General features: G+C 33.8%; 3 protein-coding genes and 1 long non-coding RNA gene across 4 annotated transcripts in view; 3 read left to right on the top strand and 1 right to left on the bottom strand.

The window, feature by feature from the left end:
* The window catches only part of LOC127732540 (tripartite motif-containing protein 45-like), a 2,300-nt gene extending 1,811 nt beyond the window's left edge, over positions 1 to 489 (top strand). Inside the window, exon 1 of the mRNA XM_052241589.1 lies at positions 1 to 489. This exon is cut by the window's left edge and continues 1,811 nt beyond it. Within this exon, the coding sequence (XP_052097549.1) occupies positions 1 to 127 (127 nt within the window). The 3' untranslated portion in view covers positions 128 to 489.
* Positions 490 to 28,426: 27,937 nt separating this feature from the next.
* On the top strand, positions 28,427 to 29,874 carry LOC127732542 (uncharacterized). The gene has a single exon (XM_052241594.1). It carries the CDS (start codon positions 28,441 to 28,443, stop codon positions 29,635 to 29,637), a length of 1,197 nt encoding a protein of 398 aa, XP_052097554.1. The 5' UTR covers positions 28,427 to 28,440; the 3' UTR covers positions 29,638 to 29,874.
* An 8,918-nt stretch (positions 29,875 to 38,792) lies between these two features.
* LOC127732539 (uncharacterized) lies at positions 38,793 to 58,634 on the bottom strand. Its single transcript, XM_052241588.1, has 6 exons — positions 58,513 to 58,634; positions 52,354 to 54,275; positions 49,690 to 50,904; positions 46,876 to 47,098; positions 45,820 to 45,903; positions 38,793 to 42,091 (listed from the first exon to the last, which is right to left on the bottom strand). The coding sequence occupies exons 2-6, from the start codon at positions 54,223 to 54,225 to the stop codon at positions 41,037 to 41,039; spliced, it is 4,449 nt and encodes a 1,482-aa protein (XP_052097548.1). The 5' UTR covers positions 54,226 to 54,275; positions 58,513 to 58,634; the 3' UTR covers positions 38,793 to 41,036.
* An 11,299-nt stretch (positions 58,635 to 69,933) lies between these two features.
* On the top strand, positions 69,934 to 71,296 carry LOC127732548 (uncharacterized). Its single transcript, XR_007996306.1, has 3 exons — positions 69,934 to 70,060; positions 70,657 to 70,764; positions 70,995 to 71,296. It is a non-coding gene; the product is annotated as an uncharacterized LOC127732548 (long non-coding RNA).
* Positions 71,297 to 72,089: the final 793 nt, after the last annotated feature.

Consider the following 72,089-nt stretch of genomic DNA (forward strand, 5'->3'; position numbering starts at 1 on the left):
TCCTTTATCCGATATAGATAATACATTGAATGCTAATCCGTGGGTAATGCGATTTAAAGAGGATAGTAACAGGTTTCTGTTGACGTTTCATTATCAAGGAAAAGTACGTATATGCGAAATTGAATAGAAAAGTACGTATATTCGAAATTGAATAGAAAAGTACGTATATGCGAAATTGAATAGAAAAGTACGTACATGCGAAATTGAATAGAAAAGTACGTATATGCGAAATTGAATAGAAAAGTACGTATATGCGAAATTGGATAGACAGGCCTTACTGGCTAAATTTGAAAAATAAAAATGTCACTAATATGTTAAAATGGATTACACAAAATGATTTGCTCTCATTTAATCTGTTGTTATATCACTAAAAATAAAATTAATCTGTTTAAACCAAATATTCCCTTAGTGGCCATTTGATATTAAAAAAGTGAAAGGAACAACAAACAATGAACGAGTAATTGCATTTAGGGAATTTTAGGTAATAAAAGACGGGAAATTGTTTTATTTTTGTCTTTTTGTCATGGGATTGCCAGTTTACTTTGGTATATGTCGCCTCTCTTTTAAACCTGTATGCACAGTAAAATTTTAATTTGATCACTGAAGGTGAAATCTTCGATATGACTGTTTCCACTACTTATTATCCTAGGCATGTATATGTATGACAATCAGTAAATCAATATATCCGTTGCTTAGATGGCCGCAGAAATAAAAGAGGGACGAAAGATACCAGAGGGACAGTCAAACTCATAGATCGAAAACTAACTGACAACGCCATGGCCAAAAATAAAAAGACAAATAGACAAATAATAGTACAGATGACACAACATAGAAAACTAAAGACTAAGCAACACGAACCCCACCAAAAACTGGGGGTGATCTCAGGTGCTCCAGAAGGGTAAGCAGATCCTGCTCCACATGTGGCACCCGTCGTGTTGCTTATGTTATTACAAATCCGGAAATAGTCTAATTCGGTAAGTCACATTCGTGAAAAGGGAATAATATATTACGTTTTAACGATTCACTCAGTTTTTGTTTGTTACTATAAAAATAAGGAGATGTGGTATGATTGCCAATAAGACAACTATCCACCAAAGTTCAAATGAAGTTGATGTTAGCAATTATAGGCAACCGTACGGCCTTCTAAAATGAGAAAACCCATACCGTATGGTCGGCTATAAAAGGTCACGACATGACAATTGTGAACCAATTCAACTGAGAAAACTAACGGCCTTATTTATAACAAAACAATTTACGAAAAACCAATATGACAGACATGAACCAACGACAACCACTGAACTACAGGCTCCTGACTTGGGACAGGCACATAGAGAATGTGGCGGGGTAAAACATGTTTGTGAGCGCTCAACCTCCCCCTAACCTGGGACAGTGGTGTAGCAGTACAACATAAGAACAAACTATAACAATCAGTTAAAAAAGGCTTGACTCAACAGATGGATACAAATAGAGATACATCTAGCAAAAACACAGAGTGGACGAGGACGGGTACTTATACATCCCCACAAAAAAAGACACTAAGTACAGATCTGAGAGTACTCGCAGTTACTGACAGCTAGTCCAAAGCCAATAACAACTAATAAAAAAAATCATGTATCTAAGACTAAAACCTATATTTGTAATTTCTAAATTGATTACAATTTATTATTCGATTTTTACCTGTAGAAAACTTTAAATTTTAAACAGGACAGCATATCCTAATTTGTACGGTGATGTTGTTTACCGAGCCCGGAAATTTAGATACGACTCGGGTAAACTTATCGATCCTTTTAAATAAACATATTCTAAAAGGTTACCGATTCAACAATGTAAATAAATCTTTGAATAAATGTTTTTTATAGGTACAAATATTGATTTTGTTATCAGTAATTTAAAACCATGCTAGATAATATTGTTACACATACATGCACTTTCATGGTTCTACAATCTATCGATACTATATTTTTGCATTGCACAAGGTCATGTTTTCTCTGACTGTTAATGACATCTTTACAATAAATCTATGAGATGTCGGATGTCAACTGATTGATATTTTGATCTAAGATACATGATTTTTTATTAGTTGTTATAGGCTTTGAATTAGCTGTCAGAAATTGCGAGTACTCTCAGAAGATCTTTACTTTGTGTCTTTTTTGTTGTATAAATTCCCTGCAACGTCCGGTCTGTGTTTTTGTCGTTGTTTTTTCTACTTTGTATCGATCTGTTGAGTTAAGCCCGTTCCAACAGATTTTTATAGTTTGTTTTTATATTGTACTGTTACACCACTATTCTAATGTAGGTGAGGGGTTGGTGCCAGTAAACATGTTGAACCACATTCTTGTGCCTGTCCCAAGTTAGCAGCCTGCAGTTTAGTAGTTGTCGTTGGTTCGTGTCTGTCATATTTGTTTTTTTCCGTAATTTTTTTTTGTTATAAAAAGTAAAATAACAAAAATACCGAACTCCAAGGAAAATTCAAAACGGAATGGAAAACAACTGTCATATTTCTGACTTTGTACAGGCATTTCCTTATGTAGATAATGGTGGATTAAATCTGGCTTTATAGCTAGATAAACCTCTCACTTGTATGACAGTCGCATAGAATTCCATTATATTGACAACAATGTGTGAGCAAAACCAAAAACAGACATTATAATTAAAATTATCAAAAATTGGGGTACAGCAGTCAACGTAGTGTAAAAAAATAGAATATGATTTTGTTTTTGTTCAATCATTAATGAAAGTGAAATAGTTTATAATAATTTGCTTTTAGCAGCCAATTTGGTTCAATTTTGTCAAAATAAGCTAAGAAACTTCGTTGAAGAATTATTCACTTGCAAGTGAATTATTCGACCTCATTCAATCCGTATTCATGTGACCTTCAATTCAACCCTTTAGCTAGATTTTGGTACGCATGAATTAGGCGTGCTAAGCTATCAAAAGGAAAAGAATGTCAACAATGAAAGTGAAACAAGGGTAAACCATTTAGCTGACTGATTTGATTCACGAAAACTCATTCTTATACAGGTAAAAACGATGATTGACATCTTTTATTAACCTATAGTATTAAATCAAACAGACCTAGAAAAATCCGATTGCACATGTTCGCTATCTATTTATATCTATATTTATGTTTATATCAGGTAATATGACCGTCGGCAGTCTTCGGAGGTCGCCCCGATGATTAATTAGATGGCGTCTAGACTAAAATACACACGAAATGCCGATACATATTATCGAGTTTAATAGTTTATTTAGCACTTTTTATAATTTGGATATACGTTTTAGTATGTTATAAATCAAATATGAGAAATTGAGTCAAATCGTTGAACATGAATTTGACAGCTAATGTCCCTTTAATCACTATAAAAACAAATAAGTATTTCAATAAAGAAAAACAAAATGGCATATAGACACTCTATAGACAAAGTACATAAGAAAAAATGAAGGACAAGAATACAAAAATGACCATAGCACAATAACACAATGGCGGTATGTATAAATATCGAGCCACGCTAAAAGTATATTACCAAAAATGGACTAAACGATAAAGGTTAAAATTAAACAAAGACAAATAAAAGGAATACTATAGATTAGGCAGAATAAAAGGAATACTATAGATTAGGCAGTTAGTTCTCCCAATTGAATAGTTTCACATTTTTCATGTCGGGGCTTTTTATAGCCGACTATACGATATGAGTTGTTCTTATTGTTGAAGGCCGTACGATAGCCTATAATTGCTTACATCCACTTCATTTGAATTTTGATTAATAGTTGTCTTATTGACAATCATACCACATCTCTTTTTTTGTAATATAAGATTTTAAGATCGGTAAACTTATATTGGCCAATTTGCCTATAAACGTGAATTTATATATAAATAGCGAAAAACAAACAGGAAAACTGAATTATTAATTTCAATATTAATTATATGAAAAATTGCATTGTAAGGGCTCTCATGTGTACAATTTTTGCCAGATTTTATCAAAGGTTTGTATTATCAATGTCTCAGACAAGCTCGGAAATCCCTTTTGATCCACCTTTTTATGCCCTTGAAAATATTAATTATATTGAAAATTGCATTATAAGCTTTCTCAAGCCTACATTTCTGCATAAAGATATTTATAAAAGTTTTGAAGAACCAAAACGTAAGTTTTTTTAAGTTATTGCCCTTGGACAGAAAAATATGTGCAACGCGGGGGACATTGGAACTCTGTTCTCTTATTAAAGTTGTATCTCGCGCACATGACATTTTCTAAGATCCGCCTAGTTTTCACACAGGCTAATTAAGTAAATGCAGGGGGTGGATCCAGAATTTTTGTAAAGGGAGGCGTAATTCCTTTTTGAACAGTGCAATTTTCAATAAAATTAATATTTCCGAGGGACATAACTCTTCTAAAAATAGTTGATCGACATTGATTCTCGTATTTGTCCTAGACATTGCTGATATAAACCTTTCATATAAATTTGATAAAAATCTGGCAAGAATTGTATACATAAGAGCGCTTTTTTCATATAAATTCATATTTCCAAGGGGCATAACTCTTCTTCAAATAATTGATCGAAACTGATTTTCGTACTTGTGCGAGAAATTGATGATATAAACCTATGATACAAGTTTTATAAAAATCTGGCAAGAATTACACACGTGAGAGCGCTAACAAGACCCGACTGACAAGCGCACGGACGCCCAGTTTTTCTTTGTCCCCGCAACGCTTTGCGCGGTGGGCCATAATCATTTTACTAACCTAAAGGGAAATGATTTGTATAATCTTCAAAAATCGTCTTTCGTCCATATGACATTGTGTTCTATTACAACAAGTATAAGAGTTGCAATAAAGATGAAATCTTATATTTTTATCAATTGTAGAATCACATTATTAAATGCAGGCGTTTTCTTCTGAATATATACTTAGTAGTAAATTTTGAAGGTGGGAGTTTCGGAATTCATTTTTATAGATTTACCTTATAGCATTATGGTAAATCAATTTAATAGTGAAACCTTTGATGAACTAATCACTCATAGGATCAATGTTGAACTGTGCTCACGATACCCCCCCCCCCCCCTTTTCCCTTTCTAATAAATATTTTGTAAGCAAGGAGTTTATGAGCAATGGATGTCAAAATGCATCAAACAGTTTAGCATGAAATCTGAAGCTTTAGTCCAAATTTCAGAAAGCACGGATTTGTACTTCATGAGGAAAATAAGAAAACATTTTCATAAATGGCATTAACGTGTAAGAATATAAATGTATTTAGTAAACAGAAAGTGGATGAGAGATGAATCTGAAAATGACACACGCAGCATAGCATGCTCACATGAAGCTTGATAGCTCAGTATAATTTGTAGCGTTCTGCAACTTTCAAAATGGCCACTTCTGGCTACCAATAACAATGGCGTATCTCCTCTCTTTAATGTTTTACACTCAACATTAACATCTGAAAAAAATCACTTATACATTACAAGTGTGTTAACAGATCAGTGTGGATATATATGCAGTAATTGTTTTATTTATATTAGTAGGTTTGACAGTGTTTTCTCCACCAAGTTTATGATTTGGTGGTGCCACAACCAGAAATTTCCTGAACTATATCTATGTCTTTCTCATAGGGTTCTATGTTAAACTGTGTTCCATTTGGGAATATTGCTTTTTCAGATAAGTAGCAAAAGCTTAAAATTACCACAGCGCAGGGTTCGGTATTAACTTTTTGATATACCATATAACGGTAAATACCTTGTTTATTATAAGCAGGCACACGGTAACGAGTTGAATACTTAATATATATTAATTACAAGAGCATATGTCCACTACAGTGATTTTATCAAGAGGTCAAAATCACTATCATATAGAATAGAGAATGGAAACGGAATGTGTAAAAAAAAAAACCAACCAAACCAAAGAGCAGTAAATAGCCCAAGGCCACCAAGGGGTCTTCAACGCAGCGAGAACATCACGCACCCTGAGGTGGGCTTTGATAAAGTCAGGGTTGTAGTTTCCACATAAACTGATTTCACTACAAAAGTTAAATGGTCATTATCATAAATTGGTCATTTATTATCAGGTGAATGGTATGCTTAAATCCTTGAATGAGTCGTTCATCTCCATTGAATGGTCATCATCATAAATTGGTCATTCATTATCAGGTGAATGGTATGCTTAAATCCTTGAATGAGTCGTCCATCTCCATTGAATGGTCATCATCATAAATTGGTCATTCATTATCAGGTGAATGGTATGCTTAAATCCTTGAATGAGTCGTCCATCTCCATTGAATGGTCATCATCATAAATTGGTCATTCATTATCAGGTGAATGGTATGCTTAAATCTTTGAATGAGTCGTCCATCTCCATTGAATGGTCATCATCATAAATTGGTCATTCATTATCAGGTGAATGGTATGCTTAAATCCTTGAATGAGTCGTCCATCTCCATTGAATGGTCATCATCATAAATTGGTCATTCATTATCAGGTGAATGGTATGCTTAAAGTCCTTGAATGAGTCGTCCATCTCCATTGAATGGTCATCATCATAAATTGGTCATTCATTATCAGGTGAATGGTATGCTTAAATCCTTGAATGAGTCGTCCATCTCCATTGAATGGTCATCATCATAAATTGGTCATTCATTATCAGGTGAATGGTATGCTTAAATCCTTGAATGAGTCGTCCATCTCCATTGAATGGTCATCATCATAAATTGGTCATTCATTATCAGGTGAATGGTATGCTTAAAGTCCTTGAATGAGTCGTCCATCTCCATTGAATGGTCATCATCATAAATTGGTCATTCATTATCAGGTGAATGGTATGCTTAAATCCTTGAATGAGTCGTCCATCTCCATTGAATGGTCATCATCATAAATTGGTCATTCATTATCAGGTGAATGGTATGCTTAAATCCTTGAATGAGTCGTCCATCTCCATTGAATGGTCATCATCATAAATTGGTCATTCATTATCAGGTGAATGGTATGCTTAAATCCTTGAATGAGTCGTCCATCTCCATTGAATGGTCATCATCATAAATTGGTCATTCATTATCAGGTGAATGGTATGCTTAAATCTTTGAATGAGTCGTCCATCTCCATTGAATGGTCATCATCATAAATTGGTCATTCATTATCAGGTGAATGGTATGCTTAAATCCTTGAATGAGTCGTCCATCTCCATTGAATGGTCATCATCATAAATTGGTCATTCATTATCAGGTGAATGGTATGCTTAACGTCCTTGAATGAGTCGTCCATCTCCATTGAATGGTCATCATCATAAATTGGTCATTCATTATCAGGTGAATGGTATGCTTAAATCCTTGAATGAGTCGTCCATCTCCATTGAATGGTCATCATCATAAATTGGTCATTCATTATCAGGTGAATGGTATGCTTAAAGTCCTTGAATGAGTCGTCCATCTCCATTGAATGGTCATCATCATAAATTGGTCATTCATTATCAGGTGAATGGTATGCTTAAATCCTTGAATGAGTCGTCCATCTCCATTGAATGGTCATCATCATAAATTGGTCATTCATTATCAGGTGAATGGTACGCTTAAAGTCCTTGAATGAGTCGTCCATCTCCATTAAATGGTCATCATCATAAATGGTCATTCATTATCAGGTGAATGGTATGCTTAAATCCTTGAATGAGTCGTCCATCTCCATTGAATGGTCATCATCATAAATTGGTCATTCATTATCAGGTGAATGGTATGCTTAAAGTCCTTGAATGAGTAGTCTATCTACATTGAATGGTCATGATCACCTAAAACTTACATTTTCCCGCGTTTCAAAGAATAGCGGGCAACATTTGTATTAACGATGCGTATGAATTTTCTAATTTAGTCACGTGAAAATTTTCATGTGTGGGAAAATATTTTGAAAGCCTTCACTTTCTATCCAACAGTCGTAGTGTCAAGTTTATTTTTACATATTTCAGATATGTAATAATTTTTGGTTTTAATTCATGTTTTTGCTCATGATTCGTTGTGTTTTGTTTCGAATAATTATATATATATATCTTTTTTTTATACTGTCCAAGTATACCTCTTGAGACGGTCTTCCGAGCATTGGGTTTTTGGACACAGGTTTCCAACTTTTTTTCACTACATATTTAGTTATTAATGTAGTTTGAACGAGTTAACTCGTTTTAGTTGGTTGTTCCTGGCCGGCGGGATCGTCGATGATAGAGACTTTATCATTATTTGTTATTTAACTTAAAAATACAGCATACCAGCATTCAGTCATCATTTATAATTGTAATGATTTATTTATGTATTTATGCTTATGAGTTATATTCGTGAATTTATTGAAATCCGGTGTCCTTCAAGCTGTCTGGGTTATCGGCAATATGAATATATTGTTTTGTTTTATTTAAGCCTATTTATTTATGGGAAAGAAGTTAAGGTAATACACTTATTGCATCTGTAACGTGAACATTTAAGGGCAAGGCAGAATACCAACAAACACATAAAATAGCTAAAATGTTCTATTACGAAATCAAATAATTTAATTTGGGATGTAACGCGTCTTCTGATTGGCTGACGTTGTTTTGTTTATCAGCTCATAGACATAATTTTGTCATGTGACCGTGACGTCGACAACGTTTTTCATGGTTTACTCCGGTTTAAAATGGAATTTAGAATTAAATTATAAGAAATGACTGTAATATTTTTTTCTGTCTATTCGAAATAACATAAAAAATGTGGTGCACACTTTAAAATAACCCGCTACGCGAGTTATTCAGTGTGCACCATATTTTTGATGTTATTTCTTCATAGACAGAAAAAATATTACAGTCATTCCTTAAATAAATCACAGTTTACATCAAATGATTTTAATGTTAATAAGGCACCTATTCCCAACTGGAATATTATATCAATTTTAACCATTAAATGTCACTAATCAGTGGCGGATCCAGAGGGGGGCGTAGAGGGCGTACGTCCCCCTTGGCTTGCACTTTTTTTTTGTAAAATGATTAATCAGACTAGACTTCGTGAACTTTGCCATTTCCCGTGTATTTAATTTTTATGCGACAATTCTTTACTCATAAAGATATTTTTCGCTCGTATTTACTGTAATATATTATTGATTATGTCAAAGTCATGTGATTCGCTACGGTGGAGTTGACCAGTGCGTCGAAAAAACGTCACTCAGTCATTTTGAAACAAGAGGCTCTAAAGCGCATGTTTGGCTCATCTGGATCCAATTTTGTGCATTATCATTGATCAAAATTGCAGTCTAGAATATAATTCATGACTATCAATAACTCCTAAAAGGAGTCGACTGACAATTTTTGACAATTTGATGTCTTGCTGATCATTTTTCTGTTTGCAGTTTTTCTTGATCTTCTTTAGTTTTGGTCAAAAATGCCAAGAATATGTTATAATCATCATTTAGGAGAAGGAGAAAAAACTCCTATAAGGAGTCAATCATCAATTTTGACTGTGTTGACTTGTTTGTAAATCTGTATTGCTTATCATTTTTACTATTAAAACTTCCTATCTATCTATAATAATTACCAAGATAAAACGCAAACAATTGGTAAAAATCGTTACTTTAGTACAATAACTCCTATCAAAGTCGATTAAAGATTCGAATTTAGCCATCATGACTTACATGAAGATCTTGTACTGCTGATATTTTTTGCTATCGATGATTGTTTTCAAATAATAGTTAAAACTGAAAAAAATGGTAAAAATAATCATTTCATAGCAATAACTCCCAAATCAAGTTTTCGGGTAAATAGACAGTAGATAGACCTCAACAGTCAAACATTTCTACCCTGTATCTATCTAAAGCAGTTGGCAAAAATAAAAGACAAAAACCCTATATGCCCTTTTTTAACCATGCATGTAGAATACATGTGCCAAGCACCTGTGCAACGACGGCGCCAAGTGATCCCAATTTAGTTTTCTGGATGAACTGTCCCGGTTGACCTATGGTCTTTTGATGACGCTTCATATGATATTTCTTGTGGTGTAAAGATATTTGCATTGTGACGTCAAAATATTCCGGAAAACCATCAGTATTCAGGCCATCTAAATCAGTTACTGTAAATTCAAAAATTATTGCGAGGTATTTATTAATGCGAATAATGCGACTGGGTGACGATCGCAATTACAAGAACACGCATTCTTAGGTATCGGAATGCAGGTTTTCCTGAAATCGCAATAATTAATCTAGCATTTTTGCCACTTCTTCAAAAATAGCAATAATAAATGCATGCAATAACATCAGAATTTACATGGGCCATGATCAAATCAGTTGCATATCGTGCCAATTTTTATGACACGTATACATGTCAACATGCAAAACCCATTTGATGTCGTGACTCTAGAAAATGATCAAAGGTAATGTTTTTCAACCGATAGTTACGTCTTAAATTTATATAAACATATAGACATTTGTGAGCTTACCTGAACTTAACAGTCAGATAGAGTAAAGGGGCGTGTCAATTCTATCGAGTTCTCTAGGCCGAATGAATTGATACGCCCCTTTTATGTCAATCAGATACAAAATAAAAAATAAAAGACGCGACAGTTTTCAAAGTGATCGCACATTTTAGAATTTTCACTTCTGATCATATTTCTTATATTTCAGATGCGGATCCAGGATTTAGAAAAGGGGCAGGGGGCCCCCAAACTATACAACGTTTAGAGTGGGACTTGTAAAACGTATATGCAATAACCATATATGTGGCTCCGTAAAGGGGGCGGACCCCCTGACCCCTAAAATCCACCTCTGTATTTGAACATGTTAGACGTTTTGTATCAAATCAGATAATGACTGGTAAACTATTCACCTAAATTGTATTGGTAAAGAAATATATGAATATTGGAATTAAGAGAATTTAAAGATAGGAAAGCATTCTGCAATGTCAGAATAAGTGCAGACACCCCAAAAATAGAGATGGATAGTTATCGATGATCCCACTGTCTGTATCACTCTGCTCAGCACTTCATAAAATTGCATATCACGGCTTTGTGACGTCAAGTACGTTAACCCGAAAAAATTCAGACATATCACCAACGTTGATAAGTTTGTATAAAATATCTAAAAATAGATAGGGTAGGTCGACTTCTCACCTATTAATTGTCCATCTGTGATATTTTTTTTTTTGTAAATAGGAGAATGTCATGTCATAGACAACTAAATGAAAGACAATAGCTCCAAAGCATAAAAAAGTCAATCTCATTATTTAATTGCAATAACTCGGGTCGTATAAGGAGTCTATCGAGGTTTTACAGTTTCCCTCTATCTGTTAAACGTTTCAAGTTCATATGTTTTAATAGCCATAACTCCCATGCTGCTTTAAAGTACATTACTGCATTACTAAGTATAGACCACTTTCAAGTGTACACTAACTTGAAAATGACTTGATAACATTAAATTAATTGAATTTTTCGGTTTTACCATTTTAAACGAATACTTCGTGTAACCTGGGAACAGTATATCTAACTGTCAATATATATGTTCCTGGTGTAACCCTATGCCACCTGTACAAAATAGGTGAAAAAATAGACACAGTTTTGGGAACGGAAATAATACAATGTGTTTCCAGATATGAAACTAACAATAGAAAAAACCGGTTAAATTTTTGTTTTTATTGAAATGAAATGAAGTATCATTCCCGTTTCCATTCTCTATTCTATCGTATTGTTGTGTTTATATCATTATAATTTAATTTTGGATGTAACACGTCTTCTGATTGGCTGAAAGTGTTTTGTCTATCAGCTCGTAGACATAATTTTGTCATGTGACCGTAACGTCACCAACGTTTTTTTCAAAATTTACTCCTTAAAATGGAATTTAGAATTAAATTATAAGGAATGACTGTAATATTTTTTCTGTCTATTCCACATAATTTAATGAACAAATAAATTATGTTTTTTTGTGTTCTTGAAATTATGTTTTATTGTGTTCTTGAAATGTGTAAGTGTATTTTGCATTCAAACTACTTTACGCATTTAAATTATTTAAGGAATGACTGTAATATTTATTCTGTCTATGAAGAAATAACCTAAAAAATGTGGTGCACACTTATAAATAACCTGCTACGCGGGTTATTCAGTGTGCACCACATTTTTTTTATGTTATTTCTTCATAGACAGAATAAATATTACAGTCATTCCTTAAATAATTTAAATGCGTAAAGTAGTTTGAATGCAAAATACACTTACACATTTCAAGAACACAATTAAACCAAACAAATAATTATGCACACCAAAATTGCTATTTGTTCATTAAAAACGATAATTCGTAAATGGTGTGCTTTGTATATAACTTGACTTTTAAAGTTTTCCGGACTTGAAATTAGGAACTGAATAAGTAAAGATGTAACGCCAACTATTTTTCAAAAGTTTTAACCATAATCTTAATACATTTGTACACACAGTGGATACGTTTTTTTTCTATTGAACGGTACGATACCGTGTATCACGGAAACAGTTTTTCAATGGTCAATATCTTAACATCCACTACAAAAAGAAGATGTGGTATGATTGCCAATAAGACAACTATTCACCATACACCAAATGACTTGAACGTTATCAATAGATCTAAGTGGTTTCTCACATTGATCATAATATAAGTGTTAAATCTCAAACCAATTGATTTCACGTCAATAAAATACTAACAACACAGTTTATTAATATGACATATTCTTAAAATTTAATATTAAAATATTATAGTTTCTAATATACATGTATACTTATACAAATAAAGAGATAAGAGGCGTTTTAGTCATAGCAATTATAAATCAATATAATAGCGATAAATAGGACCGGAATCATGGACATAATGACGGCTAAAGGTAGTATAATTATAACTTAGTTATGTCTAGCACATATTTAAAAAAAAATATATAACTTTTAAATAATGATAGACGAATAAAAAAAAATATAGTACCGAAAAAAAAAGTTGTTATAGAATTGCAAAGAATCTTTTCAATAATAAACCAATAGATGAATTAAATAGATAAATGATTTAAAAAAAAAGATATCGCAGTCAAATCATTTTAAAATAAAAATAAAAAAGTAGTGTTTTGTATATATATACTGTTTTTTGCCTTTTCCGTCTTTTTGTCATGGCGTTGTCAGTTTATTTTCGACTTTACGTTTGAATCTCTCTTTGGTACCGCCTCTCTTTTGTGGAAGCGCGACATAGCGATCCTTCATTGTGAGGGTTTGGATGGGGCGTCCTACAACTTTTTAAGCCATTTTTCTCTATTCTTTATATTTTTTATCCTTTATTCTCTACTTTGTGTCCAATAATCTCTATTCTGTCAACCCCGTTTAGACCCTCCATTACACTCGATATTATTTCCTTGGTGTAACTAATAGTATGTTTATTGTTCACATTCATTTGCTGTTAAATATTGTACTCCGTGGAAATGCTTCCGTCTTTAATTTTAAATCAACTAGGATTGCCAGTTTTCCTACCGTAGGTTCACTGTTCTCCCCAGGTGCTCCAGTTTCCTCCATCAATAAAAGCTGGTGTCCACGGTGAAGCCAAAAGTGCAAAAAAAGTGGCTAAACACCAAAACTCAAATGTAGTTTTCTCCTACTCGTTATTGTACCATGATTATGTGCTTAATAAAGACTCCAGAATTTTACTTTGCATTCAACGCAAAATATAATAAATTTTGATAACTTCCTCGATTTATAACTAACATAATTATTAAAGTCGCTTCCAATTTAACTGTAAACAGTTGAAATGAATAAAAAAAACAACATAAAAAAAAAGGTTTCGAAAATACGCAATTAATCAATTTATTTGTAAATCACGTGGTGCTGATACGCTTCCGTACTGTTAGGTTACACAATAAGAATTAAACCATTCTAATGAGGTATACACTGATGGTCTTTTCAAACACAAGGTTTTAATGTATGTGAAGTAAGCAGCCGGTTCGTTATTCGATATTCGATATTCAATATCCAACCGGCTGCTAGCAGTCAGTTGGATATTCAAAATTTAGTTGAAAATCATAAAAAAATTAAATACTTGATAACATTAAAAGCACGATTTTCATAGTTAAGAGGACTGATAAGATACGTAGGAAATCGTTTAAAAACCTCTTCAAGCTGTCGTAAATTCTCGTTGTCCTCGAATATAAACCCTTTTCTAAGTTGCATATTTGTCTTTATGTAATATAGATTTTTATCAATAAAACAACTTCAAATATGTACTTTTATATATGATATTTCTTAACACAAAAGGAAAAACCTATAACTCTAGAAACATTTAGAAATATAAATAGAAATATTTATGGAAAGCCCAAAGGTTTTATAAGTTTTATTCGCAACTGTTATTTGTTCAATCGACTAACATTACATGCATTATCAGACTTGTTATTTGTTCAATCGACTAACATTACATGCATTATCAGACTGAGAAAAATTTTAATCATTCGGAAAATTCTGCCAAATGAGATCTTCGGTTAGAAATTTTTACTCTCACCGAATAAATATGGCAAGTTAGAAAGGATGATAAATTTTGGCTTGCACCACAGTTGTGAAATTTTTAAATAATCTGACCTCTTTGAAAGATATTTAAAACAAAACTTCGTTTTTATCATGTTGGACTTAAATACTCATGTTACCCAATAACGATTCGTGAAATATTTCAATACACAAAACTGCTGTGTTAAAAAAAGGTAGATATTGCCTTCATCAAAGCTTTAGACTTGTTATAATTAGCAATTAAATCGCGGGCATAGTGCTTTCAATGGCGTTTTTAAACTACCTGTACTTTTTTGCAGGTCTGATTATAGCAACAATCTTTTTTGCTTGGATTACTCCGTCAGAAGAAAGAGGTAAATAAATTGAAATGACAATTTTAGGGGATACCCAACACTTTGACTAAAATAGATTTGGCTCGTTTAATTTTCATAAAATTTTTACAAAATATTATAAAAATATAAAAAAATAAAGAAATCAATGAGTTTCCTTTTTAGTTGTTACAACTAATGAGTTTCCTTCTTTGTTGTTACAACCATTGAGTTTTCATCTTTGTTGTTACAACCAATGAGTTTCATTTTTTTTATTTTAATGTTGCAACCAATGAGATTCCTGGTTTTTTATGTTGCAACGAATGAGATTCTTTACTCTTACAAAGCAACAAAGGAGATCCTATCACAAAATGGGTTTTATTGCACTGATAATAAAAATAGAGCAGATTAAAATACAGTGGCAAGTTCGAAATTTAAAGGAACACACACCAAAGACCAATCAGTTACAATCTTATGAATCTGTAGCGGAAGAAACAGATATTTGTGTTCACTACATTTAAGACTTTAAGGTTTACTGTAAAACGTCAAATAGTCTGATGCCGTTGAATTGTTCAAAATAGGGTTCAAGACAAAGGAAACCAAAACGTTGCCCTAATTTCGCTCTATTAATAGCTGCTGTAACCTTGACTTTTGACCTATTGACCCAAAATTGAATAGGGGTCTTTCCACACAATGAGACATTATAATCTGAGTTCGGTAATAGTAGAACATTGTGAACATACAGTGCAAAAACTAACATCCGGAAAAAAAAATTGGACTATAGCAGCCGTAACTTGACCTCTAACCGATTGAACTGAAAATCAATAGTTTTCCCAATCACATGGGGCATTATCGAACTAAATTTGGTAAACAGTGGTTAAATTTTTCTCCCGAACTAAGTTTGATAAAAGCTGGACATTTTGTTCAAAATGAAACAAATGGAAACCAAAATTTACTGAATAAACTCATCATAGATACCAGGCTTAAAATTTTGTACGCCAGATAAGCGGGTTGTCTTCAAAAGACTCATTAGTGACGCTCGAATCAGAAAAGTTAAAAAGGCCAAATAAAGTACGTAGTTGAAGAGCATTAAGGACCCAAAACCCAGAAAGGTTTTGCCAAATACATGCCAAGGTAATATATTCCTGAATAGTGATCTTCCTCCTCTTCCCAATGGACATTGGAATGCAAAATAAAGGCAAAAGTAGTATACCGCTGTTCGAAATTCATAAATCGGTTGAGAAAAAACAAATCCGGGTTACAAACTAAAACTGAGGGAAACACATCAAATAAAAGAGGAGAACTACGACACAACAGAAACACTGTTTTAAAACAAAACATGTTTAACAAAAAATGTTACTAATGGCTAAAAAGTTAACTGAAATGTTGCCTCATCGAACATCAGAACAGCTTTCATCATGTTATATGCTGCATTTCGTCATGTTTTAAGCTGCATTCATCATTCTATAAGCTGAAACTTCGCCGCAACTCTGCTAAAAATAAAAAAAGCTAGGAAACCAAGTGAGCTATCAAAACAACAGAAAAAAATATGCACCAGAAGGGTCAGCAAATATTTGCGTTTCTCCTGTTGTCGAAAATGAGTCAAAACCACTGTTTAATACAATACCGGAGTCGAAGAGTCAACAAAACGGAAAATTCCGATATCAAAATTAAAAAAGGTATGCATTATTGAAACACCTATATAACTGCACAAAATTGAAATGAACAGTACATTTTTACCATTTATCTTTTTTGTATTAACGACATCTGTTTTATTAATTATATTCCTGTTTAAATATGTCTAACACGTGTTATCATTTGCCGCAGGACTGTTCTGCTACACATGTTTTAAAGCCAAGAACCCAGACCTTTGCCATGCTGACACACAATGTGAATTAGAAAAGGTAACACATGTTATGATTGATGAAAGATCATTTGTGCTTGAAATGAATTTTACATTGCATTTCAAAATAACACCAGATTTCAGACCAGGATATTGGGTTAATTTACACGACTGTTTCCTTGCATGTGAATATTTGACGATTATGTTAAGCTTTGGACATAGTCTTACGATGCAAACAGATTTTTCATTTTGCGTTTTGGATGAAAACATACGCGTTTGAACTCTTAAGTGGTAAACTTAGTGCAGATGTTGGGATTATGCAATGTTCTCTTCAACTTTAGGAACCAGAGAGACAAAATCTTCGAAAATCTTCGTCCTTATCATATATCCAGTTGTTTTTGGACCCAACCAAGATTTAAATTGTAAACATTCTATCGAATATGGAAGATATATTTTTTAACTTGATGTTCCTATATTACATATTCGATACGTTTAAGTATATAGATATAAGAAGATGTGGTATGAGTGCCAATGAGACAACTTTCCATCCAAGTCACAATTTGTAAAAGTAAACTATTATAGGTCAAAGTACGGCCTTCAACACGGCTTGGCTCACACCGAACAGCATTCTATAAAGGGCCCCAAAATGACTAGTGTAAAACCTTTCAAACAGGAAAACCAATGTTTTCAGTTGTGTTGCTTTCCTGAAATTTCATTTATCCTTATTTTTTTTCAGAACGATCAACTTTGTGGAACTCGCAGGTATAGAGATATCCATGGGTCAACATCGTATGAAAAAGGATGCGTGCCTAAATTAGTGAGTCCAATATTCATCCGCTATGTATATTACTTAATTTATTTTACTTGGTCGTGCATTTATACGATATTTTAATACATTATAGTTATTGAAAGGGAGAAAAAGATTTTGGCCTCATTGTTTTTAAAACAAAACCTGATCTAAGATATTTAACAAGGCTTATAACTTGGAACGCCAGTTTTGTTCCTTTTTCACCACGAATGTGACCTACCGAATTAGACTATTTACCGGATTTGTAATAACATGAGCAACACGACGGGTGCCACATGTGGAGCAGGATCTGCCTACCCTTCCGGAACACCTGAGATCACCGCCAGTTTTTGGTGGGGTTCGTGTTGTTTAGTCTTTAGTTTTCTATGTTGTGTCTTGTGTACTATTTTTTGTCTGTTTGTCTTTTTATTTTTTAGCCATGGCGTTGTCAGTTTATTTTCGATCTATGAGTTTGACTGTCTTTTTGGTATCTTTCGCCCCTCTCTCGTCAAAGTAAGACTTACATTTTTGTACTAGTGGCGATACCAAAAAAGGGACAATCTTAAATTGAAAAGGGTCAGATAATGCAAACATACAAAGATTTACAAATCGAGTATTGATTAAAAGTAAAAATCATAAATAACTAAATTTGTAATTTTCTTTCATTTGAACATCTCTAATTTATTTCTTCTTCCAAATATGCTTCCATATACTAATGTTTTGTCTCTGTTGTCTGTCTGTCCTGGTTACTTTCTTCTCCTTTGTTCTTGTGCTGTTATATAGACATGCGTCTTTTCCGTGTCTGTCTGTCCTGGTTACTTTGTTCTAGTTTGTCCTTGTGCTGCCATATAGACATGTGTCTTTTCTGTTGTCTGATTGTCCTGGTTTCTATCTTCCCTTTTGTTTTTATGTTGTAATCTTGGTATTCTATATATCTCTTATATTACTTGTATTACTGCGACAAGACTAGTCGTTACATTCTTATTAACCAATTTACTTTCATATTAAGACCATATTAAAAAATGACTGGTTTAATTATCTTCGGGAATTTCCAAGTGTTATATTACTTCATTTTCTGAAAGCTCTTTCACATATGAATCTCATTTTTATTATTTTAGCGTATACGTCTTATCATCTCGAGGTAACATGTCTGTTGGATTTTGAGCATTTTTAATATTCTTAACTTAATATTCCGTTGTGGCATATGCTACTGGCTACTTACATTTCATAAGTACCCTTTGAATTACTGTTCTGTTAGTATAATTTGCACCCCCGGTTTTTGATGGGGTTCGTGTTGCTCAGTCTTTAGTTAACTATGTTGTATTTTTGCATATTGTTGTTTTTTGTTTGTCTATTGGCCTTGTTCTGTTTTTGCCCTGGTATTGTCAGTTTATTTCGACTTATGAGTTTTAATGTCCCTTCGGTATCTTTCGTCTCTCTTTTCTGTTGATTGTCCTGTCAAATGCTCTACGAATACATCTTTTCAAGTAACTGACGTTTATTCTTCCATCAATAGAAACGGGGTATAAGAGTTACTGTGACACTTTCTACTAAATGAATTCTATACATGAAAAATCCGAAAATATATTAGCGTTTATATACCATTTACGTCCATCTCTTAATACCATTTTATTAAAAACGTGTGACTTCTCACCCTCTTCACAAGTTCTTATTCTAAATTTACAGACAAACTGAAAGAAAAGTCAAACTTTGCATTGATTAAATAAATTGACCATCGTAGAATCAAATATCTTGTTTTAGGCAAAGAGAAGTCATAACTTCATAAAATCTCTTCGGCTTCAGCAAAAAGTTATCTTATACATTAGCAAAACCTTGATATGTTGATTAACAATGCATGCAGATTGTTATTTGTTCGTGGACATGTTTTTTTAATAGACTGTATTCCTATGAGAAACAACTGTGTTACTTTGATAGCAGCCTAGCTTTTTTATTCGTACTCGGAAATGTTCCACCTTTCCTTGCTACAGCTGCCTTGTTTCTTTCACCGAGTGTTTTTGGTAGAGTTCATGATATGTTTCTGCCTTTTTTTTCTCGGTTATTTTTTTCATGTTGTTTGCCTTTTCGTCTTTGTTTCTGTCTAACAGATGGTAATCTACATCGACTAAAGATTTAGGTTGACCTTTAGGGTGTCCTTAACCTCGTATTTTTAAGAACCAAACCATTTACAATATCTTATCTGTCGTGAGTGACTAATTGCATCTTACTTTATTGCATTGTTTATGTTTATAATAAATCCAATGTTGACCAAGTTTCAATTATTGTCCATTAATTATAAGACATTAGTGGTACTGATCTATTTCAATTTTTCTTAAATTCTTTTATCCACATGTGAGACGAATAGTTTAAAGTACCAAGTCATGAATACGACAGTTTTTATCACATAGTCCGTTTCTATGTATGTTGGCGTTTGTTTTTGTAGCAGTTCAGTGTTTCTGTTGTTCCGTTTTGTTTCCTCTTATAGTTGATGTGTTTCCGTCAGTTTTAGTTTGTGACCCTGATTTGTTTCAGTTAAATCGATTTATGACTATTGAGCAGCGGTATACTACTATTGCCTTTATTTAATACATTGTTTCTTGCAATTTTTATCAGATGTGTCCGAATTCAAGAACTATTGACCAGTTTAGCCCTGTCGGACGCCGTCGCCGTCGCCAGACCGAAGACGTCATACAATGTTGCGACACTGATTATTGCAATAAAGATCACTTCAAATCAGGTATGGAGCGTCAACAAATTTGAATAAGCACTGTCATACGTTTACGACCCCAAATATGGAATTTAATAACTCCGTATATATCGTATTAGGTCACACTGTGTAACGAATTTATCTTACCGACTATCTTAATATTGGGGAAAAACGTATAGCAAAAATACTGAACTTCAAGGCAAATTCAAAAATGGGAAGTCCATAAAAACTGACAAAATCAAACGCTATCAATCAACGAAACAAGTGAAAAACAACTGCCATATTCGTATTAATATTTAGACGTAGTTGTAAACCTTGATATCACAATTTTAGCACATCATTAAACAGAGCATTCAATTTTTACAATGAGAAAGTCACCGTCAATAAGACATGTTTTTGTCTAAAAAGCATAACAAATTATAATTATGCATGCTGACAATGTATATTAATTTGAGAACAACACCGGTTTTTGCTTAAAGAACGTAACTCTACTACTAACAGTGCAGTGTATTTAAGATAATCCACGCCACTGGCTGTGTATTCAACAAAATTCACGTCCACTGACTTATATCTGATATATACGGTTCCCATGTTTGCTTAGAAATGAAAAAAAGGTGAAGCAGCGGAATAGCTTGAGTCCCTCATTGTTTAGGTACTTTTTTTTTTTTGATAAAAATGATTCCGTGTCTTTGGGCAAAACATTGACATGACATAATACATATTAAGTTCGATAAAGCCTTTGCAACCATGACTGATATCGATATCTCACCGATGTATGATACAGTCATTGATTGTATTAAACTATCGACTTTTATTTTTAACTTAAAAGTATGATAAAATCCAAAATATCATATAATAGTTAAATTTAGTTTATGGAAGAATATTATTCCATGTTTAGAGAGCCAGAGACAGGAGCAAGAATGTATGGAACTAACTGTGACATTTATCGTTGACAGATAGATTTCAAAAATTGAAAACACAATTATTGTTAAAGAAAAGTATGATAAAAAACTTTCGAATATAGATAAAAGTTTAAAACTATATCTTTATATGAAATATGAAAATTAAATTAAAATGGAGGACTACATTTTCAAACATTAATATAATAGTCAACTTTTAACAAAGGTCCGTATAAATGACCACAACAAGGTAGTCAAATTAGGTCGATACAAAACAATTCGAAGAAAACATAGAACTTGTAAAATATTAGATGATGAGGAACACTTTTCCTTATCAAATTAATACAAATATTAGAATTTTTGTTAAAAATGTTTTTTTAGAAAACACCTTTTTTGGTATAGAACTTCAGAGAGTATGAAGCCACACTGTCATAATCTTAAAAATTATCTGCAAAAAGAGTGAAGAACAGTTGAATATCTAACCAACAGGGCGACGGACGACGATCGACCTATAAATTTGCAGGTGTCAGGTGTGCAATTTTGAAGCACAACATAAAATCTTTTCTTTGTTTGATACTTGTTGGTATAACGACCAAAGAATCATATAAAAGAAAATCATTCAACAGACGTTAACAATATCAAATCGATTGAAAAATAAAATAAAATAAATTCTTATCTTTTTTAATTTTTTTTTCTCTCCGCTTCGGTGATAAAAGATACACAGTGATAGTGATTGGGCTTTATAAAGCAAACCATGGCGTCCAGATTGATCAACGATCTTTCTCAATATATTTACATATAAGTAATTATTAACTTGACTTGCTTAACTTGATTTAGGGTTGAGTTGTTTGCACCTTGTGTATAGTTGTAGTTTATGTACTGTGTATTTTTTTTGTTGTGTGTTGCATAACTTGATATAGTTTTACTTTTGCCATGAAGATTATTTAAATATTTTGGAAATAACAAAATACACGAGGCTAAAAGAAAGTAACCGGTGCCCTATGAGCAACGACAAATCCATAAAAACAAAAGCAATAAACCACGATGTACCTGACTTTGGACATCCATATGTACCTCGCCGTTTGTACCATACACCACAACGAAAACTTCATTTAAACTTGAGGCATAATTTTCGACAAAACTCACATCTTTGATTTGCGACAAAAGGACAACATTGAAATACGAAAAAGGTCACACAGAAGAAAATGTCAATAAAACACAAAATGATTGTGCACGCCCAATTGAAGAATGGGGCAGAATTTTTTTGTGTTTTTTCTAAATATTTTCTGTGATCAGAAGATGTGACCGCCATGGCATGTTAACGTATATGGAGCTACGCCCCTGCTAAATCAAATAAATTTGCAAGAATAACTGTCTAAAAAATCCTTTATGTCTTCTACTATATATAAAAAAAATATAAAAACTTATGGCATTGTCTTTATTGACTTAAACTTTTAATTTATTAATGCTTGCTTACATAATGAGCATGATTCTTATTTTAGCGCCAACGACTCCTATCCCTGATGTCTCTACAGGTTCATGTCAGTCACAAGATGTAGAGCATTGCGTAGTATGGTCACAAGCTTTGAAATCGGACATTTGTAACGAACCAATAGTGGCGAATCATTTGTGTCGTCATTTTTGTGGACGCTGCGGTGTTGAAGTGACAACTGATCAACAAAAAAATTGTATAGACGAACCAATATGTCAGGCTTTAAGTCAACATTTTCCAATATGTTCAGACGAAATAACGGCAGTGAAAACATGTCCAAAAACCTGCAAAAGATGTGGTGACGTCATGCCTGCAACAAGTACAATTAGTTCAAGTAACATGCTATCCGAGGAAACGTCTACTATAAATTCTAGGCTTACATCACAAACAGCTCATCCAAATGAAAGTACTGCATGTAAATATCTATTATCACGATATAATCAGAAAATCATTTGCAGCGATAAGCTTATTTCAAAAATATGTCCACTTACTTGCAATGCTTCCGGTATAATGCAGTCATCCATCAATAGTAAAGACATAACAACTTCCGGTGGAGCCACTTATGACGGAACAACTCCTGTCTCTAGCAAGATCACACCAATTACTGCGATACCAAACTTCACCGGAAATGGTTCTCCCAATAATTCAAGTGGTGTACCAAAAATGTACAATAATACAAGTCCCACAACATCTACAACCAGTCTACCAGTGATAACCCACCCACACTGCCGTGACCTTGATCCAAATTGTCCATATTTGCAAAAAAGTGTCAACATTTGTTCTAATGCTGAAGTTGCCCTCGGTATAGGATGTCACCTGACCTGTGGATATTGCAGTAAGTTGTCTATGAAATAACACTTTTTAAAAGCTTTCTTAATAAAGGTATATTTCTCTGTTGATTTAGATTATAAATTTTTGAAAATAATTGTCCGTTTTGTTTTGTATTTTATATACAGTTAACAACATATTTTATGAAACTATCTGTTGATTTTTGATAACATTAATTTTTAGATACTATTACGTCTTGAAATTGTGACTAGTTCAATGATTGAAAACAACTCTTTATAAATTTCGTGCTTCCGAAGCGCTCAATAAATATATTGAGTATTACCTTAAACTCAAAATTAATCAAACTTCCAACAATTCTTTTTTCCATAAAATATTTGACAAGCACGAATTGTTTGTTTATAGAGACAAAATTAATAATAAAAAATATAATACGTTATGAAAATTACGTCGTCAATTCAAATATTAGCAATAAATAATGAAAAAAAAAACAAAAAAAAAAACGAGGAAGACATAAGCTTAAACTATTTTCAATGTGTCAATTATTCCCAGACATGTATGTCTGACTGATCTCTTCACTTACATATGGAAATTGACAACGATTTTCGTTTGAGAGCACAAATGTGAAACAAATGAGCTGATTTCAACTTTCTACATGGGAATTTTCCATTTCTATGTAGCAACATATCAGCAGCGCATGCATATGGAGTAGATATCTCAAAGTAAATAAGATATTCCAGAGCTTGTGTTTTCTATCGTGATTTCCTTGATAGATGAATGCTGCTTAGGTTTCCTAGTGGTAAAATTGAAGTTATCTCTTCGAAATTAAAGTTCAGTTAACTCTACCATGCTTTGGTTGACCTGGATGAAATATCTGTTACGGTTAATACTGCCATGTGTTGCTGGAATATGAATAATATTACCTCTAAACTTGAAAGTGATTGTATCAATTTGTTAATATTTTTTTTTTAATTTGTGAATAATATCCTATAGGTAACCACTTTCCATGTGCTGATTTGGATGGTTTGACACACTATTGTCAATATGAACCTAGGGATGTTGTCTGCTATGACGAACAATCAGTAATTAAATCTCAGTGCTATGCTACCTGTGGACACTGTGGTGAGTATGTGTGTAACTTAATTAACTTAAAATATGCTTTGGCCTTGAGCATCAGTGAAAAGACATTATTTGTTGAAATGTGGATCTGCTGCAGTAAAATTGGTATCGTTAATGTTATTACTACCACTGGGTCGATACCACTGCTTATAGACTGTTAGTCCCCCAGGGTATCGCCAGCCCAGTAGACAGTTTTTCGGTACTGGAAGAGTACTTCGGTACTTGCAGGAAATTCGGAGATTATTTTATTTGAATTTGCTGTTATTAAATTTAAAATTCGTCTTAAATTAAGGAATGTATCTCCCTCATGCATAGTTCTGATTTTTTGTCAGGGTTTGGCGTTACTTTTGGTCGTTTTTATTATTTAATTAGCTCTTAAACGATTGTATTAGGTTTTGCCTTGAAAGTATTTTGGCCTAGAACATCCAGAAGAGACATTGTTTGCCGATAAAGCCTGTAAAGACAATGATACACAACATTATTGCAAACAAATCAACATTGATGTGGACTGCTTCAACGAACAACACATAATTACTTCCGGTTGTTACTCAACATGTCATCGCTGTGGTGAGAGACATTTTAAATGAGAAACAAATTATTTTCGCGACTTTCGCCAGTCGAAAAATAATGAGAATATAAATCGTCGCGAAACCGTAACACTTGGATCTTCCCTTATTTAAATGCACTATGTAAATATGAAAATAGCGAAATTAAATCGCCGCGAAATGGACTAGAAAGGGCTAAACGCAAAAGTCATCAGTAGAAAAAATACTTTAAAAAGAATTTGCAAAACTTCACGACTCAAATTAGCACAGACAAGACCATGACACAAAGAAAAAGATGAAATGACATATAGCAGCCCAAAAAGCTCTATGGAAGTGAATAATAATCAAGCAACTCTTTAAATATTTTCATTGACGTCATTTTTAAAATCTATTGTCCTGTCTTCATGTTTGAAATAAGTCTTTTTTTTTAACCAGATCTGTATCCAAATTCTGATGTAACACTTCCTATGGTGACAATGGATTCAACAGTTGGCTTGGTAACCAAAGAACCGGAAATCTTTCAAACGACTCCTTTAGGTGACAAATCGTGCCTTGACCATGAAAATCAGAACATGCAATATTGCCGTCTTCTAGATAAAAATATAGTGTGTCAGAATGAATTATACATCAAAAGTTATGGCTGTTTTTCTACTTGTTCTCGTTGTGGTAAGATATATAATAGTCCATGTACCATAATTGATCATGTGATCCCTTATCATGTGATCCCTTAAAAAAGCAGGAGGTAGGTGTAACAAATAGACTTCCTCGTCAAAAACAGGGAATCGTAGTATAATTTATTTAGCAAATGTCGATAGAATTGCAGCATCTATACTCGAATGTGAACAAATAGAAATGAATTTTGGAACAACAATGTTTCTTTACTAGCTAGTTTGGTGGGGTTTGTGTTGCTCAGTCTTTTGTATGAGTTGGTAAACAGGTCGAATGGTTTTAAAAAGTGAAAGGAACATTGAAAGATTTCAGTTATGGTATGACTTATTTGTATTGAAGTGCAATTATAATCTAATCTAATTTAACGTGCGGGTTTTGTTGCATGATATGCACATTTCTTCATTTACTTTCAAGTCAGAGCCAAACGTAACTAAAATGTAGAAGAATAGAGGATGTTGAAATGCCTTAACGATAAAAAACAACAATGAAATTGATCTTCCTTTGCTTTGGCGTTTGTTAAGTGCGGATCGTGTGTCATAAATAGATACACAAATTATAACTTCTTTTCCATTATATGAAGATCAATATTTGCTGTAATTCTAAGCGAATATCCAAAATCTGAAGTATTTGAAAATTTATCTGTGGCGTTGCTGTAATATTTGTTTCACTTATGTGTCATCAACTTATATACTAGGATAATCTTTAATCATAGTTTGATTTGATTTTGATTTTTGGTGTTTTAACGCCACTTTTAAGCACCGCTTTTGGGCTATTTCGTGGCGGCCAGTTTTTATTGGTGGAGGAAGCCGGAGTGCCCGGAGAAAACCACCGACCTTCGATAGGAAAACTGACAATCCTAGTGAATTAAGATTGGAGTCGAGTGCACCCGCACGAGCGGGGTTCGAACTCACAACCTCAGTGTTGACTGGCTAGTGATTACAGTAGTAACTACTTAGACCACTCGGCCACCGAGGCCCCTTTCATAGTTTGAAAATGTAAATCTAGATGTCATTATCTAATTTACATTCATGAATTTTAAGTTAATTTGGGGTATGCATCAACGGGACAATAATACAACGACATCAATAACAAAAGATACAGAGAGCAATATCAAATCTTCAACAATAGATCGCATATTTCCTTTTTCTCATATCAACAATTGTTAAACATATGATACACGTTGATGGAATAAATGTAATTATATACTAAAGACTATTTGTCTTGTGTTCACTTGTTTTCCGTAGATCTTATTAATAAACCAACTACAACAGAAGGACAGGAGACAACAAATAGTGAATTAAATACGGAAGGGCTCACAACTAGTTTGACAACCACTACTGGCACAGACGAAGCAATATCAGAATCCTCAACGACGAATGAACTTTCAACTACGGAAGAAATGTCGACTGTAGAAGAAACTACCGAAAAGATGTCGACTACCGACACAATATCAACAACAGAGGAAATGTCAACGACAGAAGAGGTGTCTACAACGGAAGAGGTATCAACAACTGAAGAAGTGTCAACAACTGAAGAGTTGTCAACAACAGATGAAGTGTCAACAACTGAAGATGTGTCAACAACCGAAGAGGTTACTACCACAGATGAAGCCACGACTGAGTCAATCTCGACCACAGAGGAAACCACATTAGAAGCGACAACTGAACAAACCACAGAGCAAATGACGACAACAATTGAGCAGACGACAACAGTAGATCCGTTTGCAGCATGCAAAGGTCCTATTACAAAAAGTGAGGAGAATATATATATGTTTACGGTTGGCCTTATACAACAATATCTTTTTTTTAATCCAGCAAATTGATTTCACAAAAAAAAAACATCCAAAACAATGGAATCAGATTTCTTCAGCCTTTAAACTTTCAGTCTCTTTAAAAATAATGTTTTGTAATTCTGTCAACAAACAACATCTTTTTTGTGTGTAAATCACATTAATGACATAAACTGATTGATAAATGAATTAGGTATTGACAATTCACTTGGAAACTCAACATATACCCCGCGACACTTACCAAGGAGGAAACTATGGATAATCATAGGTCTTTTCTATGTTTCTTTGGAATTTCAACCAAAGATAAAAAAAAACTGGATCTACCTTCACTGTATTGGATACCTAAATTACACAAGTTTCCTGGCAAACAACGTTATATTGCTGGATCTTCCGAGTGCTATAAGAAACTTCTTTCTAATTTATTAACATCAATTTTATCAGCAATTAAAGCCGGGCTTTAAAGTTATTTTGATGTGAAACTACCTGTTCTAGAGGCGGCTTTAATCAGCTGTGGATACTCAAAAATTCGACAGATCTGTTATAATACATACAATCTAAGATTCTTTCATCTTGCAACAGTATTAAAGCATTTGACGTTTCTACACTTTACACAATTATTCCCCATTCCAAAGTAAAAGACTAATTGAAAGAGTTGGTCCTGCTTTGTTTCATAAAAAAAGAATGGCCAACGTAGATACAAGTATCTTGTCTTAGGGAGTGATAAATCGTACTTTGTAAAAACTAACTCTGATCAAACAAAATATTCTCTGAAACTGACATTATCAAGATACTTGATTTCTTGATTGACAACATATTTGTTACGTCTAGAGGACGTGTTTTTCAACAAACAATCGGAATTCCATTGGGAACCGATAGTTCCTCTTCTTGTCGACTTGTTCCTTTATTCCATGGCGTTATTAGTTTATTTTCGACTTATGAGTTTTTATGTCCCTTTAGTATCTTTTGCCTCTCTCTCAAAAATGTAATGTACTTCCTAAATGATCAAATATTTTTTACAGAGACTGGACAGTTTTACTTGATGCGTGACAAAGGTCTTCTTAGTTTCATGTCAACATTTAAATTACAATTATCCTCGCCTAAAGTTAAATGGTTAGTTATATTCAACCCAGAGATTGGACTGTGTCAGAACATTTCGATATACAATACTTCACAAGAAATAAATATTCCGACAGAATTCAAAGTCAACAGAAATGAAATTGAAAACAAAGGAATTCATATAATTACATCAAGCAAAACTGATTTAAATGCTATATACAAGGACCCAAGCACCAGTGAAGGCCTTTTTATTTTCCCATTAGAAAAGCTGTCTACAACATATATCGCTCCGTCTTTCACTCCCGCCACTGGAGAATCGTTTATTGGTATCGTTGCAACAAAACCAAACACAGAAGTGAATATAACACTGAAACTACCTAACACTGACAAAATAACTTTTAATAATACAAAGTATGGAAATGGAGAAACAATTTCCGTTCATTTAGGAGAAAGGGGGACCCTTGAACTGTCAAGCCAAACTGATCTCACTGGAACAATTATCCAGGCGAACAAAGATATAGGAGTGCAGTCTGGGGTTGACGCTGCAAAAGTACCTGTAAATAGTGGTTTGATGAATCAGTTATTAGAAATGGTACCGCCAGTTAACGAACTAGGAAAGTCATTTTTCATACCACCATTATTTGAAAACAAAGAATTTATATTACGTTTAATCGCTGCGCATCCAAATACAACAATTACTCTTCTTGGAATAAATTCTAAACAAGCCACCGTTGTGGTAGACCAAATAGGGGATCACATAGATATCCATAGCAACGCCTCTATAAAAGTACAATCTGACAAACCAGTAATGGCAGTTTATTATCAACAAGGAGAAACTAAACCAGTCGTACCTTTTATGGTTATTATTAAACCAGAAGGCAAACTTGGAGGAGTTCAAGAGTTTACCATTCCTGATGACGGGTTAAGACATCATATTCTTATTACCGCTAAGAGTACTGAATACCCCTTTCTTCAGATTGACGGGAAAGGTGTTATTTATAGAAATCCTCATGTGTACGATACACAGAGTTTAAATTCCACATATGTTGTTGCAAGGGCGGACATTGGCACAGGACATCATACCATAAGTTCGTCATACCCGATTCTTATGAAAGTCAAACCTGGAATTATCATCTATGCCGATTCCGACAAGGACATTGCTTATGGTTATCCTGTGTAAAAATTTGTCCAATAATGTAACGTAACACGAAGTTAAGTTTGTATTATATGTAGACTATAATAGTAAATCGTATGGAATACTTAATAGATTTACGTCATATCTTTGAGAAAGAAAAATATCTCTGTAGTTATCCTGCTAACAGGAACGATGCAATTTAATCACAATAATGTAAAGACGTTTATCATTATAATTATAAAGATAACAATTATATTTATGTTTGTTTATTTTCACCGAAATTGAAATGGGACTATTCTTTGAATCTGTATTATTAAGTAATAAAATTGAGAATGGAAACAGGGAATGTGACAACAACCCAACCAAAGTGCAGAAAACAATCCAAGACCACAAATGGTCTTCAACAAAGCGAGAAAATCCCGCACTCGCAGGCGGGCTTGAGCTGGCCCCTTAACAATAATGTATACTAGTTCAGCGAAAATGGACGCCACACATAACTCCAAAACATATAAATGAATCAAAATAAAAAAAAACACACAAGACTAACAGAGGCCAAAGCTTCCTGACTTGGTACAGTTGAAAAAATGCGGCGGGGTTAAACATGTTTTGTGAGATCTCAACCCTCCTCCTATATCTCTAACCAATGTAGAATAAACAAACACACAGCAATACGCACAGTAAAACTCAGTTTAAAAGATGTCCGATGTTAGAATAGATAACAGAAGAAACTAAGCAAAATGAGAGTGATGAACATAAATTAACAAAGGACTACTAGCAGTTACTGACATGCCAATTCCAGACCTCAATTTAACTGATTGAAAGATTATGTCTTTATCATATGCTTGACCTGCACTTGTGTTTTAATTTTTTTCATAAAAAATTTAAAAAAATACCAAGGTGCAACCAACATTTATTAAGGTTCATCATAACAAATGGACAAATATGGCCGTATTTTCACCTCAAAAATTACTCTGTGTACAGACTTACCTGTGCAGTTTGGAAAGTTTTACGGCCTGGCATCCACTAGATATATAAAAGTTAAATTTATTTTTTATATCAGAATCTTTGATTATGATGGGCATTTTTCCGTTCCTACAGAAGGTGTAAAAATAAACTAAGTTGGGATATAACTTTGAGATGCTCCCTCTCAGGTAACAACTGATTTGTATTGTATTGATTGTCCTTGATTGGCATGGACAATAGATATCTACACATCTATAGGTGAGTTAAAGGTACTAACTGAGTGGACAGTATCAAATGCAATTGAGGTGTTTGTTTATTTTTACACCTTCTGCAGGAAGGAAAAAATGCCCATCATATTCAAAAAAAGATTTTATATGCAAAATGAATTTAACTTTTATATATCTATTTGATGCCAGGCCTTAAAACTTTCCAAACTGCACAGGTAAGTCTGTACACAGAGAAGTTTTTGATGTGAAAATACGGCCATATCTGTCCATTTGTTATGATGAACCTTAATTGAAGAAAGACAGGCATCAGCAATGGCAAAAAAGAGGAAAGGACAAACATGTGAACAGTCCATAAAACATAGAAAATTAAAGACTGACCTCTTATGACTGGACTCGGTGCCTCGGAAAGAACGCAGTAAATTTTTACTCTCCTAGAGACATCCGCCATGTCGCTCATGACAGGCAAAAATCCGGAGATAAATCGGATTCGTATGGGAATTTACAAATGAGAAATGCACCGACTCTCTAATAGGAAAAGCAAAACGTTTGACTACTACTAGTATATAACCTAGGAGATATATATCCCATATACACGCAATGCTCGAATGTTGCTACATAAAAATGGAAAGTTCTCAATGGAAAACTGAAGCTATCCTTAGCCGTTAAGATTAATCCTCAGATAACCCTTACTGTAATTTCTGTATATCGAGATACGATCGAATATAACTGTAGATACAGAATCCTTTATTTCAAGTTCAGTGTGGTAATGGCGATGAACATATTTATCAAACTATATGTATGAATCATTTATTGAGAGCGAATCATCTATATGATACAAAATGAAGTTATTATAATGCTAGCTTACTTTCCTTCAGAAGCCCCATTATGAAGTTTTCTCCATACTAATAAATGAACAAGTCGGTAGCAAGAGGAACACATGTCCAATTGGTTCTAATTACTAAAAAATGAACAAGTCAGTAGCAAGAGGAACACATGTCCAATTGGTTCTAATTGGAATGGCTGCTGTCTGTTGATAAAGCGTCTAAAAAACGTATCAAATTTCAGGACTGTTTGGAAAGAATCATAGTGTTTTTAACAAAGTAGGATTTGATAAATAAAAGCAACAGTAGTATAAAGTTAAATCACAAAAATACTGAACTCCGAGGAAAATTCAAAACGGAAAGTCCCTAATCAAATGGCAAAATCAAAAGCACAAACACATCAAACGAATGGACAACAACTGTCATATTCCGGACTTGGTACAATAGTCATAACTCGATTAAGCTAAAACAAATCCGGGCAACAAACCAAAACCGAGGGAAACACATCAACTATAAGAGGAAAACAACGGAACAACAGAAACACTGAACTGCAACAAAAACAAACGCCAACTTACAAAGAAACGGACTATTTGATAACAACTGCCATATTCTTGACTTGGTACAGGACATTTTAAGAAAAAATGGTGGGTTGAACCTGGTTTTATGGCTAGCCAAACCTCCCGCTTATATGGTAATGTTAAAAATACCGCTAAAATGACAACATTACGTGACAGGAATACAGTACAAATAAACGCAAGAACACTCAGGACAGAGAAATACATAAATAAATGATATAATAGTACATTGACCTTAACTAAAATATGATATTGTTATCTTCGTTGGCAGTTTTTATGAATGAAGTACCTTGAAGAACACACATATAAATGGCGTAGAGCAAATTGTTGTATGCTATTGGAAGAATAAAATGTTGTGCTCTAATTAAGACCTTAACACTTTATTTGGTACTCGTCATATGTTGATGACCAGACGATATCTTTCCTTTTTATATATTCCATGGTAGCAGTCCCAATTGCGTTAATATAGATATCCTATAATGAAAATTCAATTTCAAATATGGCTACTGCAAGTTTATGTCTACCTAAAACTATGTCAAATTTATAATAGTGAGTGTTGCATCGTCATTATAACGCAGATCCTTCATGTTATGACGTCACATACCTTTATAATACCAAGTGATATATGGTACAATTGATCAAAGATATAAGCCTGTTACAGAAAAAAGTAAAATAGCAAAAATACCGAACTCCAAGGAAAATTCAAATCGGAAAGTCCCTTATCAAATGGCAAGATCAAAAGCTCAAACACATCAAACGAATGGAAAACAACTGTCTTGTTCCTGACTTGGTACAGACATTTCCTAATGTAGAAAATGGTGGTAATGGAACTTAACTTGTATATAGGTTAATTTATTTTTCATCCAGGTATGACTAAAATACATGTCTTGCCACATTAATAAATTGCAAAAAGCAGACGAATTGAATTTAAATTCATCTCAATACTTGATCACTAATGACAAAAGGTGATGGTTGATTGGTGATTTGCGTCAGTTACAAAAATAACATGCATATCATGACTAGAATGTGTAAATGCGTTTGCAATATTAAAATTGAGAAGATTCTGATGACACAAACGTGCAATTCCTCAGGAATTGACCATGCTCCTCCGACTCCGAGACAATAAATGCATACTTGAAATTTGAATATGAATATAAATGTTTTATGCAATCTGTATTACGATACCACGTTTCTTTGATTATCAAGTGTCAGTAAACCATTGCATTTTATATTCATATCATGACTGGTAAAAGTGTTTTTTTTTTAAATAACTGATCATTGTTTTGTTGATAATATTTGATATGAAATTATTTCGTAACTTGTGATAGAGGAACTTATCTTGTACGTGTTCTCAAAGGTGGAACACCTTTACGCATGTATATTTCTTAGTATTTGGCAAATGTCTTGTCCAGCGCTTTCGCGCTTTGGTTATATTTGTTCTAATGTTGTACTGTTACATCACTGTTCCAGGTTAGGGGAGGATTGAGCGCTCACAATCACGTTCTGTATGTGCCTGTCCCATGTCGTGAGCCTGTAAGTCAATGGTTGTCGTTGGTTTATACATAAATCTGTTCGTTTGTTTTTTCGTTTGATTTGTTATCTAATTTTGTAATGTCGGGCCTTTTATAGCTGACTATATGGTATGGGTTTGCTCAATGTTAATCTATTATAATTTTAAGATAATTACCATAGAATGAAAAAAAAATGTAAAATTTGTCATTTTTAAAGGGCAATAACTCCTATAAAAAGTCGTCTGACAGTTTTGATGTAAATGGACAATGGGTTGTTCTAATAATTCTCAATATTTCTGCCGTACAATTCTCTATTTGTATCGGTTTTCAAGATAATAGACAAAACTTGCATTTTCCCCTGTTTTATTTTTAGTCATGTCGGCCATGTTATTTGGCAGACTAGGTCATCTAATCGACATTTTTTAAAACTAAATACCCAAATGAAGATTGTGACCAACTTTAGTTGGCTCAGTAGTTTCAGAGAAGATTTTTGTAAGAGTTAACGATGACGGACGATGACGGACGCCAAGTGATGAGAAAGCTCACTAAAAAGTTAAAAAATTACTTAAAGTTTTTATTGTGATCTGGTTGCTATCTCGTGGACGTTTACCAAATATTTCTTTTAATACATAAACACATTGCACCTATGGTATAGTATTATTCTTATTACTCAATTTTCTGAAATTTTCTATTCCTTTTTGTTTTTCATGCAAACAGAGTTAAAAGGTATGGATCAAGTACTCAAAACTAGTTTAACCCGGTCATATGTGAGATTGCCTGGCCTAATTTCATGGTTTTTTTCACTGAATATTTAAGTGCTTTGCACTTTAATAACTTAAAAGATGAGTGGTCTCTATCGAATTCAGAACCTCTGTTTAGAATGTGGTGTTGAAAATGGTCTACTTATGGAAATTTAATGCACGTTTTTTATTTCGTTTTCCGTAATTTAATTACATCCGTTTAACAATTATTAACAGCACTGACGTTGGAAACAGAATGCTTTGACGACTTTTCTCCCAGCAAGACAAAATGATAGAATAGAATACGAAACGGGGAATGTGTCAAAAGGACAACAACCCGACCAAAGAGTAACAAAAGTGCACACGCTGAAATGTCTCGCCTGTTTTACTAACCATTGATTTTATGTTGAAAGTCTTAAAGATAAAGGTTTTACTACAAGTATCACATAAACTTAACTTTAATAAAGATCCATGACAATGAGGTCAAGGTCAGATAAAAACTGTCACACAGACAGGTACACCTTTCAATTATTCCATACACCAAATATAGTTGACCTATTGCTTATGGCGATTGAAAAACAGATCAAAACACAAAAATTTAGCGTTGTCCAATGAACCATGGAAATGAGGTCATGGTCAGATGATACTGGCTAGATAGACATGTACACCTTACCATCATTCAATACACCAATTATAGTTGACCTATTGATATTAGTCTTTGATAAACAGACCAAAACACAAAAATTAACATTGACCAATGAACCATGAAAATGAGGTCAGGGTCAGATGAAACCTGCTAGACAGACATGTACACCTTACAATCATTCCATACACCAATTATAGTTGACCTATTGCTATTAGTATTTGAAAAACAGACCAAAACAAAAAAACTTAACATTGACCAATGAACCATGAAAATGAGGTCAAGGTCAGATGACACCCACAAGACAGACATGTACACCTTACAATCATTCCATACACCAATTATAGTTGACCTATTGCTATTATTATTTGAAAAACAGACCAAAACAAAAAAACTTAACATTGACCAATTAACCATGAAAATGAGGTCAGGGTTAGATGACACCCGCCAGACAGACATGTACACCTTACAATCATTCCATACACCAAATATAGTTGACCTATTGCTTACAAGATTTGAAAAACAGACCAAAACACCAACGAGAGGCTGTCAGAGCGACATCAAACAGGATTTTTTTTAATTTATTTGTGTCCTAACAATCATCAATATTGAACTTGACCTCCATTTTGTCATCAGTAACAACATATTAAAATTTGAAAAGCTTTGGTTGAAAGGTTCATGAGTTAAAGCACGGACACGACTGGAAAGACCATTTTTCAATCTTTCAAGAACCATAACTCCTGAACGGTGAAAGTGAAAATCGTCAATATTGAACTTGACCTCCATTTTGTCATTAGTAACAACATATTAAAATTTAAAAAGCTTTGGTTTAACGGTTCATGAGTAAATGCACGGACACAACTTGAAAGACAATTTTTCAATCTTTCAAGAACCATAACTCCTGAACGGTGAAAGTGAAAATCGTCAATATTGAACTTGACCTCCAATATGTCATCAGTAACAAGATATTAAAATCTGAAAAGCTTCGGTTGAACGGTTCATGAGTAAATGCACGGACACTGTTTGGCAGCCGCCCGCCGTACATCTCCAAATCAATAATCGATTTTTCCTTCGGAAATCCGGTTTAAAATTAACAAAGACCAATGAACCATGAAAATGAGGTCAAGAAAAGGCAACAGTAGTATACCGCTGTTCGAAATTCATAAATCGATTGAGAAAAAAAACCAAATCCGGGTTACAAACTAAAACTGAGGAAAACACATCAAATATAAGAGAACTACGACACAACAGAATCACAACATTAAAATGTAAAACACACAGAAACGAACTATTATATAACAATGGCCATTTTCCTGACTTGGAACAGAACATTTTAAGAAAAAAATGGTGGGTTGAACCTGGTTTTGTGCCTAGCCAAACCTCCAAAGCTCAGATGAAACCTGCCATTCTGACATGTACCCCTTACAATCATTCCATACACCACATATAGTTGACCTGCTGCTTGTAGTATCTGAGAACCGGACCTAATCATGTAACTTTAACCTTAATCACTGATCCATGATGAATTGAGGTCAAGGTCAGGTTAACCCTGTCTGATGGACATGTAGATGTTGCAAGGAACCCATATACCAAATACAGTTATCCTATTACTCATAATAAGTGAGAAATTAACATGACAAAAAAACTAATTTTTTTTCTAGTCACTGAACCATGAAAATTAGGTCAAGGACAATGGGCATATAACAGACGGAAACTTCGTAACACAAGGTATGAAGCATCCAGGTCTTCTACCTTCTGAAATATAAGGCTTTATACAAATAGTTTATGCCACCGCCGGATAGTAATACCTATGTCTCGCATACTGCAACTTTTGTCGCAGGCAAGACATAAAAAAAAACAGCCCAGGGCCATCAATGGTTCTTCAACGCAGTGAGAAAATCCCTATCACTCAAATAAACCCAAACTTTCAATATAAACATGTATCGTATCATTTTTCAGTAGGACAACCCTACTAGTTTTGAAATAAACTATCTCGCTGCGTTGAAGACCCATTGGTGGCCTTGGGCTGTTTTCTGCTCTTTTGTCAGGTTGTCGTCTCTTTGACACATTTCCCGTTTAGATTCTCAATTCTAATTGTTAGGTTTGTATTTGGATGTACCAATATTTAAAACTCTATGTTTGCTCTTACAACTTGCAACTGTCATACAAGCGAGAGGTTTAGCTAGCTATAAAACCAGGTTTAATCCACCATTTTCTACATAAGGAAATGCCTGTACCAAGTCAGGAATATGACAGTTGTTTTCAATTCGTTTGATGTGTTTGAGATTTTGATTTTGCCAATTTGATAATGGAATTTCCGATTTGAATTTTCCTTGGAGTTCAGTAATTTTGTTATTTTACTTTTTCACCTAATACAGAATTGGTTTGACCTGGCATTGAAACAAAGTCTGTATAATTTTTCTGATTTTTGTGTCATTGGATTGCTGTCTCATTGATTATACCCACAGCTTATATTCATATCTCAAATCGCTTCAGTTCAAAAAGACAGATGTATCTAATGCATATGAATGATAACAAGCATTCTGTGAGTATTGCATGGCAATACATAGTCCCCTACCAGTAAAAAATTCATTGTATTGGAACAAAAGTCTAACTTGATCTATTACTTGTCATGGTGTAAACTATATAACAAATATCAAGTCAATATCTTCAAGCATGACTTAAAAAAAGTGTTGAAACTGATTTTTTAAGTGAATTTTCTAAGTCCAAGGACCATAACCTTGCACAAAATCATCAGACGGGAACAAAATTCAAACTTCAACTGTAACTTGTCATGATAAACTATATACCAATTATCAAATCAATATCTTCAAGAATGACAAAAAAAAGTGCAGAAAACTGATTATTTTAGTGAATTTTCTAGGTCAAAGGACCATAACTCTGCACAAAATCATCAAACCGGAACAAAATTCAAACTTGATCTGTAACTTGTCATGATAAAACAATACACCAAATATCAAATCAATATCTTCAAGCATGAAGAAAAGAGTGTGGAAAACTGATTTGAAGGACTGACAGACAGACAGACAGACAGACAGATGGACGGAGTGCAAACCTAAAGTCCCCTTCGACCTCTTCGATAGGGGACTAGTAACATTAAATGTACCAATTTCTATATTGCACCAGTTGGGCTTTTCAACAAATATGTCTCTTCAGTGATGCTCTAGACCAAATGATTTGAAAATCCAAAATTTATTAAAAATTTGAAGACCTGATTAAACCAAAAACTACAAAAAATATAGCCAAAGCTGGGCAAGGAATCGGAGCATTGCATGAGGGAGATGTATCATATAGATAATATAAGCTATCTTTTGTACTGCCTAGGTAGTCAAAACTATCAACAATGGTCAAAATAGGCTAAAAAAGACAATAGATATAAGAAGATGTGGTATGAGTGCCAATGAGACAACTTTCCATCCAAGTAACAATTTATAAAAGTAAACCATTATAGGTCAAGGTACGGCCTTCAACACGAAGCATTGGCTCACACTGAACAGCAAGCTATAAAGGGCCCAAAAAATGACTAGTGTAAAACCATTCAAACGGGAAAACCAACGGTCTAATCTATATAAAAATGAGAAACGAGAAACACATATGAACTATTTGCAGCGGGATTAAACGTTTTAATGGTACCAAATATTCACCCTTTTCTGAAACAATAGTACAACATCACAACATAGAAAGACACACTATAAAATATTAAAGTTTGATATTTTAATGTAATTATATCAACAATGCAACACAAACTGGATTAACAATGAAATTCAACTAATAGTAAGGTAATTATGAGTGAATACAAATTTCAAAAGTCAATTTATCCTTCCGTCTTTTTTCCATTCATGTATTTAAAACAATGAAACAATTGACGTCTTTTCTAAGAACTTTCATTATAACAACAAATTACCTTTTATTTCTTACATTAAAAATATAAAGTATGCAATGAACACCATTTAAAAAAAATGCAAATACTGAATCATACAATTTGTTTCAAAATCAAATTTAACAAATATAATATAATGGTTTAATTTGGAAAATGAAGGAAAAACAGATAAAACTTTTTATTTTTCACTCTATTCGGTCCTGACTTTTTTTTTTTACATAAATTGTCATCCTGCCTTTTTTTTTGCAAAGTGTCTCATCCTGCCTTTTTTTTTTATTCAAAACTCCTGTCCTGCCTATTTTTTTCAAATTTCATCCTAGCCCTCCCCCCCCCCCCCCCCCCCCCCCATAAAAATCAAATGGTATCTCCCTTACTTGAAACTTTCACCATTGACAGCTACATAATCATTCAAAAATACTGATATCAAAAATCTTTTAGAATATAGCTATTCATTAGCTCTCGATACACAAAGGTTCAAATATATCAAGCAAGAATTTGTCATAGTTGTCAAAACTCAAGTCAAAGGACTGGTGTACCAATAAAGTTTTTTTTTCTATTCAATTCAAAACATCCTGACTTTAAACAAAACTACCAAGTGCTTACTGAACATCACATATACAAATATACCATCTACTTTTCATAGAAAAAGAAGGCATTGTTAGAAAAATAGCCCGAATATCCAAGAATATAAAGAATGAAATTGATTTTATAATAACTTTTCTTCATAAAAATAATTATGCATATTACATACATAAATATTTCAACATGTACAGTACATACGCATAATATATACAAAATTTTAAAATGCAAACCGTTAACTCAACAAAGAAAAACAGCTTTCACTGTATAACTTACATAACCGACCGTGGGAGACTCACGTGGGTAGTCAAGGTCATTTGTAGAAGTCACTCACATAAAACGTAAGTCATATGTATAATCACAATAAAACTTGATACAACTACCAACATGACCAACAAAAACGCTTATTATGTAAAATTCTCATAAAAAATTACTTTGCGATTAAATTTATCTGTGATTACATGATTTCTGATTATGTATTGACTAGAAGCCAAAAATATGCTGAGGAAACATGATTTTCATTATTTACGTTTAAAAGTTCAAGGGGGAGTTGGGAGAATTTCTTGTGGATAATAAAAAATTTTTAAAACATGAAAACATATTTGAGTGTATCCTAAATACTAAAAATAGATCGTTATATCAGTCGTTTCCTAAATAAGGAATTCATTAAATTTCACATCAAAATTGAAGAACTTGTGTTTTGTAAATACATGTAAAAATATTTATTTATGTCATTAAAGTTGCTCTTTTTCAAAATTACTTTAAATGCTAAAATGAGCACGATACTATTTTCGTAAAAATTTATATAACAATCCCATTTCAGTATTGCTATTTATAAATATACAATGTTATCTTTGTACAATACAAACCAGGTGATTTATCTCCTGCTAGTGTTCAATGAACTATTCTTTAAAAAGTGGTCACTCCTGACATACTGCGACAACACTCTAATTTAACATCTTATAGTAAGGGAGCTACCATTTGATTTTTATGGGCGGGGGGCAAGGATGAAATTTGAAAAAAATAGGCAGGACAGGAGTTTTGACAATTAATGTAAAAAAAAAAAAAGGCAGGACCGAATAGAGTGAAAAATAAAAACGCAGGACAGAGACTAAAAATTAAAAAAAATGCAGGACAAAAATTTTTCATCCTAGCCCCCCCATAAATATCAAATGGTAGCTCCCATTATTACATATCAACTAACCGGAATTATTCAATGCACTACTATATATACCAATAAAAAAATTAAGGTAGACATTTTGAGGCATTGAAAATAGGGTTGTATTGGCAACCCTAAACACTAGTAGTTTTGTTTTTGGCCTTACACAAAGCTTTATTTCAGTTTAAAACAAAATGTCTATAAAGTCTAATTCTTTCAAGTATCCCTAATAAATGCTGTAAAAACTTCATATCAGTTTTATGGCAAGTAAACAGTCTAATTATCTTCTGGTATCACCACATACACTACTTCCTTCATATCAGTTTTATGAAAGGATAACAGTCTGATTATCTTCTGGTATCACCACATACACCACTTCCTCACCATTCTCCATTCCTTCATAAATGATCCCTTCTGGCAAGTTAATAGTAGTAGTTCCATCAAACAGAGTTGTTCCCCCTGAGGCAGTGATTTCTCCCGACTCTGAATCAAACTGAATATGCTGAACAGCATTAGAAGAGTCTCCTTCTGATGTCTGTATCTCGTATGACCCTGGGACATTCTGTGTTGTTTCTATGACTTCCTCGTTAGCTGCTGGCTGGGACATGCTGTTAACTGCGATTTCACTGAAGTTACGAAGCGTATCATCTTCAACAATGACATGAGTTGTAGTAGCTTCATCATCTGGATGCAACTCAACGATCTGAAACTTTGGAGTTTGAGGCTCTGGCCGTTGTATAATTCGGATGTTATTCTCAATATAACTATCTGTATCTGGATTTGACGGGTCGTCATGAATTTGTTTAATGTGACGATTGAGTTTTGTCTTCTCTAAGAACCCTTTATTGCAGATTTTACACTGGTATCTATACACGCCCTCATGAGAATCAAGATGACTTTGAAGTTTGAACTTTAACCTGAAACCTTTACCACAAATGTGACAGATATGGGGCGTGATACCTGTATGAATATAGGTGTGAAATTTCATCCTCTCCTTCGACACAAATCCCTGTCCGCAATAACTGCACTTAAATGGCCGTTCTCCAGTATGTAACCTCCGATGTGTCTGCAGCGCCCCCATCTGAATAAATGCTCGATTACAAATGTCACAGACGTACGGTTTCTCACCCGTGTGTCTCCTCCTGTGGCATTTCAATATGTTTGGCTGTGAGAATCCGATGCCACAGAATTCACACTTGTATGGTTTGTCCTTTGAGTGGATTCTCTGATGTTTCTGCAGGTCAGCATTCTCAAAGAATTTTTTACCACATTCATCACACTCAAAGTTACGTATCTGAGTATGGAGGAACGTGTGACGATTTAGATGTGACAGCTGGATAAAGGCCTTCCCACATATCTTGCAAGAGTAAGGTCTTTCACCTGAAACATATATGTATAATTTTGAAAAGTAAATTGATGGATTTTTTCATTTTCAAAACTAGCATATCTTTGATGTAAACTGAAAAAAAAATCAAATATATAAAAAAAAAAAAAAAAAAAAACTTTTTTATAATATAGAAGAAAAACATTTAAAATTCTGTAAAAACGAATTTAAGTACCTAAGTTAAGTGAGTAAACTCTCATTCCCCATTCCAAGCCACCATATAAAAGGAAAATCTATGGCATAGTTTTTTTCTGTATTCTTTAAGGTATAATTCTTTTCAGGTATGATTTCATATGGTAAAATTGTCTTACACAAATTTATTTAAGTAACTTTGACCTTGACCTTAGACCCAGTGAGAGATCTTCTACTTAACATATGTGACCATATATAAAAGTAAAGAAGCAATCCCACATGTAGCATTTGATTTTGCATCTGAATCATTTTTTTCTGCACATATTTCAGTCTTTATTTAGTAACAACAACCTTGACCTTTAATTTGGAGACCTGAAAATAATTAGGGATATTCATCTCAATATATGCGACCATGTATCCAAGTAAAGGTTGCAATCTGATATAAACAACTGATGGACTGACTGATAGGTAAATAAATGGGGAATGTGTATGCCCCTGCTTGCATATAACGTTATAAAGGGCCATAACTCAAGAACTGTAAAAGTGACACTACCCAAATTTGAACTTGATCTGAGTTTTGTGGTAGTTAACATTGTTTATAAGTTTCAAAACATTAAGTTGACGTAAACTTAAAATTAGAGAACGGAAACAAAAAATTCAGCAATTTTTCCATTTTTAAAGGGGTATAACTCTAGAACAGTAAAAGTGACGCCAACAAAATTCAATCTTTATCTGTGTTTTGTGGTAATTAGCATTGTGCATAAGTTTCATAAAATTTGGTTGAGGCAAACTAAAGTTAGAGAACAGAAACAAATATTTCAGCAATTTTGAGATTTGTAAAGGGCATAACTCTAGAATGGTAAATGTGACACCAACAAAATTCATACTTAATCTGTGTTTTGTGGTAATAAACATTGTGGATAAGTTTCGTAAAATTTGGTTGAGGCAAACTAAAGTTAGAGAACAAAAACTAATATTTCAGCAATTTTTCCATTTGTAAAGGAGCATAACTCTAAAACAGTAAAAGTGACGTCACCAAAATTCAAACTTGATCTGTGTTTTGTGGTAATAAACATTGTGGATAAGTTTTATAAGATTTGATTGAGGCAAACTAAAGTTAGAGAACGGAAACGAAAAATTCAGCAATTTTTCCTTTGGTACAGGGGCATAACTCTCGAACGGTAAAAGTGATGCCACCAAAATTCAAACTCAATCTGTGTTTTGTGGTAATAAGCATTGTGGATAAGTTTCATATAAGGGTAAAACTTAATGCCCCCTCCGTTACGGCTGGGGCATAAAAATATACCTTGCTACAGGGAATATTTATAGCCCTGCTCCCTGGAAATTTTATCAAGATATTATACATGTATGATTAATATTGAAATTGTTAATGTGTAAATCATTGTAGATTATATTTGTTTTTTCAGGGGTTCAAATTAGCGGTGGTCTGAGGTCTGTGACCTTCCACTGTTGCAATCGGACTTTCGTTTTGGTAACTATCTACGCCCGACGGACCTTCGATTTGAAAGGAAATAAAAATTAACTTTGCCGACCTTTTTAACCATCAGTATCGTCATTTCAAAGCCATATTATTATCGAGATGATAAAATGTTTCATCCCTGACCTATACCGAGTCGACGAGAGATAAAAGTTATTTTTACCTTGTATTTCTTGGAAACACTAGGTTATAAATAGTTGCGATAAGTCACGTGACAAATCATTTAGACATTTTCGAACAAAATGAGTGTTTCTCTTTGGTGTCACGTCTTCCAAGAGAAAGCCTGATGATGAATGGTCTTCTGCGTCTTCATTGGGAACAAAACAAAAGAAATCAAATAAAGATCTCACTGAAGACCGAAAATACGATCATGAAAAACGGGAACGGAAATTTAAGCCCCACTGGAAAATCGATCGACCGTGGCTATATTTAATGAATCAACTGGTCTAATCGGTCGTATTCATACTGCCAGAAGTTCCCAACACATTCAGAAAAAGAAAGTGCACTTGTAAGAGGAACATAAAATCTTAAAATAGACCAATAAAAATACACGAAGTGACACCCCAGCATTTATCTTGTTTAAAGCAGTGGATCTATGAAAGAGATCCAAATTTTAAGTCTAAAGATTTATTGTCAGACACTAAACTTGGACAATGTATTCTCAAGCAGCAATGTAAGCCTGATCAGTTAAATAGATATAAGGTTCTCTTCAACACTGCATACAGTGTTGCAAAAAAAGGGAAACCCTACAGTGACTATGAATTTGTTCTTGAAGTCCAGAGCAAAAATGGTGTTGATGTTGGTAAGCAGTCCTTCAATATTGAAGGTTGTAAACTGTTTATTCGCTGGATAGCCAATTATATTAGAAACGAGATGATATGTTATATAGATATAAGAAGATGTGGTATGAGTGGCAATATACCACAGTGACACTGACAGTTTGGTGCTATATGGTTGCCTGGCAATATATTTGTAAACTTAACAAAACATTACATGCAGTTCAAATATGATGAAACAAGCTAACCTAACACCAAAAGCACATTAATTTTGTATCTTAATGATTTATGAAATATTTCATGTAAAAATAGGACCTGGGATTTAGGTTGTGGACCTTTCAGTTTGGAGTGTCAAAGGTCCTGGACCTTCCAGTACCAAATGTTAATTTGAACCCCTGTTTTTTGTTTATTGTTTTTTTTTAATTTTATATAAATAATGCCGTTTATTTTTCTCGTTTGAATTGTTTTACAATTGTCATGTCTGGGTTTTGTATAGCTTGCTATGCAGTATGGGTTTTTGCTCATTGATGAAGCCACTATGGTAAACTATAGTTGCTAATTTCTACTTCATTTTATCTCTGATGGAAAGTTGTCTCATTGGCAATCATACCACATTTCTTATTTTCATATTACATGACTTAAAGGACATCTGAACTTATTTAATGAATTTCAAATCCTTTGAAGGATTTTAATAGACTATGCAAACCATGTTAAATCATTGATCACATTTAAATGTATTTTTTGGACTTTAAGGCATCACTCAATCCTGTGACCCCTCCCCCTAATTCTGTCCTGTTACCCCTTCCCTCTCTCCATCCTGTAACCATCTATCTAATTCTGTCCTGTAACCCCCTAACCTCAATCCTGTAACCCCTATCCCTCTCTCCATCCTGACACCCCTCCTCCTATCTCAATCCTGACACCCATCCCCTATTTCTGTCCTGCAATCTGTATACTCATCACTATGTATCTCTGATAATTCTGAAGACTTCTTTTCTCTGTAAACCCTCCCCCTAATTCTGTCCTGTAACCCCTCCCCTTAATTCTGTCCTGTTACCTGTTTACTCACCACTATGTATTCTCTGATGATTCTGGAGACTTCTTTTCTCTGTAAACCCTCCCCCTTATTCTGTCCTGTAACCCCTCCCCCTATTTCTGTCCTGTTATCTGTTTACTCACCACTATGTATCTCTGATGATTCTGAAGACTTCTTTTCTCTGTAAACCCTTTCCTTTATTCTGTCCATTACCCCCTCCCCCTTATTCTGTCCTGTAACCCCCCCCCCCCTTTAATTCTGTCCTGTTATCTGTTTACTCACCACTATGTATTCTCTGATGATTCTGAAGACTTCTTTTCTCTGTAAACCCTTTCCCACATTCCTCACACTTAAATGGTCTTTCACCTGTTGAACAAAAAAACAATGATTAAATTCACCAGAGCTGCATTTTTATCATTTTATTGTCCCTGAATCTTCCTTAAACATGTTAAAAATCAAACGATTCTATCTTCATAGTAAAATAAGCAAAAACAACCCCCTAGCAAAAATGTTCTACTAATAACAAAATTCTTGAAGTATTGCTGAGTACAACACAGCTTTTGAATCATAGGTTTCACGAGGTAAAGTTGAAGTCATCTCTTCAAGAGTAACACAACCGGTGCAATATGTGGAGCAGGAACTGCTTTCCCTTCTAGAGCACCAGAGTTAACCTTTTATTTTCGGTGTAGTTTGTGTTGCTCAGTCTTTAGTTTTCTATGTTGTGTTTTGTGTACTATTGTTTGTCTGTTGGTCATTTTCTTGTTTAGCCATGGCATTGTTAGTTTATTTTTGACTTATGAGTTTGAATGTCCCTCTGGTATCTTTCATATCTCTTTTTCAGTCTTTACATTCCTACAGTGTTTTGTCTTTTCATTTTTTTTTGTCATTATGTTTTTTTCTTCGACTTATGATGTGAAATATCAACAAGCAGTGGTATATACCCAGTGGTTGTATAATCTCTTAAAAATACCAGACTTTTAATTCTGTAGGCAAGACATGCATATCTTCTATCCAATACTTATACATGATCCTAGAATAAGGATAATGCTCAGTTTAAGAATAAACATTATAATTCCTAATGAATTGTAAATTGTTTTGTTTTAAATTAGACTGTTCGTTTTCTCAATTGAATTGTTTCATATTTTCATGTCTGGGCCTTTTATAGTCAACTATACGGTATAGGTTTTTCTCATTGTTGAAGGCCGTACGATTGCCTATAATTGCTTACATCCACTTCATTTGAACTTTGGCGGCTAGTTGTCTCATAATCATACCAAATTGTCTTATTTTTATATAATAAAAATTTATCTTGTTAATTTATGTTGAGTTTATACAAACCTGTGTGCTTGATCAAATGTCTCTTACGATGACCATTACTATAGAACACCTTGTCACAGAATGGACATGGGTACTCCTTCCTGTTGCCGTCCTCCTCGGCTGTCTTGTGGATAAACCTGATGTGTTTCCGTAGTGTGTCAGGATCCTTGTAGGCCTTGGCACAATACGAGCACTGATAACATCTAACAGTCGAATGAGTCATGATGTGTCTTTTCAAATGAGCCTGTGAAAAATAGTACAAGTCAATAAAAATCAAAGTCCATTAATAAAGTGGATAATGGGATTCAGTAGCTAAAATTGCTCACCAGTCAAAAATGTATCATGTAATGCTGATCATTTTTATTGTTTACAGTTTCAAGTTTCTACCTATGATCTATAATAGTTTTCTAAATTAACATGATTAAAGGTAACTCCAATTTTTAAGTAAAGTTGTCATTAGTGCAACATCACTTGTCACATGATAACAAAATAGTAATTTAGGGCAATAACTCCTATTAAAGTCAGTACATGTATATCCTTTCAGTCATATTTGCATTGTAGATCTTTTTATTGATGATCATTTATGCTGTTTTAATTCAAGTTCTGTCTATTATAGTTTTCAATATATTGGCAAAAATATAGCGGACTGTACGGTATGGAACTTGCTCCTTGTTAAAAGCTGTCAGTGGCCTATAGTTTCTTACGTCCACATCATTTGGACTCTGGTTGAAAGTGGTCTCCTTAATTTTATAAAATGCAAAAAATCATCATCTAAGAACAATAACTGTGCTAACAATTTAATCTAAAACTCAAAATTTTCTAATATAATGATGGATAAAATCCAGGAAATATTTGTAATTTGACAATGACTGAAATGTTTATAACAATTATCAACAGTTATCTTTAACATGTTTTTTTAAGTTTTTCAATGAAACTGACAGGCGAAGAAAATAACTTTTTCTTCCAATGTAAAACTCTCGGAAAATTTATTGCATATTTTCTATGTTTTTTTTTAAACCTTTGTGATCTTTGTTTCATTTAAAAGAGCTGATGGTTTGTTCTTTATGATATCTATGATTAAAGTAATTTCCTTAATTCTAAAACTTCATTGCTGGCCAATAAAATAACTTAAGTAAAATCTCCCATTGTTCACTTACAAGTCAGTCAGGGGTACTACTTGTACAAGTAATCTTTATTTATTGAAGAAGTAAATAAAATATACTTATATAATCTTTCAATCAGTTTAATTGAGGTCTGGAGCTGGCATGTCAGTAACTGCTAGTAGTCTGTTGTTATTTATGTATTATTGTCATTTTGTTTATTTTCTTTTGTTTCCTATTCTGACATCGGACTCGGACTTCTCTCATACTGAGTTTTACTGTGCGTACTGTTGTGCGTTTGTTTTTTCTACATTGGCTAGAGGTATAGGGGGAGGGTTGAGATCTCAAAAAACATGTTTTAAACCCCGCCGCATTTTTGCGCCTGTCCCAAGTCAGGAGCCTCTGGCCTTTGTTAGTCTTGTATCATTTTTAATTTTAGTTTCCTGTGTATAATTTGGAGTTTAGTATGACGTCCATTATCACTGAACTAGTATACTTATTTGTTTAGGGGCCAGCTGAAGGACACCTCAGGGTGCGGGAGTTTCTCGCTGCATTGAAGACCCATTGGTGGCCTTCGGCTGTTGTCTGCTCTATGGTCGGGTTGTTGTCTCTTTGACACATTCCCCATTTCCATTCTCAATTTTATTATGTAGTTAATTATAATGTTTGAATAATCTCTCCTTAATTTTCTCAAAAATTTACTTGTACAAGTAATTTTTTTTTACAATCCCACTAAAATTCTCAAGTTTTGAGATGTAAAATCATGCCTTTAACAATTTTTCTCAGGTTAGCTCATAATTTTTTATAAGAGTTCAATGTTTCATCTCATTAATTCAACAAAGAAACTGATTGCGCAAAGATCTTAAGTATTTGCTCAAGGCCGTCAAAAATTGGTCCTTGGGGGCTTGTAAACGAGCAGTGTTCTGAAGATAACAGACAAATGAGATTTGCATTGTCCATGAAATTACACTTAAATGATACGTAAAGACATCTGCAAAGGACAGACAATTCAAAATTCTGTTAGAGCAAAGAAGTTCTACATGTTCTAAGAATTCAAGAAAAGAGGATAGGATGACTTTTTTACTTGTATAAGTAAAAAATCTGAATGTCTAAGGGACATAACTAGGCCTAAAAATTATTTACCTCTACAAGTAAATAAAATACACTTGTATAAGTATCCTACAAATTTACTTATATAAATATATTAATATTTACTTCTTCAAGTAAATAAAAATTACTTGTACAAGTAGTATCCCTGACTGCAAGTATGTTGTCTAATACTGGTACTGCTTTTCAATTGTTGCCAGTGAGCTAATAAGAGACTGGATATTGATTAGATTAGAAAATACTAGTTCATGAATGCTTTTTTAAATCCCTTTGTATATGTACATGTTATCATATGTATGAATTCTGTTTTTTTCCTGAATTATTACAACTGAAATCCGCACCACCAAATGAAATCATTTTTCTTTTGGAACAAAACGTATGAATTGAGACACATCTATGAGGGTGTGGATGGGGTTACAGAATAGAGAATAGGACAAAATGTGCAGAATATAAGGCAAAAATAGAATAGAGAATATTGGGGTGCTAAAATATAAAAAATACAGATTAACAGGCAAAATTTATAAAGAATAGAGAAAATGGCTTATAAAATTAAAGAATACAGAATTGAAGGACCCCCCCCCCCCCTCCCCATCCCTCCAGACCCTCAGCGACATGTACACAGCATTACCTGTTTGAAGAATCGTTTTGGACACTGGTCACATTGGAATATTCTATCCTCAGCATCTGTATGGGTCCTTATATGCTGTTGGTATTCATGCAGATTGTCAAATGTTTTATCGCAATATCTACAATTATAAACCTTGTCCATGACTTCTGGAGCAGTGTGGCGCTGTTTATGCTTCTGCAGGTATTTAGCTAAGGCAAAACCTTTTCCACAGTCGTCGCACAAAAATGGCTTGGCCTCGTTGTGGGTCTTTTCATGTTCTTTCAAGGCATATAGAAACCTGAACGATTTCTCGCAATGCTCACACTGGTGTTGTCGTTCAGAGTGGACCGAGTCCTTGTGACGGACAAGCTTCTTCTGTGTTGGAAACTTTGACTGGCAAGTAGGGCATTCGAATGGACGCTCTTCCGAATGTTTCTCTTCCAAATGAGCATCCAGCATGAACTGAGTAGTGAAATGAGTTTGACAAAACTTACACGTCTTCAAGTCTGCTTCATTGTTACTGGCTAGAAGTTCTTCTTCCGAAGAAATAATTTTCCCACGAGCAGCCTTGATGAAAGAATGGACTCTCATCATGTGCTGTTGGAGGTCATATTTTCTCATGAATCTTTTAGAGCAGACCTCACAAGTGAATTTTTTATTTCCTGTATGGGTGACAAGGTGGTTTCTCATGTATTTAGAATTTTTGAATTTCATGAAGCAAATGCCACATTCAGCTGATTCTAAATCGACCATGGACTCAATAACTGAAATATCTACCAGTGCTTCTTCATCATCGTTGTAAATAACAGCTGCCACTTCACCATCTTCATCTAGGTCAATACCTTCAGCCGATTCTTCTTGTTTAATCACTCTTACCTCCATCATCTCGTCCTCCTCCTCATCAATTTCCTCATCTTTCACGGCGACGGAAACTAGACTTTCAAATATCTTCAGCTGAACTGGATCCAATTCAACGTTCTCCTCTTTTGCTTTCTCCATTGTTTTCTTAGCAGCTTCAGATAACAGGGATAAAGCATTCTTTGGCGGCTTTTTCGGTCTGTACGAACTCTTGGACTTTGTACCAGATGCAGCTGGTGTACCTATTGATCTTCTGATCCTCTTTGCCAGAGGAGTCCATGTTTCATCATCAGAAATCTTACGTTTACCATCCAAAGCTCCGTCATCTAAAATCTCCTCATCTTCCTCATGTTCCTCATCATCATCTGCTTCTTTCACCTAAAACAAAATTATCAAAATACACTACAGATTCAAATAAATTTTTGCACCTGTCCCAAGTCAGGAGCCTCTGGCCTTTGTTGAGGGGCCTGATGGGGGGGGTCTCATCACGATTCACGAGTTGATTTTTTTGTCAATCACGATTCACAGAAAATAAATTTCCATGATCACGATTCACAGAAAATAAATTTCCATGATCACGGATCACGAAAATATAAAAAAAAAAAAAATCTGTAGAAAAACGGATCACGATAGCGAAAATGCGCCGATCACGAAGAACCAAAATAACCCATCAGGCTCCTCTTTGTTGGTCTTGTATGTTTTTTTTAATTTTAGTTCATTTATATGTTTTGGAGTTTAGTGTGACGTCCATTTTTTACTGAACTAGCACACAATTTTATTTAGGGGCCAGCTGAGGACCACCTTCGGGTGCGGGATTTTCTCGCTGCATTGAAGATCTATTGGTGGCCTTCGGCTGTTGTCTGCTCTTTGGCTGGGTTGTTGTCTCTTTGACATATTCCCCATTTCCATTCTCAATTTTATTAGAAAGCCATAGGGTGACCTATAGTTTATGTCATTTGGTCTCTTCTGGAGAGTTGTCTCATTGGCAATCATACCACATCTTCTTATTTCTATATTTGTCATTTCCATCTGTCCACAGTTGGAATGGACACAGACTGGACAAAACTTCTATTCACTGTGTTCATTGCAATTTCTTTTGTTTTCTTTATAAAACTTTCACATGCAACAACATGGAAAAATTATAATGAAGTACAAGCTTTTGTGTTAAAAAATTCTGCGAAATACTGTAAATTCTGATATATATCTAATTTGCAACATTTTTTATTAGTGCAAAAATTAAAGTGGCATTTCAAAATTTCATAGTATTATCTGTATGCAGCATTTCCTGAAATAAATTTTCTCTAATTTTCATGCTATTTTCACATTTCTCAATCAGTGTGAGAAAAATATTTCTCATCTCTAGAGAAAACTTTGTTCTAAGCACATGATTGTTCGAAATTCAATTATGACATCAAATTGTCTTGGTTTCTCCTGAATTTCCTATTGTGACGTCATGAAAAGAGGCAACCATGCCTAATGATGTCACATAAAAAAAACACAACTTTCTGCAAATTTTTTAAATGGAAGGATAAACATTGCTAAGATATTGTCACATTTATTCACAACTTTATTCAAGAATTGATGATATAAACTTTGACATACATGTAATTAGACAATGTGAGCGAAAGTTTGACGACTTCTAGATGTTTTTTTTTTTAAATTTTTTAGTGTCGTTTGGTATCTGTCTCGTCAAATATATACCATGTATACCTAATCATGCTAATACCTTCTTTTATTTATAATAAAAAAATGTTAAATTTTACCATGAGAGCAAAATTGTATAATGCATTTTCAATATCTATTTATACTACTTGTAAAAGAACTAACCTCGCCTTCCTCTTTCTCCTCCTGATTCTTATGTTCTTCAGTCTCCGCCCCTTCATCACTCTGATCAACATCCATTTTTTCTTCAGTTGCATTTACTACAGAGCTACTTCGCTCAGCAGTATCCTCCACTTGCTCTTGTGGCAAGTCCATTATCCCTAAGCTCTCCTGTAACACTGCTATCTTCTCTGCACTTGCCTCTAATTCTACTACCTGTTCAGCATTTTCACTATTCTCCACTTTTTGCAGACTCTCCTGTACCACTATTACCTGTCCAGTTACAGCATCTACCTCCACTATTTGTGCTCCTTGTTGCACAGGCTGTGCATCTCCATCATTTTCAACATCTGTTTCTCCCACTTTTATTTCTTCCGTCTCTTCTCCAGTCGTCTCAACATTGGAAGATTGTTCTTCTGTTTCTTTGACGTGTTCTTGTTGACTCTCTTCTATTGCCACTGCTTGATACGTTACTGTTTCTAATTCTTCTTCCTCTCTATCATCATTAGCTGCATCAATGCTCACTTCTGTTTCTTTCGTTCCCATGAGAACTACAACTTTCTTTTCTGCAGATTTTGGCTTCGGCATTACCATGACTCTAGTTGATGGTGTTACAGGCTTCTTTTCTACTTTTAAAACTGCAGGTTGGGGAACACTTTGTCTTTTCAGTCCTTCTGGTGTAACAACAAGAATCTTCTTAACCTCAGTTGCCTTACTACGAGAAACTGGAGTAGATATTTCCTTGGAAACACCAGGAGGTCTGACTAATATGGTTTCCATTGGAGTAGCTATGTTATTTTCCTCAGCTTTATTTTGATTGTCATTATCATTTATTTCCTTTACAGAGCTTTCAACTGTTTCAGCCAAATCTTTTACTGATTCAATAATCTCAGATTTTTTATGATCATTGCTAGATTCTGTTTCTGCTTTGTCATTTCCACTTTTTGGATTCAAATTTGCTTTTAACTCTGGTTTTCTTCTTGGTGTCTCTCTAGACTTTTCTTTTGGTGTCTCTCTAGTCTTCTCTTTTGGTGTCACTTTAGGCTTTTCTTTTGGAGTGTCCTTAACCTTTTCCTTGGGAGTCTCTTTAGCTTTTTCTTTATCTCTGTTCATTCTGCCCTTAGGTGTAGAAGCTGCTGATCCTGGCTCTTTCTTAATAGTTTTTACTATACCTTTATCTAGTTTTGGAGTACCTGTGTCTGCCTTCTTACATCTGCGCTGATGGTCCTCTAGAAGATATTCTACAGAGAAAGATTGCCCACATTCACAACTAAAACCGGTCTTTCTTCGAGTTGACATGTGAAAGGTATCGTCTGGCTCGGACTTGATTACCACTGTCCCTCGCCCTGGTAAAGTGACCTCAATTCTCTCTTTGTCTATTCCACTGTTTTTTTCAGACTCTGTTGTATCTGCATCATTTGAATCTTTTTTAGGTCGACCACGGCCTCTTTTTTCATCACCAGGAGAACTGATTTCATCCTCATTTTTCTTTGGTCTACTACCTCTTCCTCCTTTTTTTGACTCTTCACTATCTTTTACAGTAGGTGTCCCAGGTGTATCTTTTCTCGATCGCCCTCGACCTCTCCTTTCAGGTGTTTCTGTTGTCTCTGGTATTGGTGTGTCTTTTCTTGTCCTCCCATGGCTCTTCCTTGTAGAATCCATACTGGTTTCTTCTTCCTCTACTATTGCATCCCTTTTAGGAGTTGATGGGTCTTTCTTTGGTCGTCCGCGCCCTCTCGAATTTCCATCAGACACTTCTTCAACTGTTGTGTCCTTTTTATGAGTTGGTGTTTCTTTTCTCTGTTCGTCCTTTGAATCTCCATCCGATTCTTCTACTTTTTTGCTAACTGCTGCAGCTCTTCTGGGTGTAATAGGCATGTTGACCTGTTGATCTTATTTCTGTGCAGCCATTACCGGTAACTAAAAACCTAAAATGAAAAAGAAAAGGTTAAAGGTCAATTACTAATTTATATGTACATTGCATTTGAATATTAATTTTACTAAATGGTTCTATTCATTTTTCTGTAAAATTTACTCTACCATCTCACCAGATCATGCAGATTATGCCATCCTGTACTTTTTATGACGTTGCCTCTGAGATGAAATCTGGAGTACAAACATTGATGTGAAAGTGTATGATCATGAATATACATCCATTGGTCATTGGTGGATTGTTGTCTCATTGGCAATCATATCACATCTTTCAATTATTTAAAAGACAGCTTGATTCTATATCAGGAGTGTTGTTTATAATTGTTGTACTTTCACCTTTGTTATCTTTTTTCATCTTGATGGATGACTGCTTTAAATCCAGTGGCAAATCAAATAGGAGAATATGTTAATGCTTAGTACGAATACTGCTTAGCCTTTGTACTAAAACCACACACAAAGCCAAACTTTAATGTCTAATTCTCAATGTACATGTAACAGTCTGCAGAAAAACATGTCACTCCACTGGGACAAATTATTCTGACTACGTTCTGACCTGATCTTACAATTGGCAGATCCATGGGGGGGTTCAAGGAGTTAAAAAAAAAACTTTTTTTTCCTCCATATTTTTTTTTATTATGTGAAAGTTTCATGGTGTTCCAGGGTTGGAACCCCATTTTCCATGTTTTTTAAATTGGCTGGATCCGCGTCTGCTTACCATGCTTACTCTTAATGCTGCAAGCTAAACAGAGGATAAAAAAATACAAATTGGAATGTCTTCAGAATGACGAGGCTGAGGGACAAACCCACTTGAGGCAAAACTGCTAGGATGGTACCACCAGACAACAGAGGCCGTTGAATATTCCAAAAGACAAGAGGACATGTAATTTGTGCTTAAATGCTATTGGTAATGAATACCATTATTTATTTGAATGCAATTTTGTATTAGTAAAAAGTATCAGAAATCAGCACATTCCAGAATACTATGTTAAACATCCCAGTGCAGCAAAAATGAAAGGACTACTATCATTGGTTAATATTAATGTACTTAAGAATGTATCTTTATTCATTTCAAAGTTAACGAAAATATTATAAAGTAAAGTAATTATTAATATATTTCATTTCTAAGTTGGTCTATTTATTTCTATGATTGTATGTGATTGTATTTTATATATATTTACCTCTTGTTTCACATGTCAATGTGACGGAGTGTTTTTAAATAAAGCATATTGTATTGATTAATATACTACAACAAATGAACCAATTTAAAACTGTAACTGTGCATTTTTTTCTTTAAATCTATACATCTTTCTTGACGCTGAATTTGTCATTTGATTGCTTCTACTCACTTTATGATGTTTCTTGTCACCAATATTCATGTTGAAATTTAAAGATACATGAGGGTCTAGATGGGGGTCCTTCATTTCTGTATTCTTTAATTTTTTAGGCAATTTTTCTCTATTGTTTATAATTTTTGCCCATAATTCTCTATTCTTTATCTGGTTATATTTTAACACAAGTCTCATTATTCTCTTTTCTTGATGTTTTTGGTCCATTTTTCAGTATTCTTTTTATATTTTGCCAATTATTCTGTAACACCCCCCCTCCATCCACAAGATTAAATTTTAATGTTGATTTTGTGGATACTTTAATTTTAGTAAAAAAATTATTTTTTATTTTATGTTTATGTTTATCATGAAAACTTGAACTCTGATCTGAACTTTATGATGCTAATTGAGGTCTTTGACTTTAAGCTGGTACATTTGTATTTGTTTTTGAATGACACAGAGGATAAAACTTTGGGAATATAGAAATTTCTCCGACCTTTAATCACTCTTCACGATTAAACTTTTGAATCTACAGGCCCGAAGCTGAATTTTACGAAAACTTTTAGTTAGATTCTATTGGCCTGTAGATATGATTTTTACAGGCCCGGCAGGATTTTTAAAAGCCTGGGCTGTTGGGCCTGTGGTTGAGTGCAAAGACTGTTTAATTACTTTTAGAAAAGAGAATGGATTTTTGTAACAGTTAATAACGAAAACGGACAACAGAAGACAGACACTTTATGGGCCCTTTGGGCCAGGTGAGCTAAAAATCAAGGTTTTATTGGCCATGTTTTGAACATTTTTCCTTCAAATTTATTTAAAAATGATTTTGAAAATAACAAATGAACCTCATTGTTGTATATCACTGTTTAACATGGTAATTTGGCTGAACATAGTTTATAGATTATGCTGTTGTCGAATGTTGGGACAAGGGTAACATACAACATTTCTGATTTTCTTAGCTTATATGGCCAAAAGGCTTAAAGGGTTATCTGAGATTTAATCCTGCTCCTGATCATCAATCTGTCTGTATGGGTTAAATTCTATGCAGGTTCATCTCTGCAAACTTGGGCCAATAATAACCAACTAGCAAGAATTCATCAGCATGATCATGACATGCAATTTCCTTTCATCATGTTCATTTCAAACTTTTGAAAAACATGCATGAACGATCAACAGATGTACTTTTTAATTCTTTAATTGGTCAGTTCCAACTTTTCTTCCTCTGAAACCACACAGCAGATGTAAACTGAATTTTACAGAAAGTAGTAATTCTTGGAAGATCATATTAACAAACATGATTCTCAATCAGTTCGAATTGTATGAAAACTATGGCCCGACAATCAGATGTGTTCTTGTATGGCAGTGTCTGCCCAACCCCCATGCGGGGATGAGTAGCCAAATTGGCATTCGTAGGCTACGCGTACCTGCTTCCAGTTTTATAATTGAATGTCATCGGATCGGGAATAAAACGTGAAATAAACTAGTAAATTATCGCAATTTGTGAATAATTTGATTACTCGCAGAGATGAGAAACGTCCCTGGTTAGTTTTTAAATATTTTTACCTTTATTTACTATAATTTTTTATGTAATTTTAACCTATAAGATATGCATGTCAGCCATGAACACCTTATATTTCAGGTGCAACAGTAGAAGAAGTAAAAGATGAATCCAGAGTTCTGAATGGATGTATAATTATCAAATGCATCTATTTTTATACATATGGAATTTGGTCTTATTACTTGCTTCTTTAATTTATGAATACACTCAAGCTTTATTTGAAATCGTTTAAGATATTTTAAAAGTTTGGTTTCTGTTTTGAATCTTACAAGAAAATTATTTTCACACAGTCACTCGAGTTTTTACAATTTTTTTTTCAAATTCAGTATAATTTTATTCTTTTAAAATGTTCATTTACATTTAATTTCTAATTTTATCCTGTTTTCTTACATTTTTATTCCTGTAATGTGCGTCTAATCGGCCATGTTAATTATGCATTTTCAACTATTAAATACAAATTAAAAAATATTATTATCTTCACTGAATTCACAAAATCTGTGAATTACCGATAATTTCCGAGTATATTTCACGTTTTATTCCGGACCCAATGACATTTAACTATAAAACCAGATGTGGATACGCTTAGCCTATGGATGCCAATTTGGCTACTCATCCCCGCAGACACTGCCTTCTGGTGGCAATGCCTCTAAGTGATTGAGCCAAAGAAGATCTTCCCTAACTCAACCAGTTAGATTACTTTTATATCTCCAAGTATACAACAATGACAATCAAATGAAACTTCATTCAAGTTTAAACTCTGAAGAGCATAGATAACTTTTTTGGTTGATTTTTGTTAAGGAGAACAAATGTCAAACACAAAAATTCCACCTGGATACTTTTAGGCCATTTTAGAGTTTGTTTGAGGTTAGGGTAAGGTTTTAAGGATATAACAGATGTTAGGATTAATTAGTGTAGTCCAAATAATTATGACCTCTTGAAAGGCTATTGAAGGTGTCACAGCAAATAAAAAATACCCTTTCAAGACGTCATTATTATTTGGACTAGATTTGGTGTAGCTCTGGTTTATATATATGGACTTTCGGACACACAAGCAAGAGAATTTTGGCAGAGATCCACCGCAAGTATTGTCCATGAAAACGGAGTGGCATCATTTTAATAAATCGAAGATAAGAAAACTTGAAAAGTCGTGATTAAATATTGATAAACATCAAAAGTGCGGATTTTGTTTTGCCTTCGAATATTACTTTTTGGGTCAAATAAGTTTCCTGTCCGGATACGGGTTCGACCACGCACCATTTTATCGTTCAGCCACCTTACGGAGCTTTATCTGTTGGAGACATATTTGCCTTGAAACAATGTTTGAATTCAACACAGTAAATTATAGTTTACCTTTCTTACACTTATAAAACAAAAATATGAATGCATGTATTTATATCAGCCTTCTTTCAAAAAAGTTCAAACGGGAACAAAATGGCGGAAAATCCAGCGCGTCCGTCATCCACCCAAAAATGTATTACGTCATGGTCAATGGAACGTTTGAACGCACGTAACTTAACATGGGATGAAAGAATACAAAGAACATTGACTTTCTAAGCGCCCCCTATGGTCATGTGGTCAGTGCTAAAAATAATTCAAAGGTTATTTACTTGATTATTAAATAAATAGAACATAAAATCTTTTGCAACAATAATATTGCACAACTCATCATTTTAAAAAAGAAAAAAAATCCGCAAAATACAATGAATTGGCGGCAATATCTTTTTGTATCGATACCTAGTTATTCATAGGTGACAAATGTGTTGACTGAGAATTTTAACCACGCTATGTGGGTTTATAATATGAGAAAATATTATATGCCTAATTAAGAAAATTATGACATAAATTGAAATCAAGGATTTGTATAGTAAGACAAATCCTTGTAGAAATTATTTTTCAACTTGATCAGTTTTGGCGCGTTTAACATAGTAAAAAATCGATTATCTCCCTTAGACCAAGGATGTAGAAACTGGAAGACTTGAAATACAATAATAATACTTTCGAAAAATCAGAACCAATATCCTGATGTGCACGGTTCGTCAGTTTTTTAATTAAAACCTACAAAATGACGGCTTACATGTTTTTCTCCAGTGCCCTCTATATAACCAGTGATTTATGGCATGGTATTGGTTTGCAAAAATTTGATATTTTTCATTTAAATGCAATATTTCTTATTTAATTGGTATATTTCTTCATTTAAATGCAATATTTTTTTTATTTGAATGGTATATTTTTTCATTTAAATGCAATATTTTTATATGTATACTGTTCCCAGTTCAAATGGAATAATTTTTCATTCAAATGGTATAATTTTTCATTTAAATGGTATAATTTTCATTCAAATGCAATAGTTTTTATTCAATTTGTATAAAATGTCATTTGAATGCAATAATTTTTATTCAATTGGTATAGTAGTTTTTTATTTATATGCAATAATTGCATTATGGAAATTTTTTGACGTCATAAGCTCAAATTTGCAACAACGTTTGTGATTGGTCGGAAATTGTTTGGATTTCTCCCCTTTCTTTCTAAACATGGGTGACCAAGAATAAAAAAAACGCGTCAGAATATCGCCCCTCTAACTAAATCTAACGTTCGTGCGAGTCCTGCACTGGCTGTTACAAGCTTGTGGTCATAACTAGTATTTCTATTGCAAAATTTCAATGGTCAAAACGTTCGGTCCACTTTTCAAAAACCGTTTCATTGTATATGGATTTATATGCAAGTTTATCGTTTTTTTTTAAATAGATTAGACACCGTTGGTTTTCCCGTTTGAATGGTTTTACACTACTAATTTTTTGGGGGCCCTTTATAGCTTGCTGTTCGGTTTGAGCCAAGGCTCCGTGTTGAAGACCGTACGTTGACCTTTAATGGTTTACATTTACAAATTATGACTTGGATGGAGAGTTGTCTCATCGGCACTCATACCACATCTTCTTATATCTATATACAACGTAAACCAGACGTTTCTCAGACTGTTTTCTTTTTTGAATAAATCCTTTGCAGCGCGTTGTGTACTGATTGATAACTCAGTCTGGGAGAACAAGATTTATTTCAGTACCAGTTGTAATTAGGTTTGAGCAAACTTCCAGTAATTGCAAATACTCTTATGTCGGTGCTTTGTGTCTATTGTCTTAATGTTAGTTTTTTGTGTGTGTCTCGTACCGATAATTTGAGTTAGTTTGCTGATTTGTGCAGGTTGTTATTTTTAATTGTTCTGTTACACCACTGTCCCAGCTTCGGGATGGGTTGCTCACAAACATGTTGTTGTACTGCTACACCGCTGTCCCAGATTAGGGGGAGGATTGGGATCCCGCTAACATGTTTAACCCCGCCACATTCTGTATGTATGTGCTTGTCCCAAGTCAGGAGCCTGTAATTCAGTGGTTGCCGTTTGTTGCTTTGTTATACATATTTGTGTTTCGTTCATTTTTTTGTACATTAATTCGGCCGTTATTATAGTTTTCTCGATTGAATTGTTTTACATTTTTGATTTCGGGGCCTTTTATAGCTGACTATGCGGTGTAGGCTTTGCTTATTGTCGAAGGCCGTACGGTGACTTATAGCTGTTGATTTCTGTGTCATTTGATCTCTTGTGGAGAGTTGTCTCATTTGCAATCATACCACATCTTCGTTTTTATATCCACCCTGCCATATTCTTTATTTGCCTGTCCCAGGGATGGAGCCTGTAGTTTAGTGGTTGTCGTTGGTTCCTGTCTCGACTCATATTTGATATTTCGTAAATTGTTAGTATGTATAATTAGGCTGTTAGTTTTTTCGTTTGAATTGTTCACACTTTTCATGTCGGGCCTTTTATAGACGACATTACAGTATCAGGTTTTTGTCATTGTTGAAGGCCTTACGATTGTCTACAAAAAGCATTTGTCTACATGACGGCAAAAAGCTCTACAGAGCTTATGTTTTGTAGTATTTCATGTAACCCGACGTAAAATAAATTTTTCTTATCTTATCTTATCTATAATTGCTTACATCCACTTCATATTTGAACTCCGGTGGAAAGTTGCCTTATTAGCAATCATATTCCATCTCTTCATTTTTATATTATATACGTGACCAATGTTTTCCTGAACAAGCATGAAATAATTTTCACTGGGCGTTAAAATTAGCAACAAACAATCAATCAATTTAAACTTGTGTTAAATAAGAGGAAAACCATTTGATATTTATTTATTTGTTGGGGTGGGGGACAGAAGGATTTCATATATGAATATAGTTGCCTGGTAAGAGCTGAAAAATAGGCATGATTAGCGACAGATTGAAATGAATAATAATGCCCTCTCTTCCCTTCCCCATCCTTCATCTATAAACTTAAACTGACCACCACGGAATAGCCCAATAGTGTTGAAAGTAGCGTTAAACACCAATCAATCAAAACCCCTTCCCTAGAATATCAAATAATCGTCCCTTAACTGTTATTGTCCGTGTAGTTCTTATATTTATCCAGCTTATCGTCCTACTAAGGCTGTCATACCATAAAAACGTTTATAAAACAGCTCACATTCTAATATATCTGCATTCATAAATTTATTAATTTCATTTAGACTAAACGACGCAATGTTTGTTATGTGCCTCTGCCGTCAACCTATCAAAAAAGAAGAGGTGGAAGAGAGCCAGAAGATCTTCCCAATGCAAAAAAAAAAACAGAAATGGACTTCTTCTGGCTCACTTCCGAAGAACAAAAAAAAAACGCGCCCCATTGATATGTTTTAAAAACGCCTTGCCCCTACTCTTTTTTCCAACAAAATGGCATTATTAAATATATAAACATATATATAATCATAAAAATTAAAATGCTATTGTATTTTTATAAGACCTACTTTATTACATGACCTGGGACTAATGACATCTATCTATAAGTCCTAGCATACATTAATTATTATAATATGAATATGTTTCTTGTTTTAATAACCACATATGATGCTATGCATGAGTCACCATTTATCAGGACATGAATTGGGTTTACATAGAGAGGATAAGGGACGACATCAGAAAATCAATGCAGGATAAAAAACTTAATTGAAATAGTTTTTTTTTTTTTGGGGGGGGGGGGGGTCAAAATTGCTGCAAGTTTTGTTTAATTAACATCGATTTTATATATATCCTTATTGGTCAATCAATTTTTCTCAAATTAAGTAAAGAATGGGGGGGGGGGGGGGGGGGGTCAGTGAAAAAAACTATATGAATTAAGTTTTTTTTATCCTACATTGAACTTTTGATGTCGTCCCTAATGTGCAAAAAAAATAGCTAAGGGGCGGGACCAAACCTATAGATAACATAATAAAGAAATGATGAAATATACAGAATACGTTGATTGACTTTTGGTTGCTTTATGTCCAGTGGCAAATATGTCACGCATATTGATAGAGATCAAAGGATAAAGAATAGAGTGAAATGGTTAAAACTAAAAGATATAGAATTATAGAAACGATCTTTGATCTGAAACCCCTACCCTCACACACACACCATAACCATTACTGCCAATACTCGCATATATACATCTCTATACAAATATCTAAATTTGAACCTACTCCCCCCCCCCCCCCCCCCCCTCCTCTAGACACCGAGGTTTTGGATCCGCCCCTTTTAAATGTGTCTAATTATATACATTTTGTACGGGTCTAGATAATAGCTAAACGTACAATCATATATTTTGTTGGATACCTAATTATATTATATAATGTGTCACAAAATAAACTTGTATACCCCCCTTCCCAATGCAGTATTGAAAAGTAAATCATTTAAAAGTCCTGAAAATAAAATATGTTTTGAAATATGCCCTGCATACTTATTTATGCAAAGACATATAGTAATTATTGAACTACTGTGGGGCTTGAAAAAAATCTATTTAAGGGATTCGGAGACGAGAACAGTAAAAAAAAAGCTCAGCAACGAATCTTAAATGTAAAATGATTTGCAGCATAAGACATGAGAGCTCATATATATATATATAGATAGTATTAAATATGAAGTTCACGCCTCATATAGTGAAGTCCTATGTCATAGGACTATTTTTGTAACATGGGTTAGTAACTGGTTCCAATTTATCCTGAATTGTCTTTATTAAAGAATTAGTTCCGGAGTATAACAGCTTATGTCTCTACTTGTGGGTTTCTGGTTCTGCTGTCGTAATTAGGTGATTTTTTTTCTACATGTAGTAAAAAAGAGGGGGCTTAGTCCAAATAATTGTAACGTCCTGGATGCTTTTTATTCTTTTTTCATGTGTGCCTTCCTGCAACGTCTCTGAGGATCAAGAAAAGTAAAAAATGATATAGCACTAAAGAACGTCATAATTACATGTATCTAGACTTGGAAGGGGGAGGGGGTAGCTATGTATTTTTTTTTATTTCAATGTGTAGACTGTAGGAGAGTTTCTTCAGAAAAGGTTTTCATTGGAGGTGTTTTTGCCATGCACGCAGTCATCTGTTTCTATCCATGAACATGTTGTGTGTCAAATTAATTATTATTACTTGTCACTCGCATTTTTTGCTCGTCCTGGCCATTATTGGCATTAACAGCCAGTGCACGAACTCGCACGAACGCCAAATTTAGTTAGAGGGGCGATATTCTGACGCGTTTTTTAATTCTTGGTCACTCAAGTTAAGAAAGAAAGGGGAGAAATCCAAACAATTACCGACCAAACACAAACGTTGTTGCAAATTTGACCTTATGACGTCAAAGAATTTCCCATAATGCATTATTGCATATAAATAAAAAACTACTATACCAATTGAATAAAAAATATTGCATTCAAATGACATTTTATACCAATTGAATAAAAAATATTGCATTTGAACGAAAGATATACCATTTGAATGAAAAATTATACCATTTAAATGAAAACTTATACCATCTGAATAAAAAATATTGCATTTAAATGAAAAAATATACCATTCAAATAAAAAAATATTGCATTTAAATGAAGAAATATACCAATTAAATAAGAAATATTGCATTTAAATGAAAATATCAAATTTTTGCAACCAATACCATGCCAAAGTGATTTGCGGAAATTGGGTTGATACAGAGAATACTATCTATGCGATATATAAAAATAAGAAGATGCGATTGATATGATTGCCAATGAGACAACTCTCCACCAAAGACCAAATCAGCTATTCAGCTATAGGGACTGTACGGCCTTCAAGTTAACAATGAGCAAAATCCAATATATAGCATAGTAAGCTATAAAAGAACACTAAATGACAAACGTAATAAATTCAAACGAGAATACTAACGCAGGGGCGGATCCAGCCATTTTTAAACTGAGGGGGGTTCCAACCATGGGCGGATCCAGCCATTTTTAAAAGGGGGGTTCCAACCATATGTCCCCATTCAAAAGCATTGATCGTCAAAAAAAGGGGGTTCCAACCCCCGGAACCCCCACCCCACTGGATCCGCCACTGCTAACGGCCTGATTTATATACAAAACAATAAACGAAAAACAAACATGATATACAGCAACAAACAACAACCATCTTACTTAAGAGTGGCACATACAGACTGTGGCGAGGTTAACATGTTTGCTGGCGCCAAACCCTCCCCCTAACCTGGGACAGTGATTATGGTACGTGGTGTAACAGTAAAACATAAGAAAAAAACTATAAAAATCATTTTAACATTTTTAGTATAGTCTCAGGTTTATACATAGGATTAAATTTAAACGAATTAGTAAAGGTGACGATGAACAAGGGTCATCTCATAATACATGTAATAGACTGAAAAACGGAGGACTCAAAGTGCCAGATTCATATTCAAAATAATTTGCAAAAGACTACCGGATAACAGAAATGATTGTGAGACTTCCTCGTCTTTCAATGTCAATAACATTTTAGGGCTAACAATTAGAAATATGAAAATGTATTTTGATGGCCAAATTGAATTCTTAACAAGTAGCAAACAATATTTTATAATATACCTTTAGATTTAACTTACAAAGTAATATAATTATAAGATGCTGTACCATATGATACGCCTGTCTTGCACGTTCATGTTAAAATTGTTGCCAGAATAAAATGGAATGTTTAGAAGGCATCTTCTCAGAAGTTAGTTAAATGGCTCTGTAGAAAAACTTGCAAGAGAATATCCTTTGGTGTATGCATGTTGTCGTAAATGTTACGGTTAAAAAGTTCTAAAATTCTGGAACAATGAATAAACAATTTTCAAAATCAAAACCAATGCATCAAGTTCTGATTCACCAATCCTAACAACAGTGTAAAGTTTGTAGTAATTTGATTTGATTTATTGATTGGTGTATTAACACCACTTTCAGCACTTTTTCGCTATTTCGTCGCGGTCAATTTTTATTGGTGGAGGAAGCCGGGGTGCACGGAGAGAACAATTTAACAGACCTTCGGTAGGAAAACTAACAATCCTAGTCAATTAAGATTGGAGTCGAATGCACCTGCCACGTGCGGGATTCGAACTCACAACCTCAGTGTTGACAGGCTAGTGATACAGTAGTTGGACTACTTTTTTCTTCTTGAATAAAATTTAATGCACATATTATTATCTACAACATTCTACAATCTATTGTGGAAAACATATCTATATTCCTGATACAATCAGGCTACCTCATTTACACAACTACCATTCAGCGCATTCTACCAGTATTCATTTGAAACTTACACAGAATACAAAAAGAGAAGAGTGGCCGAGTGGTCTAAGTAGTTACTACTGTAATCACTAGCCAGTCAACACTGAGGTTGTGAGTTCGAAACCCGCTCGTGCTGGTGCACTCGACTCCAATCTTAATTGACTAGGATTGTCAGTTTTCCTATCGAAGGTCGGTGGTTTTCTCCGGGCACTCCGGCTTCCTCCACCAATAAAAACTGGCCGCCACGAAATAGCACAAAAGCGGTGCTTAAAAGTGGCGTTAAAACACCAAAAATCAAAATCAAATCAATCAAAAAGAGAAGATTGGTTATATGAAAAAGTCAAAAACAGTTGGACTACTTAGACCTCTCGGCAACCGATGCCCCCAATTTGATCAACGCATACTAGGGCTACTGCGTGACATGTACAAAATTGTCTGCTGATTTTCAACAATAATCCATAACACAGGTGGCCCTCTCATTATTCTAAGTAATTCAATCGTAAAACGATGGTCAATCTGACCTGATTATAGTTAGACCTCAGATTACCACCAAATATTTGTCTATCCTTTACATTTTTCATTTTGATATCGTTATCAAAAACATGTCTTTTGATGTCTTACATTTTATAAATCTTCAGCATAAACTGTGATCCATTATTATCTGTCTTTCGAAATAGTATTCATATATTATTGTTAAAATTGAAACATTCATACTTGTTTCTGTGCTTTATTACAAATGTCTATTATATGAATTTGCAAAATACTTGTCTGAAATTAAAAAAAAATCAATGTGCATAACTTATTTCATCGTCACAAAGTTGTTTCATGCCAATACAATATCTATATATTTTCCCCTTTTCTTTTCCCCGGGCGCTTTTTCTTTTCCCCGGGCGCTTTTTCTTCACCCGGGCGCTCCCGGGCGCATTTTAGTAGGACCCTACCAGGGTCTACACATTATCCCAGATACATATATATACATATATATACAACTATAAATGTGAGCTCACTGAAGGAGACCGCGTCTTTCTCAAATCTGATAATGACAACTTGCAGATATAAGAATAGAGTATCCTTTCATCATGAACGTCTAGACTACATTTGACGAGATATATCTGGCTGAAATTTCATTTAAATGCACTGTACCGCTGAGATAATTCACATATCTCAATTTTCAAATGGCAGAAAAAAGTATACTCCTTTATGCACATCTATGTATAAAGTACTACATGAACCTTTAGGTTATAACGTTTTTATACAATCTATTGAATGGTTTAAGAAGAGTTAATTGAGCTTATTTACCAATCTACTTAAAAAACGATCTCTCATCGCTCCCGTTTTAAATTAGATTGGCTTAATTACATGATTCATCATCAGACAGACAGGGTGGTTACTCTCGCCCTCTCAGAATTGTTTGCGAGGGTTCATACATGGTTATTCATATCTCTGGTGACGGTTGTTCCATTTACAATCATAACAAATCTCATGCTCAAGCAGAAAATGTAGGTCAAAGTGACCTATTTAATAATGACCTCTTCTGTATTGCCCAAGACCTATATATTCAATGGTCGTGTTTACTATCTTAGAATTGATTAAACACAAAAAGCTAACCAATACCACGCAGTATCTTTACAAAAAGCACATAGGGAGAAGTTGAATCTATAGAACCCCTCACACTTCGAAGTCGGGCCATAAACGTACAAATATCGCCGAAAAAAACCTCAGATATTGAGTATCGATCAGTACCACACAGCTTAATAAAAATACTAATCACACTGAAAAATATAATAACAGATGTTGAATTTCAGCAAGAAACAATTAATCCAAAAAACTCAAATTTCACTGAAAAGGGAAATCACAAAACTTTGGTTTCAGGAACAATTTCTAACCAGCTAAATGAAAGTTCATAGGTGCGTGAGGACAGGACCTGTATTGAGCCCTCCATAGTCACTCCCCTTCATTATCATACATCTCCAATTTTCCAGTATATAACAATTATTTGTACCATATATGTATTTATCTTACCTCCTATAGATTTCTTGGGATATGATTGGTTAAAGGACTACACGTGGTGACTACATATATTTGATATAGGGTGTCCTAAAAAATATGGGATTAGTTACCATATGGGGTTAGTAAGGAGTGACTTCCCTTTCAAAACAAAAAAGAAATCTGAAAGGTTTGAACAGACGAAGAAATTGACAATGAACGATTGAAATAAATTCATAAAACAAATTTAAAGCTAACAAGTTGTTATTGTTGGCATTTGTTTTTTTGTATAGACAAATGGAAGTAGGTTCTTAATACGTATTGAAGACTTAATCACTTTGATAGGCCGCTAGTCTAAATACCACATGTGAAGATAGTCGGTAAGATAAATTCGTTACACGGTGTGCTAGTGATCTAATGCGATATATATGGGGTCAGTAAATTCCATATGGGGATTCGAGCTTCGCTCTCACCCCATATGGAATTTACTGACCCCATATATATATCGTATTAGGTCACTAACACACCATGTAACTAATAATATATACCAATATGCCATATTTTTACTCTGAATATACACACTGTTTACTATCAACGGCATACAGTTGGTATACATATGTACGTAAAGTAATCGAACGTTTTGTCAAACGCTGCATTTGAGCAATTAAGAATTTTAAAGAATAAACCAAATCGTTTAGGTAACACACATCAACAGCTAAATCATACCATGTGACTGTGTGGTCTTTTTGACCTATCAGTATATTTTATAATAGCACATATATATATACATATCTCTGTGCATGCAAACTGCAAAAGAAACAAAAAACTGTAACAAACATAGGGGCAATCCAGCTATTGATTAAACACATTGTGATAATGTGTATATAATTATGTAATGTGCATCACCCATACGATAATATTTAAAATACTGTCTGATTCAGGAAGATTGTAAATATTTCTTTTTAATATCAGAACTCATTCAAATGTATGTTCAACTGGTCGTCGTATGCAAAAAAAAAACGTTCAATATAATCAACAGATTGGCTTGTCGTTTCTGTCAAAATCTTATTCAGCTCCTTTGCAGACCCTTAACAAAATGTTTAACATTACTTTGCCGGAAGATAATTATAATGATATCTCTCTCTCTCTTGGGTTTTTTTGCAGTTCGTGTCGATCTGATGTGTCAAGTCCTTTTCAACTGATTTTTTAAACTGTCCAAAATTAATGGAAGGACTGACCGCTCACAATCATGTTAGAACCGCCACATTCTTTTAGCGCATGTTGCAAGTCAAGAGCATGCACTTCAGTAGTTGTCGTAGGGTGATGTCTTTCATGCTTTTTTTAGTTTTATTGTTTTGAGCAGTGATAAGGCCGTTTGTTTTCTCTTTTAAATATTTTTATATTTTTTTTTATACCGGGGGATTTTATAGCTTACTTTACCGTATGACTTTTGCTCATTGTTGAAGGCAATAAGGTGATATGTAGAACACGTGAAAGTATTGCCAATGAGATAACCAAACACCAAAGATGACAAGGAAGTTAACATTTTAAAAGAATGTATTAACTTGATCATTAAGGATTAACTATTTGACAAAGTAGTTTAATAGGCCGGTATTATGTTACTGCACTGTAAATATACCTGACGCCTGACGAGTCCGGACGCGTTCATAATTTGTACACCGAATTGTCAATATTTTAACGTCATATGTTCATGCTTAGAGACGTGTTCAAAGTTTTAACGTTTGTGTCAAAAATATTAACATGTGTGTTCAGACGCAGTGAACACCGGTGTTCAAATTCTGATCTAAAAAAGAAGATAGTCGTTTGTCCGATTTTCTATCCTTCCAATTGGCAAATCCAAAAAGAAATTCTTTAAAAAATATGAATGTATACGCAGGATGATGATCTTGTGAATTTTTGGCTAATATTTTAGTAATTGTGAAATATTAAACTTCCAAGCTGGCATATATGTATAGTTTATGAATTTATTTTATTATTTATTTATATATACTAGTTTTACTTATAAGTGACATAATTATGCATATCAATGAGGCCTGTTATGATAATATCGTAATAAAAATATGTCGATGTTTATCTTATTTCATGATCCGTTCATTTTATTAACATTACATGTTCAATCAGTGTTCAAATCGCTCGAAATTTTGAACAAAAAAAATATACCAGGATACCAAATACCGGAAACAGATATCGGCTGGCGATTTAGGCGGTTAAACGAAGAATGGATACACATAAGAAAGAGAACTGGAGAAGGGACTTCTATCCCATATGAACACGAAAGAAGTAAGTAACAAGTTAGAATAATCTCCATAGGTAGTTCGATGGTTTCCTTGTTATTTTCTCATGCCAGATATATATTTGTCAAATATTCATAACTGTTATATCCAAATTTTCAATATTCAACATAAAAGACGAATTAAAAAACGGGCTTTAGATATAAATGTAAATAACTGTCAGCTTTGTTCTGATGATTTCATAAACTGATGAATAAACAGTCTGTCTGTTATACAGAATAAATGATGATTTTCGACATCCACATACATTAGCTGAACACTAAGTGTCAAGAACTCTAACATCAAGTGTTAAAAAATGAAACACAAAGGCATTAAAAACTGAACACCACACATTCAATTGATGAACACTAAGTGTTAAGAACTCTAACATCAAGTGTTCAAAAATGAAACACAAAGGCATTAAAACTGAACACCACACATTCAATGGATGAACACTAAGTGTTAAGAACTCTAACATCAAGTGTTCAAAAATGAAACACAAAGGCATTAAAAACTGAACACCACAAATTCAATTGATGAACACTAGTGCAAACATTTGGAACACCATTTTTGACTTAGAAAATGCATTTGTTTTTTTATTTGCAGGAATCGTTAGATTAAAATGTTTGAATTAGGAACCGGTAGCCAATAATCCCAAAAAGGTCATTTCTGCATGCTATAAAGTGGTGGAAAAAAGAAAGATGTCGAAAAAAGGTATGACAATATATGTATATTAATAGCTTATGTGGGTGTATCATTTCTATCTGTTCACCTTAGGTCAAGAAATCGACTTTTGTAATTTATAATGTCAAAACCTGCATTTCATTGCTATAGAATATCAATTTGTACACTAGTATATATCGACATTAAAGCATAACAAGCATTGCATAATTTGATGCTTTATGAAAAACTCTCTTCTATTAATTTTTAATTTTATTTTGCAGGATATATAGGCTCATAGACATTCCTTGTTGTGGAGGATTTTGACATTGGAAGTTGATAACAACACATAAAATGCCACCCAGTTGATAGCTTTAAGTGAAGATGCACTGAAAAGTGGAGCGTACATTGTATGTGATCGTACAAGAACTGTTGGAATTTGCAAACTTTTAAACTTTCATTGTGACAAATACCTATATCATAAACTATCTAATTATCACATTGACATGCTTTTTTGGTAAGGATACAAATGATGTTGCAACTATCTAGTCATGTAGGGGAAAATCATTATTTGTGATATATATTAAGTCAGTTAAAAAACATTATGTATGTGATTTCACTGACTGTTACTTGTGATATCATAAGGTATCTGGTGTACTTTTCTTACACATAATATGCTCATTTGATTACATAAAGAATTACTTGTTAAAATATGTTTTATTGTTATATTTTGCCTGATTGAATATAGTTTTTATAACAGTTTATTTAAGTTGGGTACTTGTGGAAAATTATGTACGCTTGAAAATAGAACATGTTCCACATTTGAACACCATCACTTTGAACACTTATGTCAACTGTTCTGAAAGTTAACGTCTGGTGTTCTGAATCTTAACACTTTGGCTTTAAACATGTTCTATGTGTTCAAAAAGTGTTACATGGCTGTTGAACGCGTCGACGTATTAAGATTTTGAACATCCGGACACGTTAAATCGTTGAACACTAAGTGTTAAGAACTCTAACATCAAGTGTTCAAAAATGAAACACAAAGGCATTAAATCTGAACACCACACATTCAATTGATGAACACTAGTGTAAACATTTGGAAATCCATTACACGTTCAAAAAGTGTTACAAAAAAGCGTTCAAGCAGTGTTCTATTTATTAACACTTAGATTTACAGTGTGTATACACATCTTACACGGAGGTTACACTAATTCGAGTTGAACAAAACAAATACTTTCAAGTGTTGAGCTCGATTTGGTGTGAAATCACACCTTGGTGATTTATAACACGAATTATGGTGTAAAACACTCAAACATCGAATTTCTGGAATAGTTGTTTTAGATATGGTGTAACTTTTAGTTTTTTCATCTTTTTTT

Source organism: Mytilus californianus, unplaced genomic scaffold (assembly GCF_021869535.1).
Source record: "Mytilus californianus isolate M0D057914Y unplaced genomic scaffold, xbMytCali1.0.p SCAF_25, whole genome shotgun sequence".
Classification (NCBI taxonomy): Eukaryota; Metazoa; Mollusca; class Bivalvia; order Mytilida; family Mytilidae; genus Mytilus; species Mytilus californianus.

Bases quoted from the DNA above. Each gene is read 5' to 3' on its own strand.
- LOC127732542 (XM_052241594.1), top strand. From the start codon at position 28,441: ATGCGTGACAAAGGTCTTCTTAGTTTCATGTCAACATTTAAATTACAA.
- LOC127732539 (XM_052241588.1), bottom strand. From the start codon at position 54,225: ATGCCTATTACACCCAGAAGAGCTGCAGCAGTTAGCAAAAAAGTAGAA. The intron at 45,904-46,875 runs GTTTGTATAAAC...TTTGTTCAACAG, and splicing joins ACATTTGATCAAGCACACAG to GTGAAAGACCATTTAAGTGT. The intron at 42,092-45,819 runs GTGAGTAAACAG...TATATGTTTCAG, and splicing joins TCATCAGAGAATACATAGTG to GTGAAAGACCTTACTCTTGC.